Below are 62,576 nucleotides of genomic sequence, written 5' to 3'. Positions count from 1 at the left end.
TATGTCAATTCCCACTTCTTAAAAGTGCCAAGTTGTAGGGAATATTTCAAGCATTACCCTAAACTTGAACCCCATTGTGATCATACACTTAAGCATGGTGGCATCCAAAGGGAAGGAAGCTAGACCAAAAGAGTTTCCAACAAGTTTTAGGAACTTGTAAACCGTTCACAAGGTGAAGATTACACCCCTTAACGATCTAGGAGATCGTCAACTCCAAAAGGTCTTGAACCAAATAGGGTTCGGGGATGAAGGTACAAATCAAACCTAAAAGAGATTGAACCTGCCCTATAAAATAGGCCTCTACTTCATTCTTCTCGTATTCATGTGCGCTTTCTGACTAACATGCAATCAATAGATTAACCCTAAACCTGTTTATCTATGTTGGTTGAATTTAATGCACAAGCAAGACTATTATTGGCGATCACTTGAATTATAATCATATTAGCCTAAACAAGATTATTAATTATCTTATTAAGCGTGATTACAAGTACAAATTCCCTTTAAACATGCATAAAAGGTGTGATCAAGAAATAACAATAAATAAATATCAAGCAACATAATAATCATCATAATTATAATCATAATCATAATAACAATCATCAGAATCATAATTATCATAATCATGTTAAAGCATAATATTAATAGCAAGATCCTAGGCATGATACTAACAAGATTAATAACAAACCCTAGCATGTCACTAAACAATAAAAATCAAAGCTTTAGCCCTAACATGATACTAACATGATATTAGGGAAGATAATAAAAGGCATCGCAGGAATCATAATAAGCATATTTGATATTATAACCTTTTCCCTAAACATGATATTAGGAATCAAAATAGGAACCTAAACATGACTTCTATATCATAATATCAATAAAACAATTAAAGCACTTACTTGGATGCCTCGTATCTCTTTCTCATAACAAAACACACACGTTAGTAACTTCAAGGAAAAGTATAAAATCAAACAATCAAATCAAATAATTGAAATAGAGATTTGGGACCAAACCCTCAGAAATTATAACCTTTCACGTCTAGGGCGAAGGCAACTTTGAACTTGGATAGGTGTCTCTAGTGCTAATGTATGAGGAATTGTGTTTGTGAAAAGGGTTGGTTTAGAAAGAGAGAGAGAAACAAGAAATTCTTGATGAGAGTTGATTGTAGATGATTGTTGATTGTTGAATGAATAAAAACGGAGGTTCAGGACCCTATTTATAAGAAAACAGTCCGGAAATAGGTAGAATTTGATAAGGAATAAACTCCACGCTGTCGCCGCAAAACCAACCTTGTCTCTTGGCAGCAGGGTCTGTCGCGTGGCAACAAGGCTTGTCGCGTAGCGACAGGCCTGTCGTTTGGCGACAGCGTGGATTCCTACGCGCTTTCAAACACGGAGTCCGCTTATCAATTAAAATTGACTTGTAAAGTCCATATGAAAACTGAAATCGTATTTTCATAAAATAATATTTTATTCCAAGTAAAACTCATCAAAATATAATTATTAATTCTAATTTTATTAGAATTTAAGAGAACCTTCTAGAAAATTCTAGAAGACTATAATTAATTCCAATAACTTTAGGAATAATAATTAGCATTGGGCCCTCCCCTAGATCATCGGGCCGCATGTAAAGATCAAACCGAGCCCAGTTTAGTATTTTGGCCATAACTTCCTCATTATTCATCAGAATTGGGCTTATAATATATCGTTGGAAATATTTTGCAAGCCCCATCCAACTACACTATTATTGGACCCTTGTCGTGAACCAAACTAAACTGGATTGGCTATTTTCATAAAATAGAGTTGTTTTTCGAATACAGAAAGAAAGAATTTTAATAAAAACTAACCGCAATACTTGACCTTTCACACTTTCACCTCGTTCGACAATCATTTGACGCAAAAGGTATTCATCACTGGGTTTGGTTTTGGGGAGACACATTTGGGTGTCTACAGAAGCCCCCACTTTGACTGAGTTTGGAGAAACACATGTTTCGAAAACGAAAGTCAAAGTATCGATAGGGACGGAGAATGATTCAGAACGTTCTGTGATCCCAAACCATTCTTGTAACGCCGATACCTGCAAACTAGCGTTAGTTACACAGATAAAAGAGTTAAGAAACGCGTATCTTGCACCATCGAGCACACGTCTCTGAAGGTAACCGATTTGCTGTGTTTTGTTGAAGACCGCTCTACTTGTAGCTGCCTCCTATTTCATCGAAGATGACTCTGCTTGTAGTCATTCTTCGCCGCTTGTGACCATCTTCCACATCCTAGGGAACAAGATCGAAGAAAACTCTGCTTGTAGTCATCTTCAATTGTTTGTGACCATCTTCCACATCCTAGGGAACACGATCAAAGATAACTCTACTTGTAGCCATCTTCAGTTGTTTGTGACCATCTTCCACATCCTAGGGAACACGATCGAATATAACTCTGCTTGTATCCATCTTCAGTTGTTTGTGAAAACCCTACACAAGCTAGGGAACGCTGCCGAAGATATCTTCGCCTGAAGTCATCCTCATTTGTTCCGACAATACTCCGAAGAATATCACCGAAGACCAATGCCTGTTGATCCTTTAAAGTTCGCTTGAACTTTGCTTCTGCTATGCCAGTACGTCGGCGCTTTTGTTGCTCGTGAACCATTACGTTGGTGCCTTTACCATTTATGAACCATTATGTCGGTGCCTTTGCTTTTTATGAACCATTATGTCGGTGCCTTTGCTGTTTATAAACCATTATGTCGGTGCCTTTGTAATGAGCCTATGTTCAGGCGCTTTAAGCTAAGTGAGACGATCTTTTATCAGGTCGATCACTTGATTTAATCGTAATCGAGCCGATCATTAAATCATGTCAACTTGCTTAGAGGGGCTAACTGGCTTACCAAGGAACCCAAAAAGCTGCACGAGGTTCACATAACCATATTATGGAGCCCTTTACTCAAGCGCTGCTCCAGTGCTAGCCGAAACTGCTTGTCGCCAGGCGACAGGCTTTGTCGCCAGGCGACAGGCTTTGTCGCCGCGCGACAAATTTTTCGTTTGGCGACAGGGTCGGGTTTTTTAAATACCTTTCCTTTCTTCTTCATTTTCCGCTGCTGTTGTTCTGTTTTTCGCATTCGCTTAAAACTTCAATCTTCTTGTTCTCGCTCAATTCTCAACCAAATTTGCTCAAACTTGTTGCAAATCAAAGCTTATTTCATCTATTTTCCCGATCCATGTAAGTTTTATTCAAACTCAACTCGGTTTTTGCAGAATGATGCGTTCTTTGTTTACGAACTTTCCGAAAATTCGAACATGTTCTTGCTTAATTTGCTTCTTTCGTCGAATTTTATGCCTTGAACTTGCTTGATTATGTTTATGTATTGCCTTGGGAGTGTTTTGAGACTTGTTTGTCTCAATTTGGTGAAGAAATGAGCGATTCACCATTGTTGGACCTCTTGAGGTCGTGAAGAACAATGTGATCCGTTCTTTGTGTTTTTACTATTTATTTTTGCACAATTTGCCACAATATTTGTCATAGTATTGCAAGAAATCGTTTGGTTGCTTGAAAATGCTAATTATGCTTAAATTGAATTTGTGCTCTGTTTTAGTACTACGTTGTCACGGTCCGAGTGTTTTGACACTGGATCGTGCGGCGCGCGCTTGTCTATTGACGACAAGGACGCAAGCCTAACTTAAGGGAGGTTCGTGAGCACACAGCAACACGGACCAAAGGTGTCTTAAAAGGGCACACGATGACAACGAGTGCAGAGTCGGGGCTTGTGACGGCCGATACTTCGAAGCGGGCACAAGCGGAACCGACGAGATGAAAGTGTATCTTGGGTCTCTTGGTTTGGTGGGGATGCTTTAAAACAAGGCAAGCACAATATCTATAAAGGCTTAAACAACACACAAGTCTTAAAGCAATAGCAACGGGGTAGGGAGCTTAGATTCAATAACCATTCGCTCCCTAAAGAGCTTTATATAGTATTACTAGAGAAATACAAGTGAACGTTGAAATGACAGTAACACAATAATTCTCCCTAGAGCCTAGAAAATAAAAAGAAAGACTTAAGAAACAATACATAAGGGAAAATACAAAGAAAATAAAGGAGAATACATAATTAAGAGGTTGGATTCTAACATACGTACTCCATTTTTTTTTTTTGCGAACATAGTATCATGCGGCTAGGCGAACCTTAGATAATATAGAACCTTAATCTTTATTATTTGCATAATATAGCTTGTTTAGGCAACGCGGCTCTGGTTCTCAATCGAGGGACACACGCCGGGAGGACGAGCCTGTCGGCGAGGGTGAGGACCCCTCTACTAGACTTGGACCTTTTCCAGAGTGGGATGAGCACACTCTTTTTTTTCTCCCGAGCACCATATTTCTGAGCGGGTGCGTCGCAGGCTGATCACCGGGAGGACTCGCAGTCATGGTTCTGGCAACAACATCATCGGTACGCTATATAAAGCGTACTTCAGCAGAGACGAGGCGTTGCGACAGCTGTGGGAGTCTTGTGGGTTGACTCCCCTCTTTCGGGCTACTCAGGCCATGTATTCCTATGATGGGGGTAACCTCGTCGTCCGAACTTTGGTGAAGTTCTTTTGGGACACCACCAACACCTTTCACTTTCCCTGGGGTGAGATGACGGTCACTCCTGCCGACTTTAGTCTCATCACAGGTTTGGAGTTTCGTTCTTCTCCACTGCCATTTGACAGTGATATTACTGTCTACTCATCGATGGTTTCGGAGTTATTGGGTCCGATTGTTGTTCGGGCCCGTGCCGAGGCTCAGCCAGGACAGCTTAGTTCCCGGTGCATCCGCCGTTCCACCTTGGTAGCGACTTTTGAGGATGATGCGACCACTCGCGAGCAGCGGGTGTGCATCTTTGTTCTTATTTTGCTGTCAGGGACCTTTTCTCCTGACAAGGGTAGTCGAGTGCTCCTCTACTACCTGAGAGCTGTTCGCGACCTTCACCTAGTCGGGACGTATGACTGGGCCAGCTTGGCCTATGCTGACTTTCTTCTGGGCCTGCGACGTTTCTGCCGTCACAGGGCTTTGTCTAGAGAGGTCGCACTTTCCAGTTTCTGGAGGGTCGTAGAGGTATATTTCTATCCTTTTGAAATTAGCTCTAGACTCGCGCAAGCATTTGCTAAATTTTCCTTATCTATGTAGATTTGGTTCTACGAGTACCTCCCCTCGCTTGCGTTGGTGAGACCTTCACCTCGCGAGCTTCCCGTCGGCGCTGGTTGGGGAGGTCGCACTGGCCAGGTTGAGACTGCACGTATTCGAGATCTGATCCTCTCGGTAGATTCTCGTGAACACTTATTTTTTGATACTACCCTTTTGAGTGCATTTATCATACATAGCTGTTTTGTAGGAGCCTGACGTGGTATACCGTCCATGGGCTGATTTAGCTATACCTGCGCTGGCCACGCGGTATACTATCGAGCGTCGTTATTTTCAGGGGACGTATGACGCTACAGTGTATCTTGGCGAGAGAGTAGCTATTCAGCACTCCTCGGATGTTTTCGTCGTCCCCGCTTGCCCGCCTCAACATATGTTTCACGAGGCGTTGATGCGTGACTGCGCGAGTCAGTCGTCTCCTGGCACTCCCTGGCGGTCTCATGTCCATTTGGAGCAGAGTTACGAGGATGACTTGCTACCTTTGCTAGCGTCAGCCCCTGTTTTGTCTGAGGAGGCAGCGGTATGCTTAATTTTTTATTTTATTTTTTTAGGTAGCCCCCAAGTGAATTCTGATCATTTGAATTTTATCAGGCTGGGCCTAGGGAGTTCGTCCCTCCGAGGATGTCTATCTATTACCAGGGTACTTTCGGACCGATCGAGGAGATGATTCCTCCAGCCCCCGAGGATCAACGTTTTGTGGAGCGCTCCATTCCTCGTCACCAGACTCGGGAAACTCGACTCAGGACCAATCCACCCGAGATTGCCCTTGTGATGAATCAGCAAAGGCTGAGGCTGCGGAGGCTGCTGCGACGACGAGCCGACCTCGTACGTCCCAGCACCTCGAGGAGCTGATGTTGCCTCTCCTTGGCCCATTGGCCCAGCCTGTGCACCCTCAGAAGAAGAACTCGAGCCCTCCACCGCTTCGGTCCGGGCAGCATCAGATCGGCCACTCCGACAACCAGAAGTAGTACGGCGACGCCTCGAGCTAGACCTAGTAGGCTCTCTCCAAGCCTCAAGTCTCATCCGAGTGCGGGAAGGAATAGGATGTCCCTGCAAAACAAGAGAAATCAAGTCAGATGAAAATAGAAATATAAACAAAGCAGGAGGGATATAAGAAAATAGCGGGTAAATAACTCACCCGAGTCTTGTGACGAGGGATAGATCGCTCAACGAAACGCTGATCCTCGGGAGCAGGAGGGATCATCTCCTCAATAGGCCCGTATGTCCCCTGATAGTGGATGGACATACGAGGGGGAACGAACTTAGTAGGCTTGGTCTGACAAAAAAGTAAACCAAAGTGAATAAAATACCACTTGGGGGCTACTTTGCAAAGAGATAAAAGACAAAAATCATACCGCCGCCTCCTCAGACAAAACAGGGGCCGGAGCTAACAATTGTAGCAAATCCTCCTCGTAGCATCGCCCCAAACTAGCATAAGATAGCCAAGGGGTACCAGCAGGCGACCTCTCCGATAAGTTAAGCAGCATCGCATCATGGAACATGTGGCGAGGCGGAGGAGCAGGGACGACGAAAATCTCTGAGGAGTGCTGGATAGCAACTCTCTCTCCTAGGTACACCGCCGCCTCATACGTCCCCTGAAAATAGCGACGCTCCGTAGTGTACTGCATAGCCAGCGCAGGAATAACCAGACCGTCCCATGGCCGGTATAATACCTCAGGTTCCTGCACAGAATCTCTATAAGATGAAGCTCTGCTAAAAGTAATACAAATATGACAAAAGGGACATACCGAGAGGACCAGCTCTCGGACATAGGCAGTAATCGCCTGGTTACTGAAGCGACCTCCCCAACAGGCGCCAAGAGGGAGCTCGCGGGGAGATGGTCTCGCCGGCGCAAGCGAAGGAAAGTACTCATAGAACCAAATCTACAAAGACAAAGAGGAATCGGTAGATGTTAATGAGAGTATGGAGCTAACTTTAAAAGAGATAAAGTGTACCTCTACAACTCTCCAAAAGCTAGAGAGAGCGATGTTTCCTGTGTAAGACCGGTGTCGACAGGAGTCTCGCAATCCCCGTAAAAAGTCAGCATAGGCCAAGCTGGCCCAATCGTAAGTCCCGATCAGCTGAAGATCGCGGAGATCAGGAAGGTAGTAAAGCAGCACCCGACTACCCTTGTCAGGATAAAAGGTCCCTGACAGCAAAATAAGTGCAAGGATGCGCACCCGCTGCTCCCGGGTGGTTGCATCGTCCTAAAAAGCCATTACCAGAGTCGACCGACGAATGCACCTAGAGCCAAATCGTGAGGGGTCCACCTCAGCACGGGCCCGAACACCAATCGGACCCAACAACTCCTCGACTACAGGAGAGAAAACACTAATAGAGTTGTCGAACGGTAGCGCAGTCGAGTGAAACTCAAGTCCCGAGATTAGACTGAAGTCGACTGGGGTGACAGTCATCTCACCCCAAGGAAAGTGAAATGTGTTGGTGGTATCCCAGAAGAACTCCACCAAAGCGCGAACCACGTGGTGGCCTGCATCGAACGAGTACATGGCCTGCGTAGCCCGGAATAGGGCAGTCAACCCACAAGACTCCCAGAGCAGTCGCAATTCTTCATTGCGAAAATATTTGTCGTACAATTCACCAATGGTCTCGTTGCCAGAGCCGTGGCTGCGGGTCCTACCACCAACAATCCCACGATGCACCCTCTCAGAAATATGATGCTCAGGGGCAAAGAACAATGTCCACTCGTCCCACTCAGGGAAGGGACCAAGAGAGGTGGACAGATCGGCGTCCTCCTGAACGGGCTCGTGCTCCCGTCGTGTGTCTCTGGACCGAGAACCGGAACCGCGTTGTCTAGCCATACTATGTTATGCAAAATTGACAAAAATTAAGGATCTATAGTATCTAAGGTTCGCCTAGCCGCATGATACTATATTCAAAAAAAAAAAAACAGAGTACGTAGTACTAAAATAGAGCACAATTGCAATTCAAGCATACATGGCATTTTTCAAGCAATTTAACAATTTCTTGCAATATTATGATAATTATTGTGATAAATTGGACAAGAATTGCTAGCAAAAACATCAAGAACGAGTCACATTGTTCTCACGACATTAAGAGGTTCAACAATGGTGAATTGCTCGTTTCTTCACCAAATTGAGTCAAACAAGTCTCAAAATACTCCTAAGTCAATATACAAACATAATCAAGCAATTTCATGGCATAAAATTTGACAAACAAGGCAAATTGCAATATAAGTTTTGAATTTTCAAGAAATTCATGACTAAAAATGAGAAAAATTCACCAAAAATATTGTGAGGTTGGAAAAATTTACATGGATCAAAAAACTAGATGAACGAGGCTTCGATTTGCATTAAATTTGAACGAATTTGGTTGAGAAACGAGCAAGAACGAGCAATTCGCATTAGCAGCGAAATGAGGAAGAAAGGGGATTTATTCAGAAATCCTGACAGCAGCGTTGCACGATAGCTCTGTCGCCGCGCGACAGAGTGCAGCGCCGAGCAACACAAAGAAAATGCGGCGACAGAGACTTTGTGGCGGCGACAGAATGCTAGGTCTCTTAGAATGATTATTTCAACTTCATACAGCAGTTCGGGTTCCTTGGTACGCCTGTTAGCCCCTATAAGCAATTTAACATGATTAGTAATCGGCTCGATTGCAATCACAGTAGGTGATCGACTTGAGAAATATCGTCTCACTTAGCTTAAAGCGCCTAAGCATTAGCTCACAGCAAAAGCACCGACATAATGGTTCATAAACAGCAAAGGCACCGACACACTGGTTCACAAGCAAGCAAAAGCGCCAACGCACTGGCATAGCAGAAGCAAGTTCAAGCGAACTTTAAAGGATCAACAGGCATTGGTCTTCGGTGATATTCTTCGGAGTATTGTCGCAGCAAATGAGGATGACTTCAGGCAAAGATATCTTCGACAGCGTTCCCTAGCTTGTGGAGGGTTGTCACAAACAATTGGAGGTGATTTCAGGCGAAGTTATCTTCGATCATGTTCCCTAGCTTGTGGAAGATGGTCACAAAGCGGCAGAAGATCGTTTCAAGCGAAGCAGTCTTCAATGGTGTTCTCTAGCTTACAAAAGACTATCACAGTAACAATTGGAGGCAGTTACAGGCGTAGCGGTCTTCAGGCGGTATCCCCTAGCTTAAGGAAGATTGTCAAAAGAATTAGGATGGCGTTTCCTAGCTTGTGGAAGGTTGTCACAACAGCAAATGCAACAACAAACCGGTTACTCCAGAGGCGTGTGCTCGACGGTGCAAGATACGCGTTGCTTAATCTTTTATCTATTTAACTAACGCTAGTTTGCAGGTATTGGCGTTATAAGAATGATTTAGGATCGCAGAACGTTCTGAATCATTCTCCGTCCCTATCGCTACTTTGACTTTCGTTTTCGAAACTTGCATTTCTCCAAACTCAATCAATGTGGGGGCTTCTGTAGACACCCAAATTTGTCTCCCCAAAAACCAAAACCGGTGATGAATACTTTTCATGTCGAATCATAATCGAATGAAGTGAAAGTGTGGAAAGTTTAGTGTTGCGGTTAGTTTTTATTTCTCTTCTTTCTCTTTGTTTTCGAAAACCTATTTTTTGAAAACAGCCAATCCAGTTTAATTTGTTCCATGATAGGGGTCCAATAATAGTGTAGTTGGATTAGGCTCGAAAAGAGCTTTCCGATGATATATTATAATCCCAATTCCGATGAATAATGAGGAAGTTATGGCCAAATTACTAAACTGGGTCCGGTTGACTTTTATGTGCGGCCCAATGATCTAGAGGAGGGCCCATTATGATTTATGGTTCCTAATGCGATTAGGATTGATTATACTAGAAGGTTCTTTTGAATCCTAATGTGATTAGCATTGATAAATGAGTTTTATGAGTTTTATTTAGAATAAAAGAAGCGTCTTAAATAAAATTACAGTTTTATCCCTCGTACGCTAAATTTTATCAAGAATAGGAAAACGTGTGGAAAAATTGTCTGCAGCTCCGCACCACAGGCTGTCGCCTAGCAACAGGCCTGTCGTGCGGCAACACACCTGTCGCTCGGCGACAGAGGCTATTGCGGCGACAGCGTCGTGTTTTATTCCTTTTCGAACTCTGATTCTTTTTTATCATATTCTGGGCTGATTTTCGTTATAAATAGGGTCCATAAACCTCCGTTTTCAATCATCTACAATCATCAATTTTCATCTACAATCATCATCTCTCTCTCTCTCTCTCTCTCTAAACTTTTTCACCAACAAAATTCCGCATTCACAAGATCTAGACACACCTACCAAGTTCGAAGTTGCCTTCGCCCTAGACGTGAAAGGTTTGATATTTCTGAGGGTTTGGTCCCAAATCTCTATTTCAATTATTTAATTTAATTGTTTTGTTTTGATATTTTCCTTGAAGTTACTAACGCGTGTATTTTTTTATTAGAAAGAGGCACGAGGCATCAAAGTATGTAGTCTTATCGCTCTATTCATGTAGAAAGCATGTTTATTATTTATTAATTCCTAGCATCATGTTAGGATATTATTATTGCTTTCTAGTATCATGTTTAGGGTGCTTCCTATGCTTTCTAATATCATATCAATATCATGTTAGTATCATGTTGGGGCTAAAGCTTTGATTTTTATTGGTTAGTGACATGTTAGGGTTCGTTATTAATCTTGTTAGTATCATGCCTAGGGTCTTGCTATTAATATTATGCTTTAATATGATTATTATTATGATTGTTATTATGATTATAATTATGATGATTGTTATTATGTTGCTTGATATATTTTATATATTGTTATTGCTTGATCACACCTTTTATGCATGTTTAAAGGGAGGTTGTACTTGTAGTCACGCTTAATAAGATAATTAATAATCTTGTTTAGGGTTAATATGATTATAATTCAAGTGATCGCCAATAATAGAGTTTTTTGTGCATTAATATTCAACCAACATAGACTAAACAGGTTTAGGGTTAACCTATTGATTGCATGTTAGTCAGAAAGTGCACATGAATACGAGAAGAATAAAGTAGAGGCCTATTATTAGGGCAGGTTCAATCTCTTTTAGGTTGGATTTGTACCTTCATCCCCGAACTTCCAGTCATGGTTCCAGACCTATTGGAGTTGACGATCTCATGGATCGTTAAGGGGTGTAACCTTCACCCTGTGAACGGTTTACAAGTTCCTAAAACTTGTTGGCGACTCTTTTTGCTCAAGCTTCCTTCCCTTTGGACGCCACCATACTTAAGTGTATGATCACAGTGGGGTTCAAGTTTGGGGTAATGCTTGAAATATTCCCTACAGGAGGCCATTTCAAAGCGCAATTACTTCGGCAAGGAAGGCCGAACAAGAACCTAAATTATAAGTTCGACTGGTAATATGATTCCCTAGGTGATCCCGAATGACCACACCTGCAGTAGCAGAAGTTTTATAGGAAGAACCATCAAAATTAAGTTTACAAAAGCCGAAAGGAGGCGGTGACCATGAGACAATAATCGGAGGGGAAGAGAGGTGACACAGTCGGTAAGTGAATTGTGTCAAGAAGGGAACGAGATTCCCATTCCTTAAACATAGAGAAAGCTCGAATAAAAACACTATGAATAGTAGCAGGAGAGTTCTTAAAAATAACTGCGTTACGATGTTTCCAAATACTCCTAAACAAGATAGCTATCTTAGAAAGAAGATTAGGCATAGTGGACTTAAGAGAGTGAAATAAATCATGGATCTGAGTAATTTGAGGGATGTGACCAAGCCACTGAAGAACAGAAGAAGAGGAACAAAGAGCCATAGAAAAGGGACAAGAGAGGAAAAGATGATCTTGAGATTCAGAATGATTAGAACACAGTGCACAGTAACTAGGGACATTAATATTACGTGAAGATAAAGTATGACGAGTAGGAAGGCTGTTATGAAGGATTCGCCAAAGGAAAATCTGGATTTTAGGTGGAATATCCAATTTCCAAATCCAACGAAATTCCTGTTTAGAGGTAGGAAGGACATGAGAATAGGCAAGCCAAGAAGCAGATTTGACAGTGAACTGGCCATCTTTAGAGAGACCCCAACAAGGTTCATCTGGAACAGGGGAAGAGGGAAGGGGAATTCCTCTAATAGTTTAAACTATATTATTAGGAACAACAGTAAGCAGAAGAGGGACGTCCCAAGTATTATCATCAGTGATGAACATATCAACTGTCATATCAATATTCACAATTTGATCAGGGTCTAAACCAAGAAGGGCAATGAGATTGGTGTGAGCACACCAAATATCAACCCAAAATAGGATATAAGAACCATTCCCCACCTTCCACCAAAGTCCTCTAATTAAGAGAGGGCGGATCTGGAGAATCTTTTTCCAAATCCAAGAGTCTCTAGGCTGAGTACGATAGGTAAGGAAATGAGTTTTACATAGATATTTAGCAGTGACAGACTGGACCCATAAGTTAGTCGGGTCAGACATAATCTTCCAACCAAGTTTAGCCAAGAACGCAAACTTAATAGCATTTGATTTACGAAGACCAAGACCCCCTTGGGATTTAGGTTGACAAATTGTATCCCAAGCAACCATAGGTAAACCTACCTTTGTTGGGGATTGCTTCCAAAAGAAACTTCTACTTAAACTATCAAGAGACGAAGTAACCGAAACAGGTAAACGAGCAGTGGTCATAGCATATGAATGTATAGCCTCTAGGTGGCTTTGAATAAGAACAACCTTTCCATCCTTGGAAACTAAGTTAGAAGACCATGAGTTCATTTTTTTATCCGCTTTGTAAGGATATGTTGAAAATTATCCTTACTGAACTTATTCGAGTTAAATAACACACCTAAATATCGGCCAAGAAAGGATTTAAGGGTCATATTAAAATAGCTTGCCAAACTAGATTTATTGCGGTTAGTAACATATTTAGAAAAAACTATAGAGGATTTATGAAAATTAATCAGCTGGCCAGAAAGATCAGCAAAGGCAGCTAGCGTATTTCGTAGAACATTACAAGACATATGAGTAGCTTTGCAAAATAGCTAACTGTCGTCTGCAAAAAGTAAGCAAGGAATGAGCGGAGCAGAAAGGGCAATTTTTATACCAATACCAAGTGACTTATTTTGACTAACCAGAAATAATTTCTTCGAAAGAACTTCCATACAAATAACAAAAAGAGCAGGCGAAAGGGGATCACCTTGCCGCAATCCACGGGAGGGCTTAATGAGGTTAGTAGTAGTATAATTTATCACAGGAGAGTAAGAGACCGTGGTAACACAAGACTTAATCCAATTAATGCACATCTGACTAAAACCAAAAGAATCAAGAGTAGTCCACAAGAAGTCCCACTCAATTTGGTCATAAGCTTTCTCCATATCTAATTTAAGCGCTAACCAACCTTGCTTACTTTTAGACTTAGTAAAGAGATTTAAGATTTCATGAACAAGCAAAATATTATCTTGAATAGCATGGTTGGGACCAAAAGCATTTTGGTAAGGACCAATAATTTTCTTAAGGGAGGGTTTAAAAAGAGCAACTAGAATTTTTGAAATTGCCTTATACATAGTAGTAAAAAGACTAATAGGTCTATATTGACCAGCTTTAGTAGCATTATCAATTTTAGGAATCAAAGTAATAATTGTGTGATTAAGCTCTCGTAAAAGCACCCCATTAAAGAAGAAGCCCTTAATAGCTTTACATATATCTTGTCCTATAACATTCCAGTAATGTTGGAAAAACTTAGGGCCATAGCCATCTGACCCAGGGGCCTTATAAGGGGACATGTCAAAAAAGGCATCTTAAATTTCAGCATCCGTAAAGGGACATGTGAAATCAAGATTATCGTAGGAGTAATAACTGGTTCAATCCACGGAAGGGAGATAGAACGATCCCGGGGATGTTTAGACTTAAAACGCTTAGAGAATTCTTTACAGAAAAAATTTTTAATGTCTGATGGAGTATCAATCCATTGGTTATCATCATTTTAGAGTCTAAAATTTTGTTTTTTACTTGATAGATATTTCATAGATTCATGAAAAAATCTAGAACTACGATCACCCTTAGTTAGCCATAATTTTCGGGCATACTTACCCCAATACTTTTGACCGAAGAGAAGTAGTTTTTCGCGTTAACGAATAAGATGAGTAAGGTGTTGACGAATATGAAAGTTATCCGGGTAGAGAAGCAACTAAGCCTCTACTGAGAGCAATTTAGTCTGGTTGAGTTTAAGCTTAGTTTGAATATTTTCATATTTAGCATGATTCCAATGTTTTAATTCAGTTTTAGCATGCTTTAGCTTTTGCAGAATACAATAAAATCGAGAACCATTAAAACGAAGTTTCCAGTTTTTAGCAATAATTTGTTGAGCTTCTATATCAGAAGTCCATGCATTTTGAAATCTAAAAGAAGATAATTTAGGGTTTGAATTAGTATCCGTAACCAAAATAATAGGAGCATGGTCAGAATTGGAAAAATGTTCATATAACAGAGTTACATAAGGGTATAAGGAATCCCATTGAGGACTCACAAACGACCTATCAAGACGTTCATAAATAACATGTGAATTTATTGTACGTTTCCAAGAAAGTGGGTTGCCTAAGGAATTAACATCTGAGAAAATTGAGCAAATCTTTGTAGACGAAAACACCGAGCAGCAGTAGGGGGCTTCCCACCATTTTTATCAGCAAGCAAAAATATATCATTAAAATCACCAATAGTACACCAAGGGAGAGGAGTATTAGTGCAATTGTCAAAAAGATCGGTCCAAAACAAACTTTTTTGAGAAGTTTGAGCCGGGGCATAAATGGAAAATAACATGAATACATGATCCATCGATAAATCATGAATAACAAGAGAAGCAAGGCGATGTTTTAATTGAATAACTGTTACATCAATTTTAGAGGAATTCCAACAGATCCACATACCCTCACAGTGACCCTCCGGATTATTAATATGAACAGATTCATAACCCAATGTTTTACTTACTCTACTACTATTAGAAGGAGATACCATAGTTTCTATCGCTATAAATATATTTGGGTTACATTTTTTCTTAAGAAATATCATTTCACCAATTGCCTGCGAACGTTTGGCCCCTCTAACATTCCAACTAATGATCTTCATAAAAAAGATAAAAAAGAGAGAAACTCCTCACCCAACAATTCATGAGTATGCACTACATTCAATATGCCAAAAGGATAGGGGAGAATACACCCTTGTAAAATTGACAAATCCAAAAATCTAGTCTGAAAAGGATCAATTTGACAAGTTCCATAAGGAACAAAGGTCTGTATTGGCCAATTATCCAAGCCAAAGAAACACAAAAGGGCTAAATGCTTTGCCCAAGAACTCTTAGCCCTGCTATCATTACAAGAAATAATTATCCGTAGTAATAAAATATCATAACACAATCTAACATATTGTACAAAGGCACTACTACATGGACCAAATATAAGAAAACCAATAGTAAAATTTGCGAGAAGAACACTGGTCAGAGTTTTATACAGCCAAAAAAATTCAAACAAAGAGAGTTACTTGGGGTAGTTGAATAAAAACCTGAAGATCAAGATATCATAAGAACAAGTAGCATTATAAAGGCACAAAAAATAACAGAGGGAATAATGCATAATCTGCACATAGACATAATAGCTAAACAATCCTATGAGTAAAGGTCAAAACTTGTGTAGTAGAAATCCAATCAAGACTTGTGAAATACCATGGGTGGTTTGATAATCTATGAATAAAGGCCAAAACTTGTTTAGTAGATTTCCCAGCAAGACTTCTAAATTACCATGGGTGGTCTGATAATCTATGAATAAAGGCCAAAACTTGTGTAGTAGATTTCCTAGCAAGACTTCTGAATTACCATGGGTGGTCTGATAATCTGCTGCCATTAAAAAAGAGGTAAGATTAGGTCCAAAGCATAAAAAAATAGGTACTAAATAAACCCAGTACAAGAAATCACAAGTCTTAAATGGAAAATAGATAAAAGAAATAGTAAAACTAGAATGTAATCCTAAAGATATTGAAAGTACAAAACAATAAATAATAATTCCATAAATACCACGTAGGGCCAAAACTAGCAAATTGTAATATTAGATAGCCAGAGTAATAGAAGCACCATATGCTTATATCCCAACAACTGGTGTAATGAAACCCAAGCAAAGTCACTTCAACCTTATTCAAGAGAGTGAACAGGGAGCATCTTTGCTTAAGAGGACAACATGAAAAGGTGACAGAGACAAAAAGGACACAACTAGGCACAAGAATAACCCTTTATAGAAAAAACCAAATAACCAACAAAAAGACTACTACCGGATCCCCATATAGGAGCAGGAAGTATCTTAGGCCAAGAGAAAAGGAAATAACAACAAAAAGCAGATATAAAGACATAAATAAAGGCCAAAAAATCCAAGACATAGTCACCTCAACTTGAACAAATAAAGGGGATAGGGAGCAGCTAAGTCTTGGGAAATATGCAGTTTTAGAGAAGAATAAAAAGGAGGCAATGCCATCAAACGTTGTACTTGCAAAAGGATAACAAAGGATAAATTGTGCCTTTTCAGAAAGATACGAGTTGGAATCATCATTGCAATCAGTTACAATCCAACAAAGTAAAATAAAAACAGACCATAATAGACATATGGAAAGACGTATCAAAAAGAAAGGTGTACAAAACCACAAATGAAAGCATTTAAGAAGAGATAGAGAAAGATAAGACAAATGAAAGGATTTCACAAGGGTACGTAGATGGACTAATCCATGATAATGATGTATAGATAATGTTTAACTCAAGTAATGCACAGGGTTGGTACTTTTTTTTCACAAAGTATATATTGGGTGCGGTAAGCCGCACCCAATGTTTCGTTAGTCGAGAATGAATTATCGTCATCTTCTTGCGATGAAGAACAAGTTTCCACCCGATGACAAGTTGGTGGTGGTTACGGCGAAGGAGAGGAGCGAGATCATCCATGGCAAAAGAGAGAGAAAGTTTAATTGCTTGAGATTCTCGAATTTTTTCGAAAAATGCCCAAAAAATCAAATTGGGGCTTTCTTATGTGATGTATAATTGTTGAAATTGATTGTCCCATATAATTGTATGTTGAATTGTGAGCATTTTGATAACATATGCATGTACTTTGGTTTAGAAATGAGCAAGTTATGTTATACCCATGGCCTTTAGTACGAGATCTTCAATGGAGGTTCCGCCATTGTTAAACATATCATCAAACAAATTATACATATCCTCAAACAAGTTATACATATCCTCCATCAAATAATTTATATCCTCTAATAATTTATACATATCGTCTACTGGCTAGATGATATCCACTATTGGCTGGATGATATCCTCTATTGGCTATATGATATCATGGTTGGATGATATCTTCTATTGGCTATATGATATCATTTATGATTGTGTCTATGATATCCCTTCTTGGCTAGATGATATCCTCTATTGGTTATATGATATCATAGCTGGATATATCCTCTATCGGCTATATGATATCATCCAGCCATGATATCATATAGCCAATAGAGGATATCATCCAGCTAATAGAGGATATCATCTAGAGGATATCATTCAGCTAATAAAGGATATCATCCAGGCATTAGAAATTTCATCCATCCAATAAAGGATATCAATATAGCTAATAAAGGATATCATCCAATTAGTAAAGGATATCATCCAGCCAAGAGAGGATATCAAACAGCCAATAGAGGATATCATCCCGCCAATTGAGGATATCAAAAATATGCATTTCGTCGGTCCGGACTGACGCAATACCTTCTCTTTTTTTTAATGTATAGAAACATCTTAAATATCCTTATTTATTTAAGTTTGAATTCATTTGATATCCATTATCTATTACGGTAGAAATTAACAACCAACATATACCCACCTATTTAAAGTTAATGACGGAAGGGATATTTAGTCGTGAGGTAAACACCCTAGAGTCAAACTACTTAACTAAACTCTAACCTAAGCATAATGGTAAGTAAGGGGTCATTCTTCCACAGGGACTAAGGGAAGCATCCCACACTTGAGCCCCACTGTGATCATACACTTAAATATGGTGGCGTCCAAAGGGAAGGAAGCTAGAGCAAAAGAGTCGCCAACAAGTTTTAGGAACTTGTAAATCGTTCACAGGGTAAAGGTGTAACCCTTTCACGATCCATGAGATCGCTAACTCCATAGTGGTCTAAAACCATGAATGGATATTCGGGGATAAAGATACAAATCCAACCTAAAAGAGATTGAACCTGCCCTAAAAATAGGCCTCTACTTTATTCTTCTTATATTCATGTGTGCTTTCTGGCTAACATACAATCAATATATTAATCCTAAACCTGTTTATCTATGTTGGTTGAATATTAATGCACAAACAAAACTATTATTGGCGATCACTTGAATTATAATCACATTAGCCTAAATAAAATTATCAATTATCTTATTAAGCGTGATTACAAGTACAAATTCCCTTTAATCTTGCAAGAGAGAGCGTAATCAAGTAACAACATAATAATATCAAGCAAGATAATAATATATCGATACAAAAAATCATCATCACAATAACAATCTCAGTCTCATCAAAGCATTATTAGCAAGATCCTAGGCATGATACTAACAAGATTAATAACAAATCCTAGCATGTCACTAAACATTAAAGATCAAAGCTTTATCCCTAACATGATGCTAACATAATAGAAGAAAATAGGAAGCAACCTAATCATGATACTAGAAAGCAATAAAAACATCCTAACATGATACTAGGAATATACATGATATTAGGAATTAATATAAAATAAGGAACATGATTTCTATATCAAAAGAATAGTAAATAATCGAATTACTTACTTTGACGCCTCGTATCTCTTTCTACAAAACAATACACACGTTAGTAACTTCAAGGAAAATATTAAATCATATAATTAATTTAAATAATTGAAATAGGGATTTGGGACCAAACCCTCAGAAATTATCAACCTTTCACGTCTAAGGCGAAGGCAACTTCGAGCTTGGCTAGGTGTGTCTAGAACTCGTGAATGAGGAATTTTATTGAAAAGGGAAAGCTTAGAAAGAGACAGAAAGAAAGCAATTAGCTCGAGAGAGAAGAGAATAGAATTAGATGATTGTTGATGATTCTTGATGAATAAAAACGGGGAAATACGACCCTATTTATAGAGAAATTAGTCCGAAAACAATAAAAAAGAGTTAGAATTCGAATCAGAATAAAACAGCTCCTGTCGCAAACGACAGGACCCAGCGCGAAACGACAAAGATCACGCATAGTGACAGAGTTTGTCGTCGTGCGGCAAGGCTGTCGTTTGGCGCTTGATTAAAAGATAAAACGCGCTTTTGTACGGAATCCTTTTCCTAATATAATTAAGTAATTAGACTCCGCGTTTATCAATTATAAAAACAGATTTGTCATATCATAATAAAACACTTACTTTATTTCAAATCAAATTCCATATTTTCTAAAAAGATAATTATTAACCCTAATTCTATTAGAATTTAAAATAACCTTCTAGATCATCTTAGAAGATTAAAATCAATCCTAATAACTTTAAGAATATTAATTATTGGGCCCTCCACTAGATCATTGGGCCATAAAACCATTTCAAGCCCAATTTAGTATTTTGGCCATAACTTCCTCATTATTCATCGGAATTGGGCTTATAATATATCATTGGAAAGCTCTTTTCGAGTCTAATCTAACTACACTATTACTGTACCCTTGTCAGGGGTCAAACTAAATTGGACTGGATATTTTAATAAAATAGAGTACATTTTCAAAAACAGAAAGAATTATTTTTATTAAAGCAACCGCATCACTAGACTTTCACACTTTCACTTCGTTTGAATAATCAAATGACGTAAAAGGTACTCATCACTGGGTTTGATTTTTGGGGAGACACATTTAGGTGTCTACAACATGCAACAATCAACTCAAGCACAAACAACTATCAACCCAAAGTAGAACATGAATAAATCCAAATTAATCAACCTATGGCTTAGTTGGGTTTTCAACCAACCCCTGGCTAAGTAACTACTCACAAATCATGGATAAGAGTAATATTCTAATATTGAACTGCAAGAACAATCAACAAGGATTAAGAGAAAATTAAGATTAACACAAAACCATACAAAACAAAAAATTAAGAAGAGAAGAGAGGAAGATATTACTACTTGAAGCTTCAAAAATTGAGGACAAATGTTTCAATTAAGAGAATAAAGCTTGAAATTATCTTCCACAATGCTTGAGTTTGAGGGATTCTAAGCTAAAATAACTAATTAATTAAATATCTACATTTTTAACTAAGAGAAAGGGCCTAAGAAGACTAAGGGAGAAGAAGATCCCCCAACAAATGAAGCCAAGGGGGTATTATATAACCCCCAAGTAAAAGGACGGAGAAAACGAGGAAACAACTCGTCTACAAGTCGGCATGGACGTGCCAAAGGTTGCACGGATGTGCAAACCTATTAAAATAAGTGTAGTAGCTACTGCCTGACCTTGCTCGGACGTGTATCACTTGACACGGACGCGCAGGTCTTTGCACTGCACGGACGTGTCACTTTTTGGCATGGATGTGCAGCCTTATATGGCGAAACAGCTTTGTTTCAAAAGGTCATAAGTTCTTCATTACTCATCGGAATAACGCATGTGACCAGTTGATGGAAATCACTTCAAAATATAGAGTAGAAAAAAAGTTATATTCATTTGAAGTTAATCTAAATGCAAAAATCCTTCCAAATGCTCTTATTTAACTATTAGACACTTTTCCTTGTTTCTTTCATTCTTCCTTCATTGATTCATTATTCCATAGCTCCCTTCTTTCTTCTTCTTGCCTCCAACTTCTTTGCTTCTTTCACTACTAGAAATAGGCTGATTTCCAACGGACTGGCTCCGACGGACACAAATTCCGTCGAAAACATCAGAAATTCCGACGAATTTTTATTCTGTCGGTTATTTCCAACGGATTTTAACAATCCGTCGGTTATTTCCGACGGATTTAAAATCTGTCGGAATAAATGGGCTTTCCGTCATAAATGTAATTTTCCGACGGAATTAAAATCTGTCGAAAATTTTCGACGGAATATTCCGTCGGAATATAATTATATATATAAAAAAACCTCCTTCCTTGTTAAAACCCTAAACTTCCTCCCCCTTCATTTCATCTTCTCTTCCGCCTCTCTTCTCTTTCTCTTTCCTCTGCCCCTTTTCTTTCTCCTCTTCTCTCTTTCTCCCCTTCTCTTTCTCTCCCCTCCACCCCTTCAATTTCTCTTTCTCTTCGCCTCTTCTCTTCCTCTCTCCTCCTCCATCTCTTCCTATCCACCATCTTCTCCTTCTTTCTTCCCTTTCCTCATTTTTCTTCTCTTTCTCGGTGTATTAATGGTTTTTTGGTCAAATTCGACCATGAAAAGTGTAGATCTAAACTTTTCATGGTCGAATTTCGCCTATTTAAACCAAATTCAATAATTCAAACCCAATTTCGGTTAATAAGGTATGTTTTTCGAGTCTTTAATTTATTTATTTTTGTTTTTTTTTTAATATTTTCGGTTGTTGGCTGGTGGGTGTGGATGTCGTGGCTTGGTGCCGTGGCGTAGGGATCTGGTGGTTTTGTGATGTGGTGGTTTTTTTTTAACATTTTCGGTTATTTTGTATTTTTTTCATGGTGGGTGGGTCGGGTTTAGGGGGGCCGTGGTGGGTGGTTTTAGATCTGGGTTTAGGTGGGCCGTGGTGGGTGGTTTTAGATCTGGGTTTAGGTGGGCCGTGGTGGGTGGTTTTAGATCTGGGTTTAGGTTTGGAGGGTTAGGATTAGGTGGGGTGGGGTGGGGTGGGTTAAGGTGGTGGCTCTGGTTAGGTTAGGGCTAGGAAGTGGGTTTCGTTCGGTTAGGGTATGTGGTGTGGTGTTTCGGTTAAGGTGGGTAGTGGGTGGTGTGATTTGGTTAGTTGGGTGGGGTGGGGTTGACAGTAGTGATACGCCGTGCCGGTGGTGGCGCGGCGTATTTTTTTTAATTTCATGAAATAATTTTCCGACGGAATTGTAAATTCCATCCTAAATTTCGACGGACTTTTCCGGTGCCGGATTATCTCTTACGACGAAAAATTCCATCCGAAATTCCGACAGAAAAGGTTGTTTTTCCTACAAACGCTTTTTCGACGGAATTTCCGTCGGAAACGTGTTTTCCGACAGATTTCAGGGTGTTTCCAACGGATTTTTTCCGTCGGAAATGGCCTGTTTTCTAGTAGTGTTTATCCAAAAGCTTTAATATGTCATCTTTATACCTAACTATGCACCAAAACACTAGCAACTCCATAAAGCATAGGATACACAAAAAATGCATAAAAATAGAGTAATTAGGGAACTAAGACATTGATTTTAATTTTAAGGCTCAAAACCGCTCTAAAATCATACAAAATTACAAGCTATGAGTTAACTATATAGTTTTTAAAAAAACTTTAATGTGTAATGATATATGTAGCCTCTAGGGATACAAATAAGCATGTAGTATATTTCTTTATTTGGTATTGTATTGGTTTAGGAATCTATGATAAAATCACGCACAAATTAGTGTAATTAATCAATATATTTCATTTTCATTATATATATATATATATATAGCAAAGATGGCTAGATCTTATTAATTAATTTGTTGATTATTTCAAGATAAAGTCTTGACATAGGCTTTTTTTTTTCACTTTGACATTGCAGGAATTCAATAAATTAAAAAGTGCAGAGTATTAACATGTAAATTATATTGGGTGTTTTAGTGTAATTAACTAAAGTATGGAGTCGTAAATTTTTCTAAAATAGATGTGTGTGTGGCAATATTTAAAATACTTAAGTAACATGGCTTTTTTTAGGAGTAGAGGAAATACACAAGAAAAAAATGCACTAATTGTATTAGATTTTGTCTAAAATACTCCGAGTACAATAATTATTTCAATTGATAGTACGGAGTAATATTAAATAGTATATTAATACAACGAATACAAGAATAATTTTATCACATAAATACATAATAATATTTTTATTATAAAAAATACAAATAAATTGTTTATTGTGTGGGTTTCATCTAGTTTATAGTCTAAAATACTCCTAAATACTTTATTCTCAGATTTTTAAAGTAACAATAATACAGAATACATCATGAATATTGTGTTTTATTGTTTCACTTCAAATCTTCAATAGCTTTAGCATATGAGCAAGATTCATGCGAGTTTTTTTCAATCTTATTTCAAAATAGATCAACTGATATAAAGTGTTGATTTGACTATTTTTAAGGTATGATTTGACTTGATTTGAGTAATTCTGTTTTGGTCTGATCTTAACAACTGATTAGACTAAACTCCACCATTTCTAATCCTCTATTGCACTGTGTTGGTTACATTTGCTATTTTGAGCGTTTTCTTTTGAGAAATTTCAATTATTTCTTGATTAAAACAATCTAGTTATTACAATGTAACTATTCCATTTATAAAAATAATAGTTTGGTACCCCGTGTAATGTCCGGGTAGTTTATTGAATTTTTTTTAAAATTTTTATTTAAATTATGTAGTAGGCATGTAATTACAACTAATAATAATTTTGTGAAAATGTTCGGTTTAAAAAATTATTAAAAAAAAAAATTAGCAAAGGAAACTTGAAATATTAGAAATTTCTAAAAATTAGCCAAAATAAATTAAACAAAAAAATTGTTTAAAGCTCGATGGGTTGACTCGAACCCGAAACTTTGGGCTAGCGTTGACCGACTTGAAATGACCTATAACCCGACCTGATTGACAGGTTTACAAAAAGTAATAAAATCTATTGGGTAAGTCTTGTATGTGGCTAGCCACACGTACGGTGTGGTCACATTAGTTTATAAGAGTAATCTTCATTTATATATATGAGTAACCTCAATTTTTCATAAGAGTAATCTCATGATGTCCATAAAAGTAACCCAAATTCATGATACGAGTGAATTCAAGTAATTTAGAAATAAGTTACTCCATTTGTTCATTCGAGTAACCCCTATTCTTTTGTTTTAAAAAGTGAAAAAATAATTTCACTTATTTAAGAGAGTAACCCCTATTTCTCATTTAAGTAACCCACATACACGTTAAGGTAACCTCATTTGCCCATCACCATAACCCCTTATTACTTAATTAATTGTCTTGTATGTGATTATGTGAAGTGGCCACACCATGTGGTTGGCCACATATAAGACTTTGTGAATACTATTAGTATTTTATTTCAATTGATTAGAATAAATTATAAAAGAATGTTGTATGTTTAGAAATATTTCCTTCGCTCCAAAAAAAAATTGTGACATAAAAACAAATTTATATGATAAATTATTTGGTGAAAAGTTGAAACGTACGACACTTGGCGAAAAGTTAGAATGTCAAATGTCGTTGTCTTGTAACTTGGCTAAAAATTTAGATTTATATATTAGTTATATAATTTACCTATCCTTAAAGCAGTTATTCCTATTTAGTGATTTACCATTTACTTTGTAAAGCACCAAACGTAACCAACGTCGTGGAACGAGAGGGAGTAATACATTAGAAAAAAAAAAAAAAAAATTATAAGGTAAGGATTCTTATTGTAAATTTGTAATAAACAGGGTCTTGTTAAATTCATTCTAATCAATTTTCCAAACAATTCTACTTTTCATATATTTACAGAAAACGTAACCTATTAAAAATATTTTGTATCTGGCAATCAACAAACACAAATAAGGTCTGGCCGTTTGGATTGAAAAATTCTAGTTTGATGAGTTTATTAAAAAAAAAAATCACTAAATATTGATTTATATATAAATAGACGAATCCAATAAGATCACACATGATTGTATGTATGATTTGGTTTATCTCTTATACATTAATAGGACTTTATAGTCAAAGATTTCAAAATTTAACCCATTTATGCAATGGGGTAAAAAAAAATATAAGAGATGGAGGGAGTAGTAGTGTAGTACTCAAAGATTTCAATGTACACACTTAAATAAATCTAACATCTAGAAAAATCTCAATATCCTATTGTATATTTTACAAAAAAATTAAATTTGAAAGATAACTTAAGGCTTGTTTATGTATGATTATCAACCTCAAATTAAGTTCGTTCATGCTCCAAGTCTCCAACTCAAACTCAAATTATATTTATGGTGAAAACAATATAGACATATAATCTAAGTAGGCCGGATGGATTGAGTGGGGTTGTATCACTTGTATGGTGGCAATAATCACATTCTCAAAATCTCAAATCCAAATCCATATCTATATTCATATCCATATCCATATCCGTCTCACTGTCTAAGATTACGACAATACAAGGCTAATACTTTCTCTAATCTTTTTTAAATGCATCAGTTTAACCGGCAAATTTGCCAAAATGTAACTTTGACCATTAATATTTTTAATTGTCTATTAATAAAAATTATAACAAAATTATATTATGAAAGTAGACATTGTGATGAATCTAATGATATATTATGTAATAACATTTATTTATTTTATAATAGCAAAAAAAATTAAGTCAAACATAACATGTAAATTGTACAAAAGTCAAATTTATGCATTTAAAAACCAATGAAAGGGAGTAATAATTTATTGTGCGTGTTTTTATATCCGTTTATAAGCCCCGCTACTTGCCATAAGTCATAAGAACTTGCAATCTTACACTGGCCGCCCCCAATAATGGGTGGGTACGTTGTAACATCCACCATTTTTAATTTGCTTCAATCTCTTGTCACCCTTAGTACGACGACCCTACATTAGAGTTCCAAGTTACAGTCAATTATGCAAGTGGAAATCTAACTAACAGCCAATGTATCATGTTATTCATGCATGTATGTGTACGTAGTAACGTTTTTGCGGCATATCAATTGAACGTTCAACTACAAATTAATAACTTTTAGTCAACTCTTAGAATTACCAATCCTTGTATATATAAGAAAGAAAAATATGTACTCTGTAACTTACCACAGTGATCAATCCGAGTATCAATAAAATGTAACCAAGCAACATTTGGACTAACAGTAGTGATTTTACCACAGTGATCAATCTGAGCATCATTTTTTTTTTTTATTTTGTGTGTGTGTTTAGAGAGCCACAAAGAGCGGGGGTGAGAATCGATCCAAAAATCTCCTGGAAGCGGAAGGAAAGCTCTAATCACTTGAGGTATCTCTCACTCTCAGCATCAATTAATTTTAACCAAGTAAGATTTGGACTAATGAAAATATTTAATTTGTATCTTTGGAGTTAAATTATTTTCGTGCTCTATATAGTTATTTCTATATGAACGAACAAATATAGATGATGGGTGAAGCGGGTGACCAATGGATATGGATGGAACAATTGGAATAATTGATGGATGCGGGTGAAGCTCCATTCGGTCCGAAGCCGATCCATTGACATCTCTACTTCTAAGAGAACTTGATTGTCTAGTTAAAGGTGTCTAAACTCAGCCCGACTGACCCGACCTGAAGATACTTGATTCAAATTTCGAGTATGCACACAATAAATTAGCATGACTCAAGTTTAAAATACATCTGACCTCACTAAACCCAACTCGAACACCTTAATTGACACCTCTATATCCACTAACACATGACAAATAAACAAGTTCGCAATTACTCTATATCCACTAACCACTTGAATTATCTCTCACTCTCAGCATGCAAAGTTATGATTGAATACGGAGTAGAACATTTTTCTTAGCTAAAACAGTACTCGCATTTACTCTGTAATAAAATAAATAAATTACTCTATATCAAAATATATCAAACAATTTGAACCTTTAGAATGAGGTGAGTTTATGTATGATGATTTGGGTGTTTATTTCTGACACTATCGTGCCGTGATACACTATGAATAACACAGCAAGAAGGTGCATTAATAAGATGGACATTGAGTTGAAGTGTTCAAATTGATTTGAATCTTATCTTTAGCAGAAAGCCAAAAACAAATTATATGAAATCAATAATTAATCATTCAAAAGTATAGAATTTTTAATTTGGTAGGAGTGTATAGCAATTTCAAATCACATAAATATTACACGTCACTTGTCTATAAGATGAAGCAAATTATTTAACAGAAATTTATATAGTTACATACTCCTTAACCAATCAGAATAGTTGAATGTAATTAATGTCGTATGTGTTAAATCTTATATATAATCACAGAGTCAATTCACCACAGTCCTCCGAATCCCTAAAACTTAAATCTCATGTATTTGGGTTTTTTTCTTTAAAAAAAAAATTATTTTATTTTTTTACAGACCACCCAAGTACTCATCCCACTATATTATTTATTATTTATTTATTAACTTTTAAAAAAAAAAAAAAAAACATCAATAAGGACAATAACTACCCATTCCACCTTTTTTTTTTTGGAATTTTTTTAAGGAACTGCAATAATTGATAAAAGTTCACTTTTTTAAACATTACTAACATTTCACTTTGTGTTATTTTCTTTCGCGTATAATACATGTCGTGCATTAGCACGCATATACAATTCCTTTATCAATAATTCATCATAGCACTCTAAATCCCCAACCCTTCAATTATATGCATATTGTTTGGGGACTATCCTACAAACAATTTTCACTTCCCTAATCCTCAAAACAAAATAAAAAAAAAATTGTACAATACGCTATTTGCGCGACTGGCCTTACCCAATAGCTACTTGGAAAAGATCAAAAATAGACCTGTGACACTAACTAAGTAACCCCTATAACACAGAACGGGTAACCTCTATAGATTTAACACACACTTCCCTAATCATCAAAACAAAAAAAAAAAAAAAAAAAAAAAAATATACAGCACGCTATTTGCGCGACTGGCCTCACCGAATAGCTACTTGCAAAAGATAAAAAATAGAACTATAACACTAACTAAGTAACCCTTATAACACAAAAGGGTAACCTCTATAGATTTAACAAAGTAGCACCCATATATAAGAGTCAGCCTTGTTTTTTTGAGTTTTTGAGCAAAGCAGTGAATATCATATTTCAGCAGAGCAAAACAGGTGTCGGCAAATTACTAATACTCAATAGAGCAGATTTGAACAGAGCATTGTAAAGCAGATTAGACCACAACAGCTCTAAAAAAACATGGCTTAAGTTACTACATCAAATCAACTTCCCAATTGAAATATTTTTTTTCTTATATTATATATTTAATTTTTTCTAATATAAAATATATTCCGTGCATTTTGCACAAGAACACTCTAGTAATTAAAAATAAATGGGATTTTGCAAAAAACGACCGGCAATATGAGATGTACAAATCAGCTCATTATTAAAACAAGGGGAATTTTTTATTATTCTTTTTTATTTTTATGTTTATTTATTTATTTTTTATTATATTTATGACAACAACCAACTACTTATATTGCTTTACCATAATGGTTTAATCTCATAGTTGGCTTGTTTGCTATGACAAATTGTAATGTTAATACGACTATACGAGTATCAATTAATCATTTTCGCGACAAATATATTGCATGTGGGTTCTGCCCTTGTCCACTTGTTTGAATATTGCAAAGAAAAACTCGCATACGAAGTTATGTCAAATTCAGACAATGAGATTGGTTAAAAAAATAAGTTTATATCAGATTAACACTGAAAAAGTAAACATAACGACAGAGCTTATCCTAATGGAGTTTCGTTATACATAGAGAAATACAGATAAGGGGTAAGAATGTAATTACATGTATATGCATATTCTGAATTAAGAATCGGACCATTGGGTGATTAATACTACAATTGGATGATCAAATACTATCATTGAACATTCAGTGGTACAACATATGTATGTATTGGTACTATATATGCATTCAGTGGTTTAACTACGTCTAGGAATAATATCACTAAATAGACAATGGTATTATATAAACTTTCAGTGGTATACTTAAAAGTAGTTTCACTTACCTATCTCTCTCCTCCTTTCTCTCTCTTTCATATACTTTTTAATATTTTTATATTTATTATGTATTTGCAAATGCGTAACAAAACTGCATTATTACTTCCTCACATAACCAAAGTTGTGACGAATAATTATTCCATTGCAAATAAAAAAAATAAATAAAAAAAAAAAAATTCACCAACAAATAAGTTTGGGGTGCTCTGCCAACTGCCAAGTGGCTATTCTTGAAACTAAATATTTTAGGGGCCAAAAAATTCTATAACATAAAATGTAAGTCTTAAATAGAGCTGTTAAAAATTGACCCAATCCGAGAATTCGACCTGAATCGGTAATGATCCGAACTTGACCTGTACCCGAATAATGGGGTGAAACTAGTGACTCGTAACCCGACCTGAACCAACCTGATGTTAATCGACAACTGATTTGATCCAATACTTTATGACCTGAATCCAAACCCGCACCCGACCCGATAGTAACCGTCAACCGATTTAATCCGACCCGACAACAATCCGAACCCGAACTAGTACCCGACCCTATTAGAACCTGAAAATGTTTATAACCCAACACAACCTATTATTGAAGCGAGTCATAGATGGTTTAATAAAATTTTATATACCTTTTGTTCTTTATTACTTCGTATATAGGTGTAATAAAATCTTGATAATGCTTGAACAAATTATGCAAAGCGTAATTAAATAAATTAACTTGACCACATCGAATTTATTCGAATTGAACTTGAACCAAAACCAAGAATGACCCAACCTTAACTCGAACCCGAATATACCATCTATTATAACCCGACCAAACCCGACTCAATACAACCCGAACCTGAAATTGAACCCGTTATGAATTTGACTCGAATCGGACCCAACCTACACCCGAAAGGATGAACGACCCGGAATAATCTGAACCGAAATTGACCCGACCAGAACCCGATCTGAGGCTAGAATGACCTGACACAACCTGTTCCTGATATGACCCGAGACCTAATTTAACCCAATCCAAACCCGACTTGAATACCTGAATTGACAGCTCAAGTCTTAAACAAGAGTTAAATAAAGAAAGCATACAAACATCACTTGCAAATTTTATTTGAATACATACCCTGGACACAGTCGGAATTAATGAGGAAAGCAAGCGCCATACCTAATACGAGCGAACAGATTTCCTTCGTCGAACCACACTGTTAATCTCCCTACGTAAATACCTATATATATCTTGTCAAGGAAAAAAAAAAAAAAAAACCTATATAGAGACATTTAGAAGTAGTAGATAATACTCAGCGAATACAACAAATTTTACAACCAATATGGTAGGAAAAACCGCATGTTCAATCCCCAAAACAACAATTGAGAGGAGACTGGAATCTAACTATCTATAATTGTGCCTTTATTTTGGATTAACACAAAGAGTGAAGAGTAAATCGGGTGGAAACATCCACAAACAAATTTGATCTAAAAAACACAAGTGTCACAATCTCATTTTTTGGCCAATAAATAAATAATTAAGGCTCGTCATTGTTTCAATAATTTGCAAGTCATTCTTTCTATAATTAAAAACCATCCATAATTGACATTATAAAAAGTCTGAAAAAATTTCTATCAATATATATAGTCACCAAATAAACAAATATTGAGTTGATAAACAAATCTAATATGAGTTTTTTTAATAAAGGGGAAATATTTCGTGAGCAATAATTGGAGCACCAAGTAAAACTGTCCGGTCACAAAGTATTTTCATCCAAATATATTAAAGGAAAAATTGCTGAGAATAATCCCACCTTTTGAGCGTCCGCGATAAATAATCCCACCTTTGGATTTTTTTTTTAATAATACCACCTTTATACCAAATCCGCTTAAAATGGTTCCAACCGATCAAGTAATCTGTTATAACAAGTTACTTGTTACGTGGCGACGCGTGATTGGTCAAAAAAATAAAAATAAAATATAATTTTAAAAAAAGTTAGATATTTTAAAAGAAAAAATTAAAAAAAAAAAATAGAAAAACCACCCACCACCCCACTAGCTACCCAAACCACTACCACCGTCGCCTGAGCTCAATCCCCAGCCCCGCAACTCATCCCCCAACGACAGCGCCGGTGCCGGTGTCGCAACCAACCCCCTCCCTGAAAACCCCTTTCCCGACCCGATCCCAGCCCCCTCCCCTCGAAAACTCCTTTCCCGTCCCAATCCCAGCCCCCTCCTCGTCCCCATCCCTTTTTCGGCCGCTTCGGCCTTCCCTATCCCCCATTCTGACCGCCTTCCTCCCCTGATCTTGATTTACGCCGTCTCATGGGATTGGTTTGGTGGGTTTCGATTTTTCAAAGGGGTATAATCCCACCTTTGGGGTTTTGAGGTTGGCCTGACTGGGGTGGGATCGTAGTCGACGCATTTCGAAGCTGGGTGCCGGTGGTTTCAGGGTGGCGGTGGTTTCAGGACTGGTTGGCTTGGTGATTCCAAGGTTTGGGTTTGGGTGGTGTGTGGGGATGGTGGTGGTTGAAACTTAGGTGGTGGTGGTTGAAACTTAGGTGGTGGTGGTTTTTTTTTAATTTGATTTTACTTTTTTTTGTTATTTTTTTATTGGACAAATCAAATTGTGACACGTGTATATTAAACTTAATAAAAAAAAATTACCTCTTTAACCGATTTCTGGTCACCCAGGATCATTTTGAGCAGATTGGGTATAAAGGTGGGATTATTTATCGCGGACGCTCAAAAGGTGAGATTATTCCCAACAATTTTTCCTATATTAAATGAGGTTGTAGATTTTTCTTAAAAAAAAATAACTAGGTTAATGATGATTTTGTGAGAAACTACATACCTAATTAAACCATGATTTTGAAAAGAAAAAAAAATCTATATTTTTAAGAACTTTTTGTGAGAAAATACCTAATTAAACCATGATTTTGTGAGAAACTACATACCTAATAAAAAATATGTTGTAAGAAACTATCTAAGAAAAGGTAAAATATTGTGAAATACTAACCTAGACCGGATTTGCACAGTTGACCTAATTTTTCAGCATTGACTCACCTTAAAATACCATCGGAACTAGCATCTTGTAGCCCAAAACTACCCCAATAACTCGGATTATCCTAAACCACCTTGAAAATAGTCTTACCACCTTGAAAATGAACCCTCACAATAATTTCAAGGGTATCTAGAGGTGAGTCAACGCCGGAAATTTTGGTCAACGAAGGAAATTACTCTCACTAAGCTACTAGTACTACAAAATAACCCTTATTGTTTTGAGTCCCCTCCATGTTGGCAGGTAAGGAAGGGCCTAGCAAAGCTAAATAATGTTCCTTTTTCGGAGTTATTCTAGTGATTGAGGAAAGGGTCTTTGGTTTTTATGTTGCATTGGTTTTTGGTTTCTTTAATTTGGTGTATGTCATTTGGAAAAGTGGTATAACCCAAGTAAAAATGGGAAATAAAAGTTGGTCAAGGAGGACATCATATGACCGAGCTTCTAGCCAAAACTATGGGTTTCCACCACCTTCTCCAATCTCCATATTCATCCCAGCCAACCTTATACATCTCACCATCCTCCGTACGCTCTTTCTGATGTCGTTTTAATTTTAGTTCTGGTGGGACTTTGATGATAACATTCCTGCTCGGGCATTTGATGAACATTCCTGCTCGGGCATTTGATGAGAGCGTTTGATGAAAACATTCCTGCTCGGGCATTTGATGATGCATTTCTTCTCTTATTTGGCATTGCAACTAATTTTTACAATTATTTGCTTTGTCAATTTCACGCAAATCATAAGAAAAGATTAATCTTCTGTCATCTTTTTTTGGAACAACTTTGTCCTATATGCATCACCAGTCCTAACTCCTAAGAATGTGGATTTTGGTTGTAGTCATCAGCTAATATGTCAAAATCATGTCCTGTCATGCTTTATTCAATCTATCCATTCATATTTACTCATATAATCCTTAATCTTTACATTCAGACATGCAGTGATTGTGGAGAGTTTCTGGATGCTTGCCCAATCTATCCATTCATATTTGCCGTCGTTCTATTGAGACCAGAATAGGGCTGTACTAAAAGACCTTCAGCATCTCTCAAGTATTTTAGGTGGTGTCTTAATTGGTTTTCCCATACAACTAAAGCCATCCGAACTGTCACCGTTATGGAGGAAATCTGTTTATGGGGATTATGTCTGCAATTCGCCCCAAGACCAAATGGGTTATGCTGAAGCGTTGTGTTGCATTGAATTTGTAAGATTTGGGTTTTGGTGGGAAAATCAGCTGTGATTCATTGGCATGGTAATATGGTATTGGAAATATTTTTTGTAAACCTATCTTTGTTTCTCTGTTATTTATGTCAATTTCAGTAGATCAAGGACTTCTTTTTTTCACCTCCATCAACTGAACTCCACAATTTTCTTACTTTATTTTCACCTAAAATGCGTATAAAAAGCATATAGACTTTTTTGGTAGATGAAGTGTGTTTAAATTTAACATGATAATACGAGAACTACATATATGAGGACTCGTTCATTGATTGAAGACCTATATACAATTTAATGGATATTTCTTTCACTAAAAGTGGGATAATTCAAGGACATTTAAGTACGGAGTTTTTAGAACTCAACCTACCACATTCAACATAGAATGCAAATACAAATAATGAGACCACTAGACGTATCATATTGCCTTCTATAATACACTATGATTTGAAAGCAGCTGCTATACCTTTAGAGGATACCTATAATAGGTTAAGTGTCTGTTTGGAGCATGGTGATATTGCTCGTCTTTGATCTGCTTCTGGGACAGAAGTATGTGACAGCAAAGCACCCTGAAGACGCCATCCTGTTGGCTCCTGTAGAAACTTCTGTGATTCTATGTATTCCTGAATCCTACTTATCTTTGAACCAGCATTAGGGTCTCGAGCTCTCAGTTTAGGCACAAACTCCCTTGAAATGGAGTTTAGTACTTTATAAACTGGGACTTGTATTTTCTAGCAGCAGCAGTGTATCGATTAGGTGGGAGAACATTTAAGAACCATGCAAGCCAGGCCCAACCTTCTTCCAAGCCATGCATGTTCTGAACACCTTGAGCAACTGTCTATAAAAAGGGGAAAATACATAATTTAAGTTGTGACTGTAATGTGAGGGAATTGAAAGCAATATCAAGATCTTCTTGGAAAGCAATACAATCATGCAAACCTGAACTAGAGCCCCATATAGTTTCATCAGGGATTCGATCGGATCCAGATAGCAATCTGTTGTCTCTGTCTTCCCATTTTCTTCTTGATAGCCCCAATAAGATTCTTCCGTTTCAAATGCAGCCTATATTGTATACATAAGAGAAAAAGATATCAGTTTTGACATTTCACAGACTTATTGCTGTTAAACCTATTGAAGATGGACAAACAAGTAATAACATCAACAAAACAAAGCCAGTTGGTTGCATGAACCAATAACCTATCTCTTGTGGCTGTCCACATAAATCTTCTTCCTCCATTCGCTTTTATCCAGTACTAACTCATGCAAACCCACATTTAAAAAAAAAGTCATTTATTTTCCTCCAACCAAGTCTTCTTAACATTTGAAATCTCCATTAACATTCCCAGCTTCCTTAATGGCACATTTATCCTCTATTGATTCTTTCTCATCTTATCCTCAATATCTAACTCCAACTTCCCTCCTTACATCAATGCCCAAGTTCTTTCCGCATTTCCATTTCAGCACACATCTTCGTTACAATCATCTTCTTAATATGCTTCTTAAATGCTCAAAATTCTAGCCCGTATAATAGTGTTGATCTTTTTTTTTTTTTTTTTTTTTTTGAGGAATGTAATAGTGCTGATCTAGTTGTTGTCCAATAATATTTAATTTTAACGGCACACACCGATCACTTAGAAACCATTTGTACTTGAATAATGCGTAACTTCTTCACATTTAATGTCACAATATCTTCACTTTGCCTCCTCTCCCAACCAGTGATGTATCAAGGATTTTAAAATTGTGGGTACGAAATTTTTTTAAAATACAATTGAAGGCTGTTCATATTGTAAAATTTAAAATTATAGTCCAAATTGTAAGTAAGAAAATACCTTGAATGCGTAAATACGACGTTTAAGAAGATACTGTTATTAATTTCGATTGATATTTCTAGATAAAGCAAATCATTGTATCACAAATTTAACTCTAAAGATATGTGAACCTTTTATATTTGTAATCTTTCAAAAAGGATGTAATAGGAAAGGATAAATTAAAAACTAAAATAAATTTTTAAAAGGAAAAATTGGTAAAAATAATCTCATCTTTCACCCATTTGCTTTAAATAATCCCATCTTTGGATTATTTTTAAATAATCCGAACTTTGGTGGTCATTCACCTTCTTTGGGATTAATTGACCGGTAACAAGTTTAGTAATTTTTTTAAAAAATTTTCCCCTTGGACTCAGGTCAACACACCATCACCCCTTTTCATGGTTGCCTCCCTTCCCAGCCACCACGTACTCTCACCCCGCCTCCTCTTCCCCTTTTCCCGTCAGCCTTCCCAACGATACTTGTTTGACGTATCCGTGCATCACAGATTACAATCAATCACCAATTAAAACATGATAAAAACCACCCAAAATCCACATGCAAGCTTTGTAAATGTCATTTAGCTAGTTGGGTAAATTAATATATGTGTACCTTGATTCAATCGCACCCGACAAGAAGAAATTGTCATTAACTTTTAATTCTCTTTATTAAAATTAGTATCAATTAAGCAAAAAAATCAAAGAAAAAGGGAGATAAATGTGACCTTGAATTGGGAAAAGGGGAAGGGGGAGGTGGGTGACAGGAAAGGGGAAGAGAGGTGATGAGGGGGTAAAGAGGCAACCATGGGCCATGGCTGCCATGGAAGTGGAGAGAGAAATTGAGAAAAAGCTTCTTAGTGTATAACATTGCATGTGTTAAATTTATAGCATGTTTTCATTCTTTTAACTTCTAGATTTTGGGCCGGATCCACTGGACTCAATGAACCCACCGTAGATCCGCCACTGCTCCCAATACAAAAATGGCACTCCGTGCACTCAGTTTTACTCTTTTGACTAAACTCTTGAGATTCTAGCTTTAGCCTCCCATCTCTAGAATCTTCCATTAAAATGATATCAACAAAACCTAAACACCACGATATTTCTCATCTCTCACGGATTAATTCATCCAAACTTGTAGCAGAGAGTAATAGAACCTTATATCCTTGGTGTAAAACAATCGTTATAGGAAATTTCTCCATCTTCCACAAAGTCATCATTTTTTTTTAATACATCTCCAGACATATCTATCTCTGACAGAGTTACTACCAGCCCTAGGCCAAACAAACGAGATTGTTGGTAGATTTGTGACAGCCAGTGTGAAAGTAAAACTTTGTCAAATCTATAAGTAAGAGACTAGAAAGATCAGCAAAATAAAAGCCTATAAAAGGGGGAGATCATAGGCTAACCAATGCAGACATTGATGCAGCGACTTTTGAAATCAAATGGGAAAAATGCTCCAGTCAATGTAAATGGGGTTCGTTAAACACCGCCCTCAAATCTCCGGGTAACGCCCATAAAATAAAACTAAATTTACAAATTTACCCTCTTATCTAAAAAAAAAAAAACACTACGATCTCCATTCTCCAATCACTTTCACCACCACCTATTTCACTTTACTTGAAAAACTTTCACCAACACCACCACCACCACCGGCCAAGCACCACCATCACCTCCCTTTACTTACAAATCACCACCACTCACACTACAAAACATCCCAAAGTGTAGATCTACCCATCACCATCGTGCGAAAATGTCGAGAAAGGACAAGAGGAAGGCCGTCATGGAGGCTGTCCGTATGTCAAAGATGAAACGCCCAATTTTTCAAAAATTTCTGGGTGAAAATGCCCTAAAACATCGAATCTTCGACGGAGGTTCGAAGTTTCTAGGCATTTCATGTGGAACCGCCCAAAAATTTCGAACCACCATCCAAGATTCGAAATTTCTAGGCGTTTCCTATTGTGTTGTGGGAAAATAATCAGCTTTTTGCCCATCTCTATTCCAATCTTATCTATGTTTTTCTTTCGTATTTAGTTCATGTATTAATATATCTTTGTGAATCTGATTTTGCACTCATTTATTCATTCATTTGAAGCGTTTTGGGGTAAAATGATCTTAGGTATCAATCAAAGAACAATCATGTCAAATTTTGACCAGACAAATGGTTTTTAGGTAAGATTATACGCAAATAACGATCCAATTTTATTGAACGAATTTTTTTTTTTTACACCCAGAATTATTTTGTAATTAGATTGTTATTTTTGTATTAGTATTGTTGTTAATAATAGTATTATTGTTTTTGTTAGTATTGTAATTATTACTTCCTTCGTTTCAATTTACTTGACCTATACTCCTATGGCACGCAATTTAAGAAGTTAATAAAAGAAGACAAATGATATTTTTAATACAAAAAAATAAAACCACCAATAAAAGGGATGAATTAGGGTTTCATGGTATTAATTTTTTTTATTTATCTTATATTAATCTTCTTTAATCTCTTCCTTAAATTGCGTGTCAAAGGGCTATAGGTCAAGTAAATAAAAACGGAGGAAGTATTTATTATAGTTAGTATTATTAATACTATTGGTTTTACGGAGTATAAAATTAGAATTATTTGGTTGATTTTGAAAGTTATGGTACGGTGGTTGACCGGTGGTCGTTGGTGACCACTAAAGAGGATAGTTAAAATATTTGAGGTAAATTTGATTAGTTTTATAACAAGGATAGGAACGTATTTTTAGGTTATAATTGTGGGCGTTACTTGGAGATTCGAGGGCGACGTTTAGCGTTCCACATGTAAATTGGTAAAGATATAAGATGGAATATTGGGTATGCGGAAATTACTACTTAATGTGGTTGAAGTACTATAGAGCTAGGCAAGGAGCTCAGAAGGAAGAAACATAAATAATAACAAAAAGACCGAAGAAAAGACAAAAGAGGCTAGTCCTAGACTAAGTATCAAAACTTAAATTAAGCTCAATGGTTACCTTAAGAGTACATTATATGCTTTGGAACAGTGTAAATACAAGCCTTGTGAAACTCGGCAAGGAGACAATTCATGACAGCTAGGACCTGATTTATTAGATAAACAAATACAAATTCAAGAAAAATTGCGTAATACTAATAAGCATCCTATGAAAAAGGTTTAACCACCCTAATAATCCCCCTGCCATACCCCAATGTCCCAAACCTAATAAGCAACTTCATCCGCTTTGTTAAGTCAACTGTAGGTCTGGCCATGTAATTCTAGTTAAACCAGTTTGAAGGGTTTGTGAAGATTCACCTAGCCCCTCTAAACAATAGCATGGTGATGTCAAAAAGACGTACTCCCTCCGTCCCATAATATAGTTCTTGTTTGTGTTTTTTCACGGTATTTAAGAAATAGGAGGAAAAAGTGGATGAAGTACATTAATAAAAGTGAAAAGTACAATTATAGACAAAAGTTAGAGATTGAAAGTGGAAAAAAGTACAAGACATGTGCAAGGATAATTTAGGAATTATAATGAATAAAGTTAAAAAAGTGAGGGTATAATGGTCTTTACAAACTATCCAAAAATAGAAACAAAAACAACATTTTGGATCTCCAAAATAAGAAAACATGAACTATATTATATGACAGAGGGAGTATAAGTATAACTCAGTTCAAACCGTGTTTATTGAAGGTGATCCAAGATGAGAAAAGGTAATGTTTTTTTTCTCATAACTTAGTTTCCCTTAGGTCTATAAATTTCCAGAGAAGTGATCAGGTTTATTACACAGAAAATCACCGAAGAATATATATAAACATAAGTAGCAGCACCAACCAAGCAGTACCTGTGAACTAACATAGACGATAACATGACCACATGCAAAAGCCAAGCTGTTGAACTTTGGGCTTCTTGTTTCAAAAATAGAGATGAACTGTACATCAACACAAGAAAGTGCATCAGCATATGCACAAGATGATTATGGAGGGAGAGTAAAAGAATTTTCTGATATGCTGGATGTACATGCATAATAAAGCTTACACATCAGAAAACAGAATTTGAACAATGGCCAAAGACTACTTATAGAGCAGGTTTATTTCTATTACAAAATTGTTTTTTCAAAAGGATATCGACAAGTTACACTCAGGATACACCTCTGAATGTTTAGTAATTCACTGTTAGATATCTCTACGAGTTAAAATTCATGAATAGTTATTTAGTAGCTGTGTCTGCCACTTGGTTAACGAGTATCAAAGGCCTATAACATCAATATAAGTTGCTGCAAGGATGAGAAGGCAAACAAACAGATTCAGCTCAATTTTACACTAAACACTTTGTTTGGATAAAAGGAAATGGAAGCAAAAGACGGGAAGAGAAAGGGAGGGGGACAAACTCCCTTGTTTGGGTAAAGGATTACGGGAAGGAAGGGAAAGGAGAGAGAGGGATCCATTTTCCCTCTCTCTTTAATAAGCATAATCCCTCCAATTTTGAAGAGATTTGGAGGGAAAATGGAGCTCACCTCTCCCCACCCTTTCTTTTCCCTTCCCTTCCTCCTCTTTCCCTCCCCTTCCTTTCCTTCCTTATTTGCTATCCAAACAAAGCGTAAACGCTCACTAGGGTATCATAAAACAAATGAATTTAACAGTAAACATGCAGCACATAGTTATGAGCTTAAAATCCAATCTTGTATAGTATTTGTCAGCTTTTTGAGTGACATAATACCCAAAGTGATAGCATATATCGTTCTAAAATTAGACTTTTTCAATCAATGCGATCAATAGACCACACTCAGTATCACAGGCAACAAGGAATTATTTCTGTTAAATAGTTTATGATAGCATAAGGGGTAACCCCAAAAAAAAAAAAAAAAAAATTAAATAAAATAAAATAAAAATAAATAAAAAGATGAGCAAGCTAGGGAGGAACTTTATGGAAGCAATTGTTTTCAAGGATCAAATTCTAGGTAGTAGTGTAGTACCTCTTTCACAAACATCGCCACGACAACAGACTGAGGACAAACTGGGTCGTTGAGAATCTCCACCAGTTTCTTTGCTTTGGATCTGCATAAAGTAAATTTTTAAGAGCATGTCCATACATCAAATCAACACTATGAATGCCAGCAGTTATTAAGCGCAACACTCAATATGATTACACATCATTTAAAACAATACTTTTATATTGGACCCTGCGGTTAATTCAAAAAACATTCATAACAATGGCCAATTCAAGCAAACAGGGTAACTACCAGGATTACAGCACTTCATTATGAATACTGCCATAGTCCATGTAAGTCCCAGGGGATGTCCCCCCTCTAATTAACTGAATGTAGGGAATAAAATAAATATCCATGAGAGTCTGATGAATTGAAAAGAAATGCTATATGACTTTACTATGAAGCTTCATGGTTTATGGACTCTAGACATGAGTAAATTGCATTTTTAAAATGGAAGCAAGCACACTACATTAATAGATCCAAGAGCACAGGTGAAATTAAAGACAAACTTGATGCTATACACAATTAGGCATTTTAGCAAAATTTCAAGGGGAACAAAGTAAGATAGCGGCTAAATGTACACAAACCAGATAAAAGCAAGAACAAACCTTAACGCCAAGTTGGTGTTCATACGTCACCTCAAGGAATGCACCTTCTACCACTCCCATTTTATCCATGACAGAAACTTGCATTTGGTGCATTTTCGCAACGGTGGAATTGTTGGTAATTGCAGACATATTTGCAATCAACTGCAGTCCGATTGGAATAATATTAAATCAAAATCAGTAAGCACGCAACATTCCAAAGTATTCCACCGTCCAGCAGCTAAGCTACTCTTAGATTTCAATATTCAAACAAAAATAGGGAAGTAACAATAGACGATCAATGCATATCATTTAGGATTACCACATGGTTCAAACAATGTCATACGCATACACCTTTCATTTACACTATAGTACAAAAAACCAAAAATTACATCAACCAACAAAATTCGACAAAATTAACACAAAAACTAAGAAAAATAAACAAAATTGCAAACAAAATCAAATTTGTTGCAATAATTTGAATACTTAAAAAAAAAATATCAAAATCAACCTAAAATAGGAAAAAATGTACTTAAAATTCGTCGAAATTAGTAGATTTTTACTTACCTTTGCATTTCGTGACTTATTTTCGAAGGATTGTGTTGTTCTTCGCCAATTTTCGTTTGTATTTGACTTTGAACCAATTTGGCGAAATCTACGTTTTATTTTTGTGAAATTGTTCTATGTAACTTGTTTTACGCAAGATTATGAACAACACCCTTGAAATTATGCAAAAATTTTGAAGAGAATCGTTGATTTCTGGTTCGATTTGGAGCAAATTTAGTATTTTGAGGAGAGAAAATAAGGTGGGTTTTAGGAAAGAGAAAATGAGAGGTTGGTTGGGGCAGGGATTGAAACAAAAGAAAATTAAAGGTGGAATGTTTTGATATTTACAAAAATGCCATTATTGGCTCTCCACTAATCTTAACCATTCATCACAATTACGTAGTATTAGATTTAATCTTATATACTATTCTTATATAGCCAGAAAGTAAAGTATTGCATAGAACGGACTCACGTGAATCCAATCATACAAATAGAAAAAAAAAATCTGTCAAAAATTAGATAATAATGGTCAGATATTAGATTATAAATATCAGATATTAGATTATAAGTGTCAGAAATTAGATAATAATTGTCATATATTAGATTTCTTTTGTTTGATAACAAATTATATTGGTCAGGTATTAGATTTCTTTTGTTTGATACGTTATATTGGCCAGGTATTAGATTTCTTTTGTTTGATAATATGTTCGTATGTTCTGGTATTAGATTTATTTTGTTTGATAATAGATTATATTGGTCAGGTATTGGATTCTTTTTATTTAATAATAGGTGATATTAGTCAGGTATTAGATTTCTTTTGTTTGATAATATTCTAAGTTTTTAGATAAATTCTGATAAATTTTTTTATTTACAGCGATTAATTTCACATTGGAAGAAATTGAAATGTGTTGGTTCATTAGCTGGTAAGTTCAAGGTTTGCTTTAGATTGTGCTATTACAGACTTAAAGTGAGTAGTTCTTGTTGTTATATGCATTGTGCTAATGAACTTTGGTTATTGTCTGCTTATAGACAAGGTCGTTTATTGATATCAGATGTGTGTGCTGTTTTATTTTAGGCTATGATGATTTATCCTGTTTTAATGATGTTGAAGATTGAATACCAGAAATAGAGGTGTATGTAACAAAGAGAAAACAAGAGAATAAGAAAAGGCTAGAAGAGAAATAATGGCGGCACCGCCCAAGGTTTGTCGAGGAGGCCGTCGAGAAACACAGCGATATTAAGTGGTACCTTACTTAGGTGGGGGAGGCTCACCGACACCAGGATGGGAGGGGGAGGGTTGCCAGCCGCCGATAGGGGACTAGGTAGTGGCAATGGGTGGGGGATCGTTAAATGTGTGTATTATAAACCGAACTCACGTGAGTCCGTCTTACGCAAAACCTTCTCTACTCAGAAAGGAGGTACTCCTCAAAGTAGTGATTCAAGCGATCTCTACATATTTAATGGGCATGTATAAACTTCCAAGCTTGATTATACATAGCATTCAATCAACTATGGCTTGGTTTTCCCCGGGGGCATAGTGATCAAAAGAGAAAAATCCATTGGAAAGCATGGGATTATATGTGCACTCCAAAATGTCTAGGTGGGATAGGGTTCAAAGACTTGGAGGTTTTTAATGATGCTTTAGGAAAGCAAGCATGGAGGCTTACTCATTTTGAAGACTCTCTTTTAGGAAGAGTTATGAAGGCAAAATATTACCCAAATAGCTCTTTTCAAGATTCTTACCTTGGTGTAGCAGGGAGTTACTCGTGACATAGTATATGGAACGCCAAAGCACTTCGCAAAGAAGGGCTTGCATGGCGTATTGGGAACGGATCGAATGTAAGAATCTGGCAAGACCCTTGGATTGCTGATGTAGAAGGGATGTTTGTCTCGAGTGAGGAATTTGATGACTTGGTTATGGTGAATGATTTGGTGGACATGCAAACAATGGAATGGGATCACAATATCATTGCTGAAAAATTTAATGAAAGAGATCAATGGTGTACATTGTCCATCCCGTTGAGAAAGAGAACTCCAAACGATGTTATCACATGGGCATTCTTGAAGGATGGCTTGTATACCGCAAAGACCTCATATATGCTTGGCAAAAGGTGTAATTTTGATGCCTTTCATATGGCTTGGGTTGAAATAGGAGCGTGGAGGCTTCACCTAAGGTACAACACTTCTTATAGCTTTTATGTACTAATACATTGCCTACCCGAGCTTTGCTTAAAGCAAGGCACTTGCTGGAAAATGCAATTTGTCCTTGGTGCAGGAATGAGAATGAAACGAGTGAACATAGGGATGGCAGTGGGTCGGGTTAAATGGGAGACCCGCCCCATCCCCGCCTTAATGGGGCGGGTATGGAGGGAGGTTTGGCGGGTGATGGGGCGGGGATGGGTATAAAAAGTGTACCCGCCACGAGTGGTGGGGCGGGTATGGATTTTATAATAGACCCGCCCCGCCTCATACTCGCCCCAAGAAGAGTCTAGAATATATGAAAGGCCCAAGCCCAACCGCCCAAATACCTAAACAATAAGAATCTTTAACCTAATTTTTCATTTGATTCATTTCCTCAACAGTCGTTATTTTCATTCTCTCTCTATTCTCCTATCTGAAAGTCAGTACTCATTCATCCATCTTCTTCCTCGCTGTCTCGTCTCAATCACCATTGTTCAATTCATCTTCTTCCCCAAGGTATATATCTTTTAATCACTCTTTAAATTGTTGTGTTTATTTTGGTTTTGTGATTGAATGTGACAATTCTAATTTATTATGGAGCAAACTCATCTTAATCTATTCTATAATCAACTGTACTCAATGTAATTTTAAGTGTCGAATTTATTTCGATGTTGAGTTTTTTTAATTTAAGACGTTAAGATCTGTTGACTGATGATTAGTATGAATATATTAGACAAATTATACTACCTACTAAACCAGTATTTAAATTTTACTCCGTATATATTAGTAGTCAATCTATGCAAAATTTTTGTAGGTGAGTTGAAGAAAGTGCAGCACCATGGTTGGAGGGACTAGAAGATGAAAGTGCAGCACCATGGTTGGAGGGACTAGAAGATGAAAGTGCAGCACTATGCGAAGTGACGGATTGAATTTTCATGCTTGAGATTTTGTAGCTTTGTATATTTTATTAGATTTGGATTTGTGGAATTTTCTCAGTATGAAATTGTTAATTAATAAGTTTGTAATTTTGTGGTGGCATACTTTGTAGTGTTAATATTGTTGTTATTGTTATGTAATTGTCATTACTGTAAAATAACATAGCATTTTGGATTTATGACAACATGTTTGGGGCGGGTATGGGGTGGGTATGGATATCCAAGTGGGTGGTGGGGCAGGGATGGATCCTATATTATACCCAGCGGGTGGGTATTGATGTGGGTATTGTACCCACCACGGGTGGTGGGGCGGGGATGGGTATAAAAATTTTAGGCGGGTATGGGTGTGGAGGTACCATCCTCCGCATTCAACCCGCCCCATTGCCATCCCTAAGTGAACATGCTTTATTTGATTGTATACGAGTTTGTGATTTACGGGAAGAGTGTGGTTGTGCTGAGTTGCTGCAAGACAGGGATGGTACTATGTGTGATTTAATTATGTGATGGAAGGGTTCGAATGCTAAGCTAAAGCAAAAGGTTGTTTACCTTGCGTGGGTGATTTGGTCTAAGCGAAATAAATGGGTCTTTGATGGCAGACAAACTGATAATTCGGTGTTTGTGGTTCGAGTTCACAGACTTGTAGAGGAATTTGATAATAAATACAACCAAATGAGTTATAAGGGTCCTGTTGTTCCGCTTCGGCGTAATAGCTCTGCTTGGGTTGCCCGGCTTGCCCTCCTGCTAATACTTTGAAGATAAATGTGGGTGCTTGCCTTGCCGTGGATGGATGGATGGATGGATTGGATTGGATTGGGGGTTGTGGCTTGTGATCACCATGGAGAAGTGAAGTTTGCATCAGTTAGAAGAGTGTGTGCTCTCTGGCCACCTGAGATTGCGAAAGGGTGAGCTCTCCCGGTCAAACTGGTTAGACATTTTGGATATGATAATGTCATCCTCAAGTCAAATTGCCAAGTTCTAATTAATCAGCTTACAAAAGAAGAAGTTTTCTTTACGGATTTTGATTGTGTGTTGGAAGACACTTTATTTTGGAGTAGTAGTGTTGTGTCTTTTACTTGGTCTCATGTTAAAAGATGGGGTATTTGCTGCCCACCCTCTTGCTAAGTGATAGGCCATCGTTGAGCCTACCAAAGATAAAATCTTATCTTGGTCTCACCGGCTAATAGCAAGGGTAAGAAAGGGTCGTACCCAAGAGAGGCATGGAATCAACCACCGAGATACTACCGTTTAAATAAGCCAAATGAAGTCAAAATTAGGTTGGTTTAAGTAACTTCTTCTAGTTCAAATCAACTAAACGAAGGTGAGATCAACAGTGATTAGAGGATTCTAGGGCTCGGGCTAAACCACTCAACTATATCAGAAATCACAATTAACATGTACAATCAAGGTAAATGAAAGGGGATAAAATAAGGGAAGTCATCTAAAGCACCCAACTACTCTCTCAAGCTAGAGGGATTACTTGAATCATGAATACAACCTACTCTCATGGTTACAAAGCATAAAGCAAGTATTAAAGCATAATCACGATGACAAAAACATTCCCTTGACTTGAAATTCCTATTCTCATGGCATTTCAAGTCAATTAAGCATAAGGGAGCTAACTCAAGTTCATCTCTCGATCCTTCGTTGAGAAAGCTTGGATAAATAGTTCTAGCAATTGCCATATACAAGAACTAGGAAATGAAACCACTTAAACTCAACTAATTAGCACCCAACAATTACCAAATTAGCACATGCAACAAGTAATTAGTTACATTGTAGGTTTACCCAAACCCTAGAAAATTAGACTACTCACAATCCATGGGAGATAAAGCAATTAGAGATTTCAAGTAATTCATGTATAAATTCAACCTAAAGATTGAGCTAAATAACAATCTAAGCATACAAGAATTAAGCAAGTAAATAACAATTAAAGCAAATAAAACGGAACAGAAGAGTAAGAAAAAGTTACTTGAAGCTTCAAACTTTGAATAACAATGGTGGAGCTTGTCTTCTAGCTACAATGATTGAGATTGAAATTTCCAAACTAATAATTAAGATCTAACTAATAATTTGAGAGTTTTGATGTTTCTAAGATTACAAACTAAGAGAAAAGCTCTAAAAACTTAGATGTCATACAAATGAACTAAAGGGGTTATTTATAAGACCCCTAAATAAAAAGGACGGGGAAAACAAGAGTCGGGCTCGTCTGCACGGACGTGCCACCTGGTGCATGGACGTGCAGAGCTAGATAGTCAGGATCAGTAGCTATTATTTTAGCCTGGAAATCTTGCACGGAGGTGCCAAGTATGGCACGGACGTGCTAACTTAAGCACCCCGTGCAGGCCTTGATATGCAGAATCAGTTTGCAATTGATTTGGCCTAAGTGAACTGCACGGACGTGCAAGCTTCTACACGGACGTGCTGGGATTCTTGCACGGACGTGCTCAACTCTGCACGGCCGTGCATGCTCTGAAACTCTTAGGAAGACGATTCTGATCTTGCTGGAACACTCCTGCACGGACGTGCAAGACATGGCACGGCCGTGCAGGGTCTCTTAGGCCCTTTTCTTCGGTTTTGCTCCTTTGCCTTGGCTTCTAACCTCGGTTTATCATCCATATGCTTCAAATGGTCGTTCTTGGACCTGAAAACTCAACAAAAACACTAACAACCCGTGAAGCATAAGATACACAAAAATTGCATCATAATAGAGTAAAAGTGAACCAAAACACCAATTTACAAAGTAAAAAGGTTTAAAATCACCCTAAAATCATATCGAATAACAAGTTATCACTAGGATAGTGCTGTTTGGGGTTGAACAAGTGTGGGTAATCATTGTCCTACAGAAATCGCTCCATATGTGCTCTCGGACTTTTTCTTTCTTAAATAATTAATGCACTAGCTCGATGTTTCCTAAAAAAAATACGGTTTTTATATAGGCGGTGTTCAGTGTTCTTATCGGATCTCTCCCCCATATATCAGATACTCCCTTCGTTTCGTATTAATCACAACACTAGGGTGTTTACAAAGTTTAAGAAAATTTATTGGATGGGACCCAATAGAAGATTTTTAATAATATAAAGTATTGTTAGTAAGAGAGAAAAATAATAATAATAATAATAATAATAATAATAATAATAATAATAATAATAATAATAATAATAATAATAATAATAATAATAATAATAATAATAATAATAATAATAATAAGTGTAAGGGTCTATTCTCTTCGGCTTAATTTCAGTTCAGTTCAGTTCAATTCCAATCAGTTCAGTTCAGTTCAGTTCCAATCAGTTCAGTTTAGTTCTATTCAGTTCCTAATTTCCTTCTCTCATAAACAATTCATTTCAGTTCAGCTCCAATCAATTCGGTTCAGTTCACCTCAACTCACTTTAGTAAATCAGAACAGGCCCTAAGTGGGAAGAAAGAGAAATAATAAAATATTTGTGAAAGTGGGATTAGTGGAAGAGAGAAATTATAAAATAATAGTATCTGGGTCCTTTCCAAATATAGAAGTGTTGCAATTAATATAAAACGAATGTAAAAGGAAAGCATTGCGATTAATACGAAATGGAGGGAGTAACTAATATATAAAGAAACTTTTAGCCAAGCCACGAGAAAGTGACACTTGGCACTTTAATTTCTTGCCAAGTGCCTGCCATGTAGGCGATATATAAGCTTTCATACGACACGTTTGAGGCTCTAACGCTAGATTAGGGATGACAGTGGATCTGAACCCGACCCGAATCCGTGGATCTAGATCAGTTTTTCACGGATCTGGGTCTTCAAAATTTGGACCCGTTGGATCTGGGTCCTGCTAAAAAAAACGGATCTAGATCAGGGTCTGGCCCCTAGACCCGGACCCAGATCCGTTTACCCATTTTTTAATTTTCCTATTAAAAAAAAAACTAAATTGTTTGTTTTTTTATTAAAAATGTTGATAATGTTAGTAGTGATAAAGATTAGCCCTTTCAAGAGATGAATTTTGGATGCTTATATCTGATACATCATCGTTGTTTTATCACTTGCTATTTGTAATATCGTACTTTTTTCGTTGTTTATAATTTTTATTTCAAAATGTAAGTGTATATAAGTTGGTTACTTTGTGTTTTAAGATCATTTGTATAACTTTAATTTAAGTTGAGCTTTATAACCCCAATATAAGTTTGAAATGTATTTTTTAACCCAAACATTACATTTATTGCAAAAAATAAGGCAAAATATATTGGACCCGTTTTAGACCCGGATCCAAACCCGGATAAGTTGGACTCGTCGGATCTGAATCCAGGTCTCCATTTTCCAGACCTGACGGATCCAGGTCGGGTCTGGATCCTAGATACATAAACGGATCTGGATCCGGGTCCATCCGGAATCGGTCTAGATTCGATCCGTTGCCATCCCTACGCTAGATAAGCAAATTTAAGATGGATCTTTTAGGATAAAAAAAAAAAAGTTATTTACAGTTTATTTTCTAATAGGACTTCTAATATTCCATATGAATAAAATAGATTGTAATTTTTTTAAAAAAAAATATTCTATAAATATGTTATTTTTAAATCATAAATTTTATTATAAAAAGTTATACAAAATAAAATTCATTTATGAATTATGATATATTTTAATCAACTAAAACGAGACATCGAAACTTGGCAATAGCATATGTTACTCTTACATAAATCAAGAGTATGCTACATATGGTTTTTATAGAACTTCTTACAACTTTTAGGAGCCAATTTGCAAATATAATTACTGTGTGATCATTAATTCAAGTATCAAATTGAAATAACATAGATATAATTTACTGTACTAATGAAACTATTGCTATTACACCGTTGTTTTTATCTCATACGGCATATAACTCTATAATATATATTGCTCATACATAAATTAGAGGTATGCTACATTTGCCTTTTATAGAATTTTATCGATTTGTATCAAGAATCCATGTTAATATTTGGCATTTGGGACAAAAACTCAATCAACAATCCGGACATCGTTCAGGCACAAAACTATATATGTATATATATATATATATATATATATATATATATATATATATATATATATATATATATATATATATATATATATATATATATATATATATATATATATATATATATATATGTATATGTATATGTATATATAAGGTTATACGTAATATTAGTCACAACTTTTAAACTAAAAAAAAGTTTCAAAAATTATTAACCCCATCAACTACAATTTAGCCGCAAAAATTATAAGAGTGTTGCAAATTAGCAACTACACAACAAGTACAGCAAAGTCAGTTGCAAAATTGCAACTACCCGTCTCTTTTGGTCGCAAAATCTGTCGCTAATTCCCCATTTTTTTATAGTGATATGAACAATAAGAACATCTTTAATTACTTTCGATTTATTTATTTTTTTTTATTTTTTTACTTCTAAAATCTAAAGGTTGCGAGTTGGAATTTAACATGGACCACTTACGAGTGGTCCATGCTCGATTCCATTATATTGGCCAATCAAGCTAGCCTAGTCTTGCACCGGCCAAGTGTAGTAACTTAAAGTAATTTAATTAAGTGTACAATATTTCAGTAAATGAGTTAGTTACCTACATGGCTTAGCTAATGACTATATCGGCTCTTTGTTTTGATGTCTTTGTTTAACATTATTGTCGTAGTACTTAATCAACTTTAACATAAGTATATTGAACTGAAGACCAAAGAGTTAATTAGTACTGATCATTATTCCAAATCAATTAAGTCTAATCCGATCCATAATCAACTCTAAACCACCAAAATTGTAGTATACATCTTATATTCATTCCTTAAAATGTTCGTTGTACTCATGAAGGTACATGCAAAGAAGAGAAAAAGTAGTACATGGAGCTAACCCTAATGTACTAGCCATCCTCTCCGACCTAAGCTATGACAAAGACTTCACCTTTCTTTGGAAACAATCGGTCTCTCTCAGTTTCACCAGGAAGTTAGTTTTCGAGACACATTGGTATGCCTTCTCATATGGGAAAGCATGGAAAAATGGGAACCCAAACCAAGTTTGTAATAGGGTGCGGAACAACATGATGGAATAATCTGGCTTTTTGCTTGATAAAGGATATCCTTTATTTGTAAGTGAGAGGGGAATAAGGGGCATAAATGACAATGACAATAGGTAATTGAATTGTTTACTTGCTTGGGTGGTTGAACATGACTTAGATTATGCATTTTAAACTAATCATCACTTTAATCATCAATGAAACGCTACCAAACAATTTCAATCAACCACAAATTCCCTAACATGATTCTAAGATTTCAAGTCCTTAAACATGCTCCTAAAGTTAAGGTTTAATTTTCGTAATCATGTACATACCTTGAGTAAACAAATTCATAGATCACTTTACCCACTAGAAATCACCTTCTATGAAACCCTCTCCTAAACCAAACAACAAAATCTCAATCAATACATAAGCAATCAAATTCACATCAATACTAACTTACTTTAAGACCTTCAAAATCCAATTGAACAATGCTTTTAAATCTTTCCTTAAATTAAAATTAAAAGCTTATATATAGTTCTTTAAGTTTTCTTTCATAAAAACCTTAAAATACACCTTTATACATGAAATTACAACATATTTAAGCTACTAATAAAACCTGATCAAAATTTAGTTTGTTAAAATCTTTTGGAAATTCGACAATTTATACTTGTAATATCAAAGTAGTAGCCTTACAAAATATGTAGGAACATAGAAAGCTCTTATATTTTTTTATTTTTATTTTTTTTGAAGCAAAAAAGCTCTTATATTTGAGTCGAGCCCAGTTAATCTTTTTTATTGCTATAATATGTTAATCTTCAACAACACATCAGCAATTCATGGAACTCGTTGTTGAGTCAGCAATAGGACTAAACACATAGGACTGAAGTCGTTAACTATGGCGTACTTAACGTTGACGGTGGGTATTAAGTGCAGCTTTAATTGTAGGTAGTTGGTTGTTCATAGCACATTCAAATTATTTGTCTGTTTGACTAATGAAAGCATAGCAAATCTTCACCAAAAATTAATGCCCAACAAGTTTGAGTGAGGAAACATGATACTGATCCAGTGAGATATGTGATATCTGTTGTAGTAAAATAGTTGTACAAGTTAGAGAAGAACATCGATGCAAAAGATATGATCACAAAGCATTTTGAAGCGGGGAGGTAAGTCTTTATATTCACATCGATGCAAAAGATATAATCATAGAGCATTTTGGGCATTTCCTATTTATGTCGATTTCATGTATTTCCCTATGGGTTCTTATTTTGTCGAATTTTGTTGATGATATTGGTAATTTGTTGTCAATATTATTAATATAGAGTCGAAAATATAGGATTTATGGACATCATGAAATCAGATCTGACTATCATATTGTATGAAGGATCGGTTATAACTATGATTTATGTAACTGGGTTAACGAATTAGGTTGGTTAATAGCATTAGCGAACTGTGTAATGAATGATGAGTAGGCAAGTATAAAAAATTAAAAAAAATTTACTATGATTGGAGTCGAATCTGTGTAATGCTAATGTATATATGAAGATCATATAACACATATAAGACTGTTGTGAATGTTTGTATTAATTGTTTGAGTCGAATAGGTTATAGTAAGACTAATAGTTTGACACATATAAGCAGGTGAACTTATTTTCTACAAATTTGTTGGTGTAAGTAATGGAGGGTAGTATGGAGGGATGTGAATCTTTGGATGTTGATAGTATGGAAGGATTGGAGTCATTGGATGTTGATAGTACGAATGTAGCAAGTGAAGCATTTGATGTGGAAGGCATGATAAGTGAAGGTGGGTGTATCGAACAGAACGCAGAGCAGTTTATGTCTCCCATGAACTCAATTGGTACATTAGAGACAGTAGTGGGGAGTAATAATGTTAGTGCAGTGAACATTGTTGAACCTCCTAAGATTGGAATGATATTTAAGAGTTGGCAAGATGTGGAAAGGCGGAGGAAGAGACCGTATTGCAACCACATAGAAGTGTGAATGGTGGGGCAGACCAGCTATGAGAGCGGTGAGGAAAACAAAGAAGAGAGCTAAGGCTATGGATGTATCTGGTTCGGGAGTTAGGGGTGTTGTGTGTGTTGAAGACCTAAGGCAATGTAAGAGAAAGTCAAAAAAATGTCTGTGTCAGGCTAAGGTGTATGCTAGTCAACCATGATGGGGAGTGGGAGATAAAGAAAGTGCAGCTAGAATATTCCCATGACCCAACACCACAGAAAGCAAAGTTAGTGAAAAAGTATAGGATGAAGAAATTTAACTCTAGAGCTAGGAAGAACTTGCTTAACTTTTATGAACAAGGTGTGCCCGTTACACAAATTCATGGGTGCTTTGTTTTTCAAGCGGATGGAAACCTTGAGTATAATGTGAAACACCTACAACATGAGGTATACAAGGCAAGAAGGAAGAAAACGGCTGGGGGTGATTCAGCAGCCATGATGAAATATTTCAAACAAATGGAAGAACGGGGTCGGAATTTATATCATTCGTATAGATTAGACCACAAGGGTAGGTTGAAGGATGTCATATGAGTTGATGGGCGTAGTCGGGCCGCATACGAAGAATTTGGAGATGTTGTCTGTTTTGATGCTACATACCTAACAAATGAGTATGAATTACCATTTGTTAATTTTGTAGGATTAAACCACCATGATCAAACCATACTACTGGGATGTGCATTGGTTGCCCATGTTAATTTTGTAGGATTAAACCACCATGATCAAACCATACTACTAGGATGTGAATTAGTTGCCCATGAGGACATCGATACATTTAGATGGATATTCGAGGAGTGGTTGTCATGTATGAATAACAAGGCTCCAGCAGCAATTCTGACTGACCAAGCCACTGCAATGAGGAAGCCCATAGAGGAGGTAATGCCTTCGACGCAACATCGATGGTGCATATGGCACATTTTGCGGAAAATTCTCGAAAAACTAGGGAAATGTGAAAGGTATGTTATACACACTGTTGAGTAATATTAGGTATTAAAAGTTATGAACCTTAGTGCTAAAAAGATTTAACTTTAATGACTTTTAAATACAAGGATTTCAAAGGGGTGCTTAAGGTTGTTGTCTATGAAAGTTTGAATGTGGAAGAGTTTGAAACCAGGTGGGGTGCGCTTACTAGAGAATATGACTTGAAAAACAATGACTGGCTGTTAAGCCTCTACACTGAAAGGCACGTGTGGGTTCCTGCTTTCATAAGAGACTACTTTTGGGCTAGTATGAAGACAACTTAGCGGGTGGAAAGTATTAACAGTTTCTTCGATGGATTTGTGAATCGGAAGACCAAGCTATTTGAATTCCCTGCCAAGTATGCGATGGCTATGCGAAAGCGAGTTCGTGATGAGACAGCTGCAGATGCAAATTGTGTGAAATATGTACAAAGACTAGTAACTGGTTTCACGGCGGAGAAGTTTTTTCAAGGGTTGTACACAGACTCCAAGTTTCAAGAGGTTCAAACAGAATGTAATCGAATCATGCATTGCTATTCTAAGGAGAATAAAAGGTTAGATGTAAACATAATTGAGTATGAAGTCGAAGACCGAGTATGGATTGTACCAGAAGGGAATAGTGAAGAAGTCCTAACGGATAGAAGAAGGTATCTTATAGCTACTTTCAACAAGGAGACTAATGAGGTGGAATGTGAATGTCGCAAATTCATAACTCATGGGTTAATGTGCAAGCATATGATTCAAATACTTGATAAGAATCATGTTGTCGAAATACCTCAAAAATATATAGTCAACCGATGGCGCAAGGATATTAAGAGGAAACACATCGGAGTTGAGGTGTCTTACCACAACCCAGATGAAAATGAGGTTGTGATAAAATACAATAAGTTGTTGGGTGAGTTTAAAGAGTTATTTGATGATGCTGATTTGGTGAATGATGATGTTGTAGACTTGGTAAGTAATGCTTTGAAGCACATACGAAATGAATTGGAACAATGTAGTCTTAAGAAGGCAGCGGAGAGTGTGTCCATGTCATGTCCGGATCAAGGTAAAGTATCCAGATTGGATGCAAGTGACACTCCGAATACCATGTCCATGCCAAATACTAGAGATGACACCGAAACGGAGCCAGTTGTCATAGTGAAAGATCTTGTTAGAATTAAAAAACCTCGTGGGCGGCTAAATACTGGAGATGACACTGAAACGGAGCAAGTTGTCACAGTGAAAGATCCTGTTAGAATTAAAAAACCTCATGCGCGGCCTAAGGGTTCTAGAAATAAGACACTTGCTGAAATGGGTTACAAGATACAAGGCAAGACAAGGAGGAATGCTTCAGGGGTCAAAGGTGAGAAAGCTAATGTTGGGCGACCTGCTAAAGCAAAGAACAAGGAACAAGTTGGAACACATAAGAAAATTGGAAGATCAACAATGGAAAACCCAGTTGAAGGGATTGCGATTGGATGCAATGACACAACCTATCCACAGGGGTCGTCAACTAGAAATAGGCAAAATGTAATTGAGAAAATTTGTATGTTAAGAGTTTGATTAGAGTACCGTCCTTCCTGTATTATTTACTGACAGTCACTCGTTAATTATAGGTGCGGAAGGTGAAGTTGTTGAATGACCTGGTGCCATTAGTTTAGCTGTTGAAAAACGTAAGATATGATCATTCTTTAGGGCTGACTAAAAGGTGATTAATAATAACAACGGACTAAAAAACTGCAGTTTGACTAACAATCTTCATTTTGTTTTCACAAAGGAAGCGAAAGGCGGAAAATGAGCAGCGTAAGGCCAATCACGAGAAGCAAAGTTCATGTTCTACAAAGTCATCGAATGTATTAGGAACAAAGAAAAGAAGACAGTGACTGTGGATTGGTTATTTGAAAGGGAAATGAAAATGCTAAAGCAAACTCGTACGTAGTGTTTCAAATGAAGTTGTTCCAGTTAAGTGCACATGTTTGAAATAAAATCAAAATCAAGACGCAGTTGCTCTTTATTTAGTTGTAATGAGAATTATCGGTTAAATTTATGCAATGTCGAAAAGCAAGCTTGAAATTTTTTATTTATGTGGTTATTATTACTGATGCAGCTTAACCAAATTCGTAGACAAAAACAAAGATCACTTACGTGACAAATTCATGTGTTAGTTTGGACATGAGTTATAATCGAACCTTGAACCTGTATTAGTTTGGACAGCACATGGATTGAGCCGCTGCATGAAGGTCCATGGTCCAAGGTCCATGGTCCCACCAATTGGATTAGACATTACATAAAATTGAACCTTGACCCTCAGACTAATATTTGTATGTTTTGCTCTGGGGCTAGCGTGGAGTGTATGTTGTCCTATACTATGGGTTTATGTTCTAATAAACTATAGGACTATGGGCCCAGCATGGATTGGGGCCGTGTGACAAAATAAACTTGGGAATATGGGCCCAACATGGATTGGGGCCGCGTGACAAACTAAACTTTCAATAATAAATACAGACCCCTCCCAAATCTAATTAATAATTATCTAATTGTGAAATAATCTAATTATAATTTATTTACGTATGATTCAAGTTCAGTTTGATTGCAAATATTTAATATAATATTTTCACTAATATTAAAAATACACAATCACTAATATAGATGACTAATAGAAATACACAATCACTCCTAGCATTACTTTATGAATATTAACATATATTAAAAATTTACTACTCACTTTAAGTATAGTTTATATCGTTACACTGAAGCGAACTTTACTTCCTCTTTCCCCTCCTCATTGACTTGTCCTCCCCTTGGACTCACAGTGTATGCCCTATCTTCAGTTGAATCATCACTTGAATCAGCATAAGAACCCTTTTTAGTACAAATTAGTTCAACTACCCAACTCCTCTTCGTATGAAAATAGGTGTCGTTATCTTAATCTTTTTACCCACTTGCCCATCATCAACATCTTCCCAACATACCCTTCACTCTAAATTCACATTATAATTAGCTCGGACTTTCCTTTTCCTTCTTGATCTACTACATGAATCTGAACCCTCAGAACTACTGCTAGAGTCACTGCTAAGTGGGGATGGTTTCTTACACCTGATTACCATCTCTGGTCTACACCTTTTGTAATTGACCAGATTAATACAGGAGGTCTTGTAAATATTTGACCGTTTTAGCCCAATGAGCTTATTTGTGAACATGTCTACATGAAAATCCTCCATCATTACATTATTTAGGCTTTTTGCAACTAAACCCATTCTTTTTCCAAGAAGGTTTTGCATGTCCGACACAGTCACCTTGCATCCCCCTATATGGCCAATTCTACCACAAACTTTGCAAAAAACAAAAACATGTTCATATCTAAGGTGAACCCATACAAATTCCCCTGGTATAGCTTCGAAATAGAAGCCTGGGAAAAGTGATAAATCTAAAGGGATACTCATTTTTACCCTTAGAAATTCCTTAGTACGAGGACTCATTGACTCCTCGTCGAAGTACAACACCCTCCCTATTTCATTTAAAATTGGCTTCACGAACTCCGGTGACGCAGCCGTCATAGGGAGTCCTTCAACGCGCACCCATAAACAAGCATACTTGAAAGTGAAAGATTAAACGGATGCTTGTGGGTACCATGGTGTCACGACAAATAACGCACCATGCAAAGATCCAGATTCTTGATCTACCAGATTATCTCTATCTCGGATGTCAGAGTAGTGAAGCATGAATACAGATCCGACTTTCTCTACAACTATCTTTCCATGAGTTCGCCATCTACAGTAAATCCAATCTTTAACCCTCTTCTCCGAGAAACTCCTATCATCAATAAACTTCCCAACCACCACCATAGGGAAAATTCTATCACCTTGGTGGGGTAGCTGATCCTTTAAACCCACTTTTGGTCCGTGTCTAGCTAACCCTCTCGGAGATATTGGGGAATTGTTGTAGGTAGAGTTACATGGGATTGAACTCATTATCAAGAAATGTTAGGGTTATTTTAGAGAAGTAAGTGCTACTGTGTAGGTTTTTTTTTTCTTTTATTTGAGAGAGGGGAAAGTTTTGTGGAACTAAATAATTATTTTAATTTATGGTGTTCGTGTATGAGGACATTTGAGGGAGTGTGTATTGAGTTATATCAATGCCAATTTATACAAAGGGAAAACTCTTTGAATTGAAGAATGTTGCATTTATGTCTTAAAATAACTCAATTGTAACCCAGTTTATTTATTATGTCTCAACTATAGTTGAACTGGTTTTGAGACACGGATACGAGTGTGATTCGGAATAGAGAAAACGTTATTCTCAAAATAAGGGACAGATGGGATGGTTTTGTCAAATTTCATATATAATAGGAAAATTTTATCTACCCATATTTGTGTCATTTCCTTGATCCTAATATGTGTGAAATGGGTTAAAGTATTTAATATTCGCTGTATCAATTTTATATTACGTTAATTATCTGAATAAGAAATAAAGTTGAATTACTCAAAAAATTTAATATTCGCCGGTCGGAGACGTACAGTCGTGTGTACGGCCTTTGGATTTTTGTTTTTTATTTGTTTCACTGCCTTAATCAAATGTAATACCGAATGAAGATTTATAATTACCAATATGATGTTATGTTCATTCGGACAAAGTCAACTGCAGATTTACCTTAAATGCATACAAATAATAACAGCATGTCCAAATTGTGAGATTTTATATGAAAATATTAAAAAAAAAAAATTGGTCCATTTTTTTTATGAAAATATTCAGCACGAAAAATTAATAATAAGTCTAAGTGTGCAAAAAATAAAATATTCAAATTTGTTGCAATATCCTTGTATTTTTTTGTTTCGCTTTTTTAACTTGATGTACATTGCAATCAAATCCTTGAAATTAAACCGTTAGAGATGCTCCAAGAGAGTTAGACTGCTACTTAACAATAGTTATGTTAATTATATTACATTAAGACAATAAAATACAAAGAAAATTTCCAACACACAACATTTATTATTAGAAATTACTTAATAAATTCCCAATGTGGTCCCCCCCCCCCCCACCTTAAAGTGACAAAGATATATTACTTTAGTTTAAGTATGTTTTTTGACGTTCTTAATAGAAAACAAATTTAATTTACTGAAATACAAAGAATAGATTTAGTTACTGGAACTTTGTTATCTAATCCGACATATAAATTTTTCAACAAATTATTTAAAATGCTTAACAAACATAACTAGCTATTTAAAACTTTTTTATGGACCAAAAATTAGGAATCTTTATGGTAACCCGCAAACGAAATGATTGTATGTCTTTTATGTACATAAAATATTTTTAACTTTTATGTCACTCGGTAATCGATATTAAGGCTAAAAATGGTTACTATGTAAAAATAAAATGCTGCCACAGTTTTAATTATTAGCCATAATTTTGGTTCTGGAGTAAAATAATACTGCTACAGTGGCAACAAACCTGAAAGGGCTGAAACCCTAACACAGTTTAAAATAATACTCCCAAATGCATAGAGTAGTATGAGGAATAAAATCCCCAATTATAAGTTTAATGCCTCACAAAAGTTATTTCCCTCCTATTTAAGCGTCTCAATTAATGCAGTGAGGGTAATAGTAAGGCATTGGAAAAGCAAATTCAACTATTTGCTATATTTGGCTAATCACAATCAAACGCATAGGGTCCAACAGACATATTCTGTCTCACCATAAGCAATAGCATTTTGCCTTTAGGGAAGTCAAACCGCGTTAGCTTGTTCACTAAGGCTCTACTTGACGTGGCATTTTTTCATTAGTCAATTTCATATATCATAGTTACTCAGCATTTATACAAAACACATATGTTTAAGTATAGCCATTAATTTTCCTCATATAATTAAATATTTACCCGGTGCCCTAGCCCTATTTATCACCAACAGTCAAATTAGCTACTAGTAGACTGTCGTCCCACGTCAATTCAGGAGTTATTACACAATTATGGCAAAACAGCTAGTAACATATTTTTTGCTACAAAAATAGGAGTTAAAATACGTGATTTGTATAAAACTACAAAAGTAGGAGCTAAAGTAAATGATTTGTTAAAAGCAAAATAACGTATATTGTGATGTATTTAAGTTAAATACAATGTTGGTTATCTGTGTTAAATTACATTAGTAATATATGTTTTATAAGATAAATTTATAAAAATCAAAATTATATAATTTACGATATAAGTAGTGTTTCGTAACACAACTCAATTGAATACGAAATTTTAAAACAAAGTGAATACATTCGGTGAGTCTGACGGTAGCATAGATGGAACTCATCAGTTGACACATTGAAATATTAAATCGTTCTTAAAAAAATGTATGAATTTGAAAAGTACTGAAAATGCAATAATTTTTTTTTTTAATTATTGGATATTTTTCCAATGGGGCTTCAATAACAATGTAGTCATTATATTAGACCAAATCTTAGCCAAACAATTTATTGGTTGACTCTGTAGTTTTAAACAACAAAAAAATAGTTTGACAAAAAATTAATAAAATAAAAAAAACCTAGTACACGTTCTGTCAAATTTTTTCACTTAACCTGAACTTACTTTACTCCCTTGTTCTAACATGAATTGCATCTTTTTTCAAGATTTTCCCGAAAAAAAAAAATTAGGCATAAGAGCCATTTTGCTGGATTAATAATTTCATTCATTTGCAATTACTTTCTTCTGACAATATATTGCAATAACTACATGTGATGATGGGAATTTGTGATTTATTTTTTTAAGGCGGGATGATGATAATGATGATAAATGTTTAATTTATGGATTGTTCTTAATTACACAATCATCCGTGTTCATGCATAGTTGATTGATTATTTTAATTTGGAGGTAGAGAAATCATTAATGGTGAAAAACCATATTTTAGAGTAAGACACACGAAAAGTATTTTTTCAGTTTTTGTTATATGTTAAAGAATTAGATGGACGGACTAGATTGATCTATAAAATCTTAAGGGTCAAGATTGAGAATCGATGTCTTAAAAAATGTGACATATGATTAACAACACATGAGTAATGATAAACGAAATTTACATTAAAATACATGGTACGTGTATTTTCTAGAATATTATGAAACAAAAGAAAAATGATGGAGGAATTTTAAATGCATACTCCGGCCATTTTTTCATAGTTGTTATCTACACCTATAAATACAGGTCAGGGCATTCAATCATTGAAAACCACACCACACAAGAAGTCACACCATACATAACCCTTTATTAGAAACTCTTTTCTCTTTACTATGTGAGTAATGAATGTTAGAAGGGGGACTCTACTAAACAAAGGGTATTTACATTTTTTTATTACTAATTTGTAACTAGTTTATATAAATGTCACGTAACTGGTTCAAATATGTAATCCTTTTCCATAATTATATGTATTCATTCCCCTAAACTGGGAGGATCTATTTCGTAAAATTTGCCGAAATATTTCAAACCCTTTTTGCTAATTCATGGAGTATTTTAACCTAATTTTAAAACAGAACAAACGAACTATTGCAGCTACCGTGCTCAAGGTAAGAATAAAAAAAAACATAGATATCAATCCATTTGATCAGGTGCCTCCCAACATATTTGATATATAAATTAAAACAACGATGAATATGGTAACACTAATTACATCACAGACGTACTAATTTCCGGTTCGTAATTGCCAACTTAAGTTCACATACACAGTCCCAAACTTCTTAATTGGTACATGGTAAGTAGAATATTGGAGGATTAGCATCACCATAAAACTCCACATTGAATGACTTTCAAGCTTTAAAAGATTCACCCTTTACCATAGCTTTCACTCCTCTTTTAATAACACATTGAACAATGTTGTCCTCCGAATCATACTTGATCTTCATCACTGCAGTCCAAACAATTGGAGATCTACAAACGAGGAGTTCAACGTTACATGATTAGGGTATCCGTTCATGTTCTCCCTTGCAAACTCCACCGGGACACACTGAAATTATGTTTGGAAAACATTAATCAGATTCTAAAATTTCAAATAATAGTATTATGAAATTAGGAATCAATTCATACCAATCTCCCAACTTCTATGTACGGGGTAGTAAAGCGAGCTTTGAATGTAGGTGAATCACAATCAATGAAATTGGTGATGTTGCTATCATCATCATCAACCTTAATTTTATCCTCATCTAAAGCTTTAACCTCCCAGCCGTCACGAAAAACCCTTGCCCTAAAATAACGACTTCCATTATAGACCATCTCCACGATATCCCCGTTAATCAATGCATTTTGTTTGATGAATTGTGACCATCCATCCTCGATCACAGATCTGAATCTTTGTCACATGTCTAACAACCGTATAATAACGGGGTACGGAGTACCACGGTGACCTCTAGCAACCACGTACTTACCACTGTCCGAATCAAGCAACTCAATGACCCTAGCCGGAACAATCTGAAAGTGTGTAGACTAATTCAATAAGATTGTTCCAATTAATATACGAAACAATATTCTCAGTTAAGGTGAAATCTACGTCGCTCACCAATCTCAAACGTGTGGAGTCGTTCACCATAAACTGAAACCAAAAGGGACCTTCTCCTTCCATGTTTTGCTTTGTTACAACTTTACAATATTACATGAAATAACTTGCCAACTGAACTAAGTATTAAATCTATATTCAACAAAATACACAAAAAGAATCACCAGACGCAACTAATTACTTCCAAAAACCTAAATTATTTATTTTTTAAAATAAATCAGTATGTTTTAAAACTACGCAAAACTATACAAATGTAATAAGAAATTCATGTACAAGTGTTCAGTGATAGAACACATCTTATACGATGTAGCTGCATAAATTTTTTGAAATTCTTGAATATTAATTAATTCCTTTAAATAATTGACGAATCCATATTTCATCTAAAATAAAAAATGCTTTTGTGTCTAACCCAATGGAGAACATATATAGGACTTCATAAAAACAGTATTAAATTTTAATAACGGCCTTATAATATGTAACACTAAGATATACATCAACAAACAACACAAACATTGGAATATATATGAATTAAGTAAAATTTGTAAACAGAAAAACATAAAATTACCTCAATTTGTAGATGTTAAGACTTATTTCTTGACTTATTGAGACTTGGGCTAAACTATTTTCATTCAAATAGGGTAATAACATTCACAAGGAATTCGGTAATAAATTTAATTGGGGGAAGAGGATGGTTGAATAGTTTGTCACGAAAATATTTTCCGTAGTTTCATTAGAGTGTAGAGTAGAGTATTTATACAAGTAATTAGGGCTCAAGAAATAGGCCCGTTAACTATACAATATAAACACTAATTATAGGCCCTAACA

General features: G+C 36.1%; 1 protein-coding gene across 1 annotated transcript; it reads right to left on the bottom strand.

Moving 5' to 3' along the window:
- Positions 1-33,593: 33,593 nt before the first annotated feature.
- Positions 33,594-41,417, bottom strand: LOC145585148 (mRNA export factor GLE1-like). The gene is made up of 6 exons (XM_081641882.1): positions 41,179-41,417; positions 40,636-40,776; positions 40,013-40,094; positions 38,882-38,968; positions 34,207-34,329; positions 33,594-34,105 (listed from the first exon to the last, which is right to left on the bottom strand). The coding sequence occupies exons 2-6, from the start codon at positions 40,656-40,658 to the stop codon at positions 33,968-33,970; spliced, it is 453 nt and encodes a 150-aa protein (XP_081498008.1). The 5' UTR covers positions 40,659-40,776; positions 41,179-41,417; the 3' UTR covers positions 33,594-33,967.
- Positions 41,418-62,576: the final 21,159 nt, after the last annotated feature.

This window comes from Chenopodium album, chromosome 16 (assembly GCF_948465745.1).
Source record: "Chenopodium album chromosome 16, dcCheAlbu1.1, whole genome shotgun sequence".
Classification (NCBI taxonomy): Eukaryota; Viridiplantae; Streptophyta; class Magnoliopsida; order Caryophyllales; family Amaranthaceae; genus Chenopodium; species Chenopodium album.
The sequence above is the reverse complement of the archived record's forward strand: the minus strand, read 5'-3'. Positions and strand labels throughout refer to the sequence as shown.

Bases quoted from the DNA above. Each gene is read 5' to 3' on its own strand.
- LOC145585148 (XM_081641882.1), bottom strand. From the start codon at position 40,658: ATGAACACCAACTTGGCGTTAAG. The intron at 40,095-40,635 runs GTTTGTTCTTGC...TACTTTATGCAG, and splicing joins AACACCAACTTGGCGTTAAG to ATCCAAAGCAAAGAAACTGG. The intron at 38,969-40,012 runs GTACTACACTAC...GTTGATGTACAG, and splicing joins TGGCGATGTTTGTGAAAGAG to TTCATCTCTATTTTTGAAAC.